We start from the raw sequence: 72,089 nt of genomic DNA on the forward strand, positions 1-72,089 counted from the left end.
CGGCCGCATTCACGTTAAATAGGGCACCATCAAAATCTGTTGAGACGACGCCTTATGAACTGTGGTTTGGCAAGAAACCAAAGTTGTCGTTTCTCAAAGTTTGGGGCTGCGATGCTTATGTGAAGAAACTTCAACCAGATAAGCTCGAACCCAAATCGGAGAAATGTATCTTCATAGGATACCCAAAGGAGACAATTGGGTACACCTTCTATCACAGATCTGAAGGCAAGATTTTCGTTGCTAAAATCGGATCCTTTCTAGAGAAGGAGTTTCTCTCGAAAGAAGTGAGTGGGAGGAAAGTAGAACTTGATGAGATAACTGTATCTACTCCCTTATTGGAAAGTAGTTCATCACAAGAACCGGTTCCTGTGACAACTACACCAATTAGTGAGGAAGCTAATGATATTGATCATGAAACTTCAGATCAAGTTTATACTGAACCTCGTAGGTCTACCAGAGTAAGATCCGCACCAGAGTGGTATGGAAATCCTATTCTGGAAGTCATGTTACTAGACCATGATGAACCTACGAACTATGAGGAAGCGATGATGAGCCCAGATTCCGCAAAATGGCTAGAGGCCATGAAATCTGAGATAGGATCCATGTATGAAAACAAAGTATGGACTTTGGTTGACTTGCCCGATGATCGGCAAGCCATTGAGAATAAATGGATCTTTAAGAAGAAGACTTACGCTGATGGTAATGTTACTGTCTACAAAGCTCGACTTGTTGCAAAAGGTTTTCGACAAGTTCAAGGGGTTGACTACGATGAGACTTTCTCACCCGTAGCGATGCTTAAGTCTGTCCGAATCATGTTGGCTATTGCTGCATTTCATGATTATGAAATTTGGCAAATGGATGTCAAGACTGCATTCTTGAATGGATTTCTAGAAGAAGAGTTGTATATGATGCAACCTGAAGGTTTTGTTGATCCAAAAGGTGCTGACAAAGTGTGCAAGCTCCAACGTTCCATTTATGGACTATTGCAAGCATCTCGGAGTTGGAATAAACGTTTTGATAGTGTGATCAAAGCATATGGCTTTATACAGACTTTTGGAGAAGCCTGTATTTACAAGAAAGTGAGTGGGAGCTCTGTAGCATTTCTAGTTTTATATGTTGATGACATATTATTAATTGGAAATGATATAGAATTTCTGGATAGCATAAAGGGATACTTGAATAAAAGTTTTTCTATGAAAGACCTCGGTGAAGCTGCTTACATATTGGGCATCAAGATCTATAGAGATAGATCAAGACGCTTAATAGGACTTTCACAAAGTACATACCTTGACAAAATTTTGAAAAAGTTCAAAATGGATCAGGCAAAGAAAGGATTCTTGCCTGTGCTACAAGGTGTGAAGTTGAGTCAAACTCAATGCCCGACCACAGCAGAAGATAGAGAGAAAATGAAAGATGTTCCCTATGCTTCGGCCATAGGCTCTATCATGTATGCAATGTTGTGTACCAGACCTGACGTATGCTTAGCAATAAGCTTGGCAGGTAGGTACCAAAGTAATCCAGGAGTGGATCACTGGACAGCGGTCAAGAACATCCTGAAATACCTGAAAAGGACTAAGGATATGTTTCTCGTATATGGAGGTGACAAAGAGCTAGTCGTAAATGGTTACGTCGATGCAAGCTTTGACACTGATCCGGACGATTCTAAATCGCAGACCGGATACGTGTTTTTATTAAACGGTGGAGCTGTAAGTTGGTGCAGTTCTAAACAAAGCGTCGTGGCAGGATCTACATGTGAAGCGGAGTACATAGCTGCTTCTGAAGCAGCAAATGAAGGAGTCTGGATGAAGGAGTTCATTTCTGATCTAGGTGTCATACCTAGTGCATCGGGACCAATGAAGATCTTCTGTGACAATACTGGTGCAATTGCCTTGGCAAAGGAATCCAGATTTCACAAGAGGACCAAGCACATCAAGAGACGCTTCAATTCCATTCGGGACCAAGTCCAAGTGGGAGACATAGAGATTTGCAAGATACATACGGATCTGAATGTTGCAGACCCGTTGACTAAGCCTCTCTCACGAGCAAAACATGATCAGCACCAAGACTCCATGGGTGTTAGAATCATTACTATGTAATCAAGATTATTGACTCTAGTGCAAGTGGGAGACTGAAGGAAATATGCCCTAGAGGCAATAATAAAGTTATTATTTATTTCCTCATATCATGATAAATGTTTATTATTCATGCTAGAATTGTATTAACCGGAAACATGATACATGTGTGAATACATAGACAAACATATAGTCACTAGTATGCCTCTACTTGACTAGCTCATTAATCAAAGATGGTTATGTTTCCTAACCATTGACATGTGTTGTCATTTGATTAATGGGATCACATCATTAGGACAATGAGGTGATTGACATGACCCATCCCGTTAGCTTAGCACTTGATCGTTTAGTATTCTGCTATTGCTTCCTTCATGACTTATACATGTTCCTGTAACTATGAGAATTGTGTAACTCCCGTTTACCGGAGGAACACTTTGGGTACTACCAAACGTCACAACGTAACTGGGTGATTATAAAGGAGTACTACAGGTGTCTCCGAAGGTACATGTTGAGTTAGCATAATTCGAGATTAGGTTTTGTCACTCCGATTGTCGGAGAGGTATCTCTGGGCCCTCTCGGCAATGCTCATCACCTAAGCCTTGCAAGCATGTAACTAATGAGTTAGTTATAAGATGAAGTATTACAGAACGAGTAAAGAGACTTGTCGATAATGAGATTGAACTAGGTATTGGATACCGACGATCGAATCTCAGACAAGTAACATACCGATGACAAAGGGAACAACGTATGTTGTTATGCGGTTTGACCGATAAAGATCTTCGTAGAATATGTAGGAACCAATATGGGCATCCAGGTCCCGCTATTGGTTATTGACCAGAGATGTGTCTCAGTCATGTCTACATCGTTCTCGAACCGTAGGGTCCGCACGCTTAAGGTTTCGATGACAGTTATATTATGAGTTTATGTATTTTGATGTACTGAAGGTTGTTCGGAGTCCCGGATATGATTACGGACATGACGAGGAGTCTCGAAATGGTCGAGACATAAAGATTGATATATTGGACGGATATATTTGGACACCGGAAAGGTTCCGGAGAAGTTTGGAGCCCCGGAAGGTTACCGGAACCCCCCGGGAGGTATATGGGCCTTATTGGGCCCATGTAGGAGGAAGAGAGAAGGAGCAAGGGAAGGGGGCGCGCCCCCCAAGCCCAATCCGAATTGGGGAAGGGGGGCGGCCCCCCCTTTCCTTTCTCCTTCCCCCTCTTCCTATTACTACTACTAGTACTACTTCCTAATACTAGTACTCTTTCCTTCCCCCTCCAAATAAGATAAGGAAAAGAGAGGGAAACCTACTTGGAGTAGGTTTCCCCCTCCTCATGGCGCGCCCCCCCTAGGGCCGGCCACCTCCTCCCTCCCTCCTTTATATACAGGGGTAGGGGGGCACCCTAGAACACACAAGTTGATCATTGATCGTTCCTTAGCCGTGTGCGGTGCCCCCATCCACGATATTACACCTCGGTCATATTGTAGCGGTGCTTAGGCGAAGCCCTGCAACAGGAGAACATCAAGATCGTCACCACGCCGTCGTGCTGACGGAACTCCCCCTCGGCGCCTCTGCTGGATCAGAGATCGAGGGTGTGTCATCGAGCTGTACGCGTGTCAAGAACTCGGAGGTGCCGGAGTAACGGTACTTGGATCGGTTGAACCGGAGGACGTACGACTACTTCCTCTACATTGCGTCAACGCTTCCGCTTCGGTCTACGAGAGTACGTAGACAACACTCTCCCCTCGTTGCTATATCATCACCATGATCTTGCGTGTGCGTAGGAAAATTTTGAAATTACTACGTTCCCCAACAGTTGGATCAAAGCTAGTAGGATACAGAAGAAGGTTATGGATCTGAACAATGAAAACTAGAAAATGCAATTGAAGTTGAAGAAAAGGAATGAACTGATGGAAACAATGGGTTTTCTCTTTGTTCTTGGCATCAACATTGTGGCTAGTTTAGTTTCTATTTGGTCTAAGCAAGCCAATTAAGTGGCAGTGTGTGTGCTATGTTTCTGCTAGTGTGTTGTAGATGTAATGCTATGAACTTGAGCAGATGTAATTCTATCATTTGTCCACTGTTGGAGCTACTTTCTCTTGGTAATGCAAAATTTGTGTTAAAATTGTCACCAATGCTTTAATTTGGTATTGCAGAATTTGTGTTCACATTGCCAGCAATGTTGCCTGGTAGTAACAAAATAGATGTGGTCCAGTGTTCAGCACAAAATGACAACAAAAGGTGCAATTTTGAGCACCTGGCAAGATATTTAGGGGCAAAAGTGAGCAATTAGAAGATAGCTAGGGGCAAATATGAGCACAAATCAGTAGTTCAGGGACCAAAAACATGCAATTTTAAGAACATAGGGATATTTTGTAGCACATGAAACTGGAGTAGGGGTAGTTCAAGGCAATTCATTACAAAACAAGCTGGTCTTATCTAGCACACCGGCCATTAAACAACAGTTTGACAACATCAAGACAACAGTTCACACTCCAGCATTACGAACCAACATTTGTTTGACAACATCTAACATTAAACAGAATAGATTCCACAGCATGATCAATTCAGTTTGCCCATCTTGCTCCTTGTGTTGGCTGCAGGATTAGCAGCCTTGCTCCTTGTGCTTACAGTTGGTTGCATGCCGCCTTTTGCCTTCTTATATGGTGAACCCCACTTTGTACCTCTTGTAGCTGGCCTTTTGAAATTCTTCCTTGGGCTAAGAAACATGAACACAATCAAGATTAGCCAGCAAAAAATAGCTATAATTAATTCATGTATATAACTACCTCTACCACCAGAACTACCTCTGCCACCAGAACTTTCTATGCTACCTGCATTTCCTCTCCCACCTGCATTTCTACCCCTTCCTCTCGTCTGGCTGCACCTAGCTTGAGAACTATTATCTTATGATCTAGTACTTATCCTCTCAAGCTCTCCTCTACTTCTTTGTATTACATTGATTTCAATCTCTGCTGACTTACTTTCTGCATATATTCCAAACATGATAGCTAGCTCATTATCACACTGTACATGCACCCAAGCAGTATTTGCCATGTCCCAATACCTAATTTCAACAACATCATATAACCCACATGGATATTTCTCTCAGATATCACTTCTAAACTTGATAAAAGTTGATGTATGGTCAACAACCAATGGGAAAGAAAACCCTGTGCCAGATCCTTTGGTACCAGAACTACCTAACACACTTGTTTCCATTCTACGGTTTAGATTAAACGCTCTAGCTGGGTCCATCCTACGCGAATATTCAGAAGAAAAAGCAAGATCATGAACAGAGCACAAGCACTATTGATGAAAGGGAGCCCTTGACGAAATTACCCTAAATGAGCACATGTGCAAGCAAATGATGACTGTGCATAGAGACATACCCTCTTGGAACCGCCCTTGTAGTCGCCGCAGTGGTCTGCGAGCTCTCTGCTCTGCCGCCCTCGCCGCTACCACGAACACCGGCCATTCCATATGGTCGCCGCTTCTTCTACCACTTCTAAAGACCGATGATGAGCAGTGCAAGCAAATCTGCCGCCTCCGCATCTGGATCCACGAGCTCGCCCTTGGCAGCCGCCGCAATAGGGGAAATCGATGAACTAGGGTTAGGGTTTGTCGCGAGAAAGAACAAAAGAGAAGAGAGGGGGGATGAGATGGGGTTGGAGACATGCGTGTAGGCCCCACATGTAAGAAGGAAGGGCAAAGATGTCCAGAATAACTACCTAACGTGGTCAAAGCACTTTGACCAGACAGAAAGGGTATGGAGAGGTATTTTCATGAGCGTCATAGACGGAAGAGGGGTATAGTTGAGCACCATTTTATTTTAGGGGTAAAGATGAGGTCGGGGCGAAGTTAGGAAAAAAATGTAAATGTCCCTTCACTTTATGATACTATTCTTATGCCTTTTCTCTCTTATTTTGCAAGTTTCACATGAAGAAGGAGATTGCCGACAGCTCGAATTCTGGACCATAAAAGGCTACAATAGAGATAACTATTTTGCACAACTCCAAATGACCTGAAAATTATGGAGAATTATTTTAGAATATATAAAAAATATTGGCGGAAGAAATACCAAGAGGGGCCCCACCAGGGAGCGACAAGCTTAGGGGTGCGCCCTATGAGCTTGTGCCCCCCCCCAACACCCATCTTCTGCTATAGGAAGCCATTTGCCCTAGAAAAATTAAGAAGAAGACTTTCGGGACGAAGCACCGCTGTCTCAAGGCGAAACCTGGGAAGGAGCACTTTTGCTCTTCGGTGGAGCGATTCCATTGGAGAAACTTCCCTTCGGGAGGGGGAAATCGAAGCCGTCGACATCACCAACGATCCTTCTGTCATGGGAGGACCAATCTTCATTAACATTTTCACCAGCACCATCTCATCTCATACCATAGTTGATCTCTTCTATCCAATCTTTGTCTCAAAACCTAAGATTGGTACCTGTGGGTTGCCAGTAGTGTTGATTACATCTTATAGTTGATGCTAATTGGTTTATTTGGTGGAAGATTATATGTTCAGATCCTTAATGATATTCAATACCCCTATGATCTTGAACATGAATGTGATTTGTGAGTAGCCACTTTTGTTCTCGAGGACATGGGAGAAGTCTTCTTATAAGTAATCATGTGAATTTGGTTTCGTTCGATATTTTGATGATATGTATGTTGTTGCTTACTTAAGTGGTGTCATGTGAACATCGACTACATAACACTTCATCATACTTCAGGCCTAAGGGAAGACATTGTGGAGTAATAAGTAGATGATAAGTTACTAGAGTGACATAAACTTAAACCCTAGTTTGTGTGTTATTTCGTAATGGACTGATTTGAATCCATGTGTTTCATGCTATGGTTAGATTTATCTTAATTATTCTTTCGTAGTTGCGGAATGGTTGCGGCAGGGGGTAATCATAAGTGAGTTGCTTGTTCAAGTAAGAGCAGCACTCAAGCACCGCTCCACCCACATATCAAATTATCAAAGTAGCGAACGTGAATCAACTAAACATGATGAAAGTGACTAGACGATAATTCTCATGTGTCCTCGAGAACAATTTGCTTATTATAAAAGACCGTTTTGGCTTGTTCTTTGTTATTAAAAGGACTAGTAGAATGCCCGTGCATTGCCACGGGCTCTTGAAATAGTTTACAAGAGTTACATGTTAAATTCCACACGTACAAAGAATATAACACAAACACAATTACTTAGTAACTGAAGTCCATTATTGCAATGTAATTGGATAACATAAAAGAAAAATTAACGACATGTCCATGTAACAAACTGAGTGATGTTCCAACTGAACATTTATTACAAAACTATTAATATCTACATGACGCGTTTAAGAAATTCTTTCACAATATCAGGAAAGTTTCCTCTAGCTTCATTCCCACGATGTTTTAGCAAGTATAATAAAAAATGCTTCCTCAATTCATACCCATCCTGCAGAAACAAGACATGTGGTTAGTATGACAATTTCACACCGAAGGTCTTAACACATGTAACGCACAATACTGACCGCGCAAATCGGCTTCACCAATTCTTTACCATTCCACCAGAGCATAAAATGAAAAATAAAATAGCCAGACACATTCCTGCAAAATTTGAATTAATAATATAAAAAATATAGTGATAACAAAAGTAAATATTCTTTTTATGAATTCATTACCCGTCCACACTCGTTGGAGCACCGAACGGAAATAAACGTTGCCATTTAGATATATCATAATTCCAACCAGAAATCTTTATTTCGAGTGCTTCTTTGAAATCCCTTGCAAAACTTTTTAATTTCAGTGAATGCCTCAAGTTGTTATCCTCTGACGATTGTGATGTTTGAATAGGATCCATAATATATAGACGGCGTGCCTCTTTGTCGATGACGTACAAGATGTATCGGCCGATGGATGCATAGGGAAGATAAATCTACAAGTGGAGTTATTAGAAACAACAATAAACCATGATAACGATGGACAAAATATTTTATTTACCTTATTGCAAGATGAGATGTCGATCTCCATCCCAGGCCAGCTATCAAATAATGTTGCCAACGTCTGGATAGTTTCCTTCTCACAAAACTTCTGACCTCGTGTTGACTCTAGCATCATGGACTAAGTAAAAGAAGAAATATTGTTTAAACATGTTGATACTAATGTCACATAGAATGAATAGTTACGATAACTTACACAAAATCGTAGATCCATGTAGTGTATAGGAGGGTCTGTGAACAATACTCCCTCATCACATGCCAGCATACGCACGGCAGTGTTGAAGCAATCATTGTCCATAGGCTGCTCCATCTTAAGTATGCACTGAAGTTTCTTAAGACTTAAGCTCATTGGATCGGGTGTGCAGGTCAGGACCCATACCTTCCTGTAATTTGGATGGTAAGAAGAACAATAATATACATCCGCACATTAAATATTGATACATGATACTTACTCCAAACACCCGGCATCATCGATCGACATGATGTACTTGCAGAGGTCGGCAATTATTTGACGTTGGTCCGTGGGAATGATAGTGATTGAGGCAGGACGTTTTTCTTCGACTACGTCAGAAGGATTATCCAGGATCTCGATATCAGAATTACCTAAAGTTTCTTCGCTGACAGGTTGATGGTATATGGGACATCCTTTTAGCTTATTAAGCTCTGAATCGAGCAAAATGACTGCTAATTTTTGACGAAAATATTTCATATCCTCCTACAAAAATTTTATACAAAAAATATATATAATATTTTCATATAAAATAACGAGATAATGTATAAAAATGAAATACCTGGGTGAACTGGTCTGACAGTCCATGTGATGTCCAATATTCCATATAATTTAGCATAAACAATCCACATGATACGCTATAATATTATAAAATAATGCTTTAGAATATCACACAGATGAATCAAATAAACAAACCATTTTAACAATTGCTTACCCATCGGTTTGTATTGCCTCCTGAACTTGCTCTTCAACCGTCCATTTTGTAACATTGAGATCGGGCCACTTATCACCTCTGATAAACTCCGGACTCTGCTCTGCAAGTTTCAGCCATTTCTCGAGCCCCCGTAACTATCATATGAGAAATGTTAGGGATGAAGTCAAACAAAACAAATGTTAAGATGAGTAAAAAAAATATAGTTACCGTAGTAGCAAGGTCATTGCGTTTGACATTCTCACCAAGTGAGTCCAATACTTGGATCTCTCTTTTTTGGCATTGGCAACTGCTAGATACCAATGGTAGCCCGGCATGTTAATCGGAATGAATAACTGGTGTAAATATCATACAAATCACAATCAAAATTAGATATAATTATTAATATATCATCACACATATGAACTAAAAAACATTCCATAAGACAAAAACTAACCATATCTTGTTGTATATAAGTATTAACATGACGCACGATGCGGCGATATTTTGATGGGTCGATGTCTCTTTCACCGTCTTCTTTTATCTGACCAGATACAAACGTGCTAATAATGTGTACCTTTTCACCCGCTCTGTCTTGTAGATGGTCGTGATCAAGCATGCAATATATGTAAGCATTTATCACCTGTAAACAACATTTAGAATATATTAATATTTTATGATATTATATATTGATCATATTATTGATTACAAAGTTTGTGCAATTGGTCTTACACCGTCATGTAAGAACATATCATTTTTTATAAGGCATTTCAAATCGTCGGTTGCTAACAAGACATCTTCAATGTCCACGAACAGGGTATTCTTGGGGGCAGACTTTATTGATTCGATGACTGTAATATCTCTAGGGGTACAAACATAGTCTGTCAAATTCATAAAAAGTGAGACAACTTAGTAACACAAAAAAATAACTAAATTAGTTGAATACAAAAGGCAAGATCACAAAAATAAGATAGATAATAATATAAACATATACCTTGTGGGATAATATGCAATTTAGCATCCTTTTTTGGTTTGTTATGAGATATAACCTCTTCGACGTTATTATGTTGTGAATGTCCGGCCCCTTCCAGCGACATTGCATCTGAAACCTCCATGGATTCTTTCCGTGCATCTCCGAAGTCCATATCCATTTCTCCTATATTCTGATTAAACAAGAATATAAATAGACCGTTCATATTATCATCTATAATATACATACAGAGTAAGGTTAGCTATATGCACCTCTTCTCGTGGTGTTAGCTATATGCACCTTATTGAACCTTTGTTACTATTGCTATTTATGTAAAGGTGTATTGTTTTGGGAACGGTGAGCAAGGCAACAAATTATAGATAATTTAGGACAAAATTACCCTTGGTAAATTTGTTGGTTAGTGGGAAGTAAATCAGTTAGACTAGGAAAGAAAAAGGATATATGCTATCAAGGGAAAGATATTTCCTTTTTTTTCTAGAAAGAGAGATACATACAATCGGGAGAGAGATATTTTTCTATTTTTTGAAGGGCTAAAAAAGAAATTACAAGGAATTAGAAGAAATGCACCTTATATCGTGGAATTTTATCAAAAAACAAATACACTTTATATATAAATGAATGGAGGAAATATCTTGTTATCAACCTATCTGTCGCCGTTATTTTTAGTACTTACAGAGAATATCTTACTGAATATCAGACAAATGAGAGGCCGCTAGGGAGCCAGCCACAAGAGGCCCTCGTGAAACAGACGACACATAGTGAACTCTCGCGCGGCGAAGCCGCCAAGAGACGGGTATTCCATCATTTTTATAGGAGTAATGAGCATGTATAGTTCTCAAAAGAAATATTGAATCTCTTATATCTTTGTAAATGCCTGCATTTTTGAGTTATGTACTTGTTTTTTGGATTGGAGAGCCGGGAGGCCTTTGTCAATATACTCTCTTTATTTCTAAATATAAGTCTTTTTAAATTTTTTAATAAGGATTTACATACGAATGCAGATAGACATAGTTTAAAGTGTAGACTTACGCATTTTGCTCCGTATCTATACCAATATAAAAGGACCCAAAGAGGCAGATCCAACTGATCTCAGCCATTGAACTAAGTTAATCCAATGACCTAGACCGCTCCAATGGCGAGCGTTAAACGTGTTTAACGTGCAATTAATATCATACCAAATATATTACACTAATCTCTACTCCTAATGGAGCAGTTGGTAGGATTGCGTCCACGGTTTATTTTCGTCTGGTTATATTTCGTCTGGTTTATTTTCGTCCGGTTTATTTTTGTCTCATATCCCACCACCATATCTCCTCACATTGATTTTTTTACCCTCACAATAAAAACTTTCCTAACTTTACCAAAGTTTCCTAACTAGACACGTTATAAACGGGCATGTATCGATAACACGTTATCAATTAATAAAATTTTGTTTTATGACAATCAATTCCAAATCCTAATTTTTCTAATGCATCGATCTTTGCCTTTTTTAAGTAGTTATTTTGATAGGGAGGGTTTAGCCACGAAAATCATCCCTCCATCGTCGGCTGCATCCCTCGCCCACGTCGCTGTTGCAGGATCTTCATCCGTCATCCTGAGCAATTGGGGCGGCGATGCGGGCGAGCTTCACGATAGTGGGGAGGACTAGGCCGCGGTGAAGGCAGGTCATGCGCTCCTCACGCTCCACGAACGGAACCTGCGCACGGAGGCGGTAGCGCGGGGTGGCAGCCGGCAATGAGGCGGCCGCGCTACGTGACGAGCTACGGGTCCCCCTTTGTGATGTTTTGGCATCGCTCCTTCATCGCACATCCTCAGGTTCCTCTTGCCCTTCCCTTCCTCTGTCCTCCTCTCCCATCTCTATGCTTTCACGTGCATCCAGTTTTGATTCCTCGTGTGATATATACCAAACATAGGTACGTTAATTCACTTCCTTCCCTTCCCTTCGTCCCTCGGTCCCACGCTCGTGGCGCTGAAGTGGTGGCAACAGGCGATGGCGGTGGTGTCGCTGATGGCGGCGAGGACAGCATGTGGCAGCTCCCGAAGCATGAACACGACCGCACCTCGGGCCTGCCGTCTGCCAAGATATGGGTGAGTTCTCGTGCTGCCAACCATAAACCCTCATGTCCTACAAATTCCTCAAACCCTACCGTCTTGATCCCGTCCACGCTCTGATCCAAAGGACGATGCAGCTCTGGCCGATTGACAATGGAGGTTTGGGATCCTTCCTCTCAGCACCCACTCCTGGAAGAATCAGCGGTGCGCCACGCCGATTGAACCCCGTCGAGATCACTCGCCAAGATTGCTATTCTGAAGTTTATTGTAAAGAAAGTGAAGAGTGAGACAGGATCCGTTTATTTTCAACCGGTTTATTTTCAACCGGTTTATTTCCATCAAATTACCCCCACCCCCACGCCCACCCACCGAAACGCGCCCAGCGAACCGGGGAGAGATCCATTGATTTGGCTAAGGTAGGAAAGAATCTATTATTTGTTTGCTAAAGCAAATTGCATTAATGGGAGAGATCCGTTGATTTGGCTAAGGTAGGAAAGAATCTATTATTTGTTTGCTAAAGCAAATTGCATTAATGAAAGAGATCCGTTGATTTGGCTAAGATAGGAAAGAATCTATTATTTGTTTTCTAAATAAAATTGCATTAATGAGAGAGATTTGTTGATTTGGCTAAGATAGGCGGTTTTGAGTAAAGTTATCTTCACTGTAGACATATAATGACAATTAATCAAGTATCAACATCATTGCATGCTTATTATGTGGAATGTGTGTCCCAATGTTGACAGAAGGTATAAAAAGATTGTCTTGGAATTATTATTGTCTTGGGAAGATATTGCCCTGAATTCTCATTTCTCATCAGAAATTTAGTATCCATTTTCGTTGATCTTATTTGCAACATGTACAAGTTAGTAATAATCTAAGGGGGTGCCCTACCGGAGAAGATTATGATAGTTGGACAAGAAACTTGGTACTGTCGTGTAAGGTAAAGGTAGGAGAAATAGGAGATAAAAGCATGCATGGTGGGAGAAGGAAGTCGAATGTCGCGTGGTAGCTCAGACATGGAGTGTGGAAGAAAGACAATGACGAGATGTATGTATCTACTAGATCATGACCATGAGATATCATCCCATAGAAATGACCTTTAACTCTCATGTCACATGAATTTTCTCTTTATATATATATATTTGTTAATCCGTGGCAACGCACGGACACTTAGCTAGTTACAGGATTAACACACAAATAATAGCATATCTAAAACCCGCGCGCAATTAATTTATTGCCTAAATATTTAATGTGCGTTGCACGTGCGTATTTACTTGTGCACGGAGGGAGTAGAATAAAGCAAAAGGATTGGTTGTCACTCTGCGATGGCAAATATTTTCTTCTAGGGTGAGCATAGTCCGTAGGAGAGCGGGCACGTACGTCTCGGCGTGTCGGCACATTGGTGTTGCAGACCAACCAGGCCACGGCGCAACGCCACAATTCCTCCACAAGCGCTGTCCGCGCAGATTATATATAGAAATAGAAATAGAAATAGAAAAAAAGGAGAGAGGTTTTATAACCAAGCAAAAACAAAACAAAACAAAACCTAGTCGACGGGGCGAGTTTATCTAGCCATCGGCGGCCCACCACTCAATCTCTCTCCTCCCCCTCCTCGGCCACCTGCTCCTCCCGAAGCGCCGAAACCCTAACTCCACCGATCTCTCTCCACCCCGGGGGAGGCGATGGCGGCGGCGCCGGCGGCGGGAGGGCAGGGAGGCGGCATGGACGCCGCGCTCCTCGACGACATCATCCGCCGTCTGCTCGAGGTGCGGACGGCGCGCCCCGGCAAGCAGGTGCAGCTCTCCGAGTCGGAGATCCGCCAACTCTGCACCGCCTCCCGCGACATCTTCCTCACCCAGCCCAACCTCCTCGAGCTCGAGGCGCCCATTAAAATCTGCGGTGCGTGCGTCCCACTCCTCTCCTGCCCGCTTTGACTCTTCCTTCGCACAGTTAGATCTAGTTTGGTCGCGCCGCAGGTGCTGCCGACTCCCATATCTGCGTCGCGGCGATAAGCAAAAACAATCATTTGTGGCATTAACCAGGCTCCTCTCGTTTAGTGCTTCGTGCTTCTGTTTCTGTTAGATGGTGGAGGTTAGGACATTGTCATATTGATTTTCTGCTCAACTTTTTGCTGTATGTTTAGAACCTTGAAAGCATTTGATGAGGTGTTTGAAGGGGAGGAGGCCCCACAGCAAAGATGCAATCATCAAAGGCACTTAGTGTTAATTTGGGTTGACAAAGTTTTCTTGTGCAACCAGCTCTTGAAATTATCATCTTAAGGGCAACATGATATTTGCTGTTAGTAATAATTGTTGTTATACATACATTTGTTTTTCAAAATTCCTTGGGTGCTGCAGTAGCTGACATTCCGTTGGATGAAAATATACAACAATGTATATCGTGGCAGATATTTGCTGACATGGAATCTTATCTCGTCTATTTAGGCATTCAAAGTAGTCTATTTGAACTGCTCTTTTTGTCAGTGATGCTGATTTTTATCATAAAGATGCCGCTTGCTCAGTCTCAGTTGAAATTTGAATATGCCCTCAAGGTTCTAGGCTTGATTCCAGACCCCCTCCTCGTTTTCTCTATGCTGAGAATTTAGAACCAAATCCCAATCACTAATTCAGAACCCTGTGATGTGCATGTGTGTTCCCTGTAATATTCTAGCAAGCTCCTTTAGTGACCAGCTTAATGGCACATAAGAAACTTAAGCTTGCGTGCATGTATGTACCTTAGTTTAGTATATCAGAGCGTCATCAGCTCACCTCTTTGCAAATGAAAGCCCCTCTCTGAACAAGATTACCTTCTTGTAACTAGGAAGCAAGCAGCAACTTTTTGGTGCTCTATGTGTTAACCTCTACCTAAGCGCCTTTTGAAGGCACATGATTCCTAGGGGTTTTCAAAACTGTGTGGTAGTATTTGCAGCAACAGCCTAACAAGCATTTGTTCATTCAAAACACTAGTTGCTAAAGTAGACTGGACTGTCTGTTGTCTGCTTTGATTGAGTTTTTGTTTTTTATCCTCGGCTATTATTGGCATTCCTCTGTCTGATAGAACTGTACTTGGAGACGTGTTTTTTTTTGCTTGTCATAGTAAGGCCTGATAAATTCCTTTCTACTTCGTGTATGCCTCTTAATTCTGTAGTTACCATAGTAGCAACTAATTTTGCTCTCCCTTGTTATCTGCCTCTAGGTGATATCCATGGTCAGTACAGTGATCTTTTAAGGCTATTTGAGTATGGAGGTTTTCCCCCAGAAGCCAACTATCTATTCTTAGGCGATTATGTTGATCGAGGCAAACAGAGTCTGGAGACTATATGCCTCCTCCTTGCATACAAAATCAAGTACCCCGAGAACTTTTTTCTTCTGAGAGGCAACCATGAGTGTGCTTCAATAAACAGAATATATGGATTTTATGATGAATGCAAGCGTCGCTTCAATGTGCGGCTATGGAAGGTCTTCACCGACTGTTTTAATTGTCTCCCTGTGGCCGCTCTAATCGATGATAAAATATTATGCATGCATGGTGGCCTTTCTCCTGATCTGGGACACCTAGATGAGATAAAAAACTTGCCCCGTCCTACCGATGTGCCAGATACAGGTCTACTATGCGATCTTCTTTGGTCTGATCCAGGAAAAGATGTCCAAGGGTGGGGCATGAATGATAGGGGCGTTTCATACACATTTGGCCATGACAAAGTTACGGAGTTCCTTCTAAAGCATGATCTTGATCTTATTTGCCGTGCCCACCAGGTACTATAAAATCTAAATCTCTAATACATCATCTTGTTTATTACTTTCTTGGAAATTAAGGTGTTTATGTATTTCATCTGATATAGGTTGTCGAGGATGGGTATGAATTCTTTGCTGACAGGCAACTGGTCACCATATTTTCGGCTCCCAACTATTGTGGTGAATTTGATAATGCTGGAGCAATGATGAGTGTTGATGAAACTTTGATGTGTTCATTTCAAATTCTCAAACCTGCTGAGAGAAAAATCAAATTTATGGCGTCAAACAAAATGTGAAATGATGAAGCTCTTTCCTCTTCTAGAGGCTCTGAGGTTAGTTGTGGCAGTCGCACTATCTTGCCCCACGCGTATGTACTTGCGCATAAGTTGCTAGACAACATTGTAGATACTAGGGAGACCTATTCTGGGACAAATTGGTTCTCTGCTAACACTTGTATCACAGTTACATGATTACCTCAATGGCACCGGCAAAACCTTAGTAGTATATCATATGGAACTGGAATACATATTAGAGTACTGATTTAGGTTTTCCATTTAAGATGTTGGAAACTGGGAATCTGACAGGTCTGCTTTGTAACTATTGCACTATCAATAACCCATTTCAATATTAGATTTGCCAAAGGAATGCTATTCTCCATGGTAGTTTGTATCATGAGTGATGAGATGCATTATTTTGCTCAATTATTTGTGAATTCTGAACATGCTTAAGCAAATTACATTGCACAGAAAAACATTGGTAAATGTACAATGTTCAGCTTGGTGCCACTTGTATATCTTGTTCCTAACAATAGACAAGTTTGTAGTGCTTTGTACACTGCTCAGCGGGCATTGTGAAGTATGTACCCGATGGATCTTAATCTTATGTTAAGAAACCTGCAAGACTTAGACCACCAATTTAGCGAAGGCAGATTTTACTTGAATAACGATTAATAGTTGTGATGTGATTTACAATAATATAGGTAGTTCTTGATGGGGGTCTTGTTAAGCTGACAGTACCGCTCTACTACAAATGTTCCACTTTTGTGTTCCAGCAAGATTATCGCGTAGACATCCTACATATATATGATACTCGAGACATTATTTGTGTTATTTTGTTTTGTTTTACTTTACCTCATAACACTCGATTATTATGACCAATATAGGCTCTCATGTGGACACAATCACATCAAGACATCAACGCGCAGGCGCTATGCTTGAAGGCAGCATCGGGCTAGTTCTACTGGATTAGTCAAATAATATCATTTCTAACAGTTGGTCTGAAAGTTACTCTTCATAGCAAGTGCCAGAATTTTTTTCCTTTTCTGTTCCCACCGGGTGTGAAACTATCTTGTAGCTGTAGATATATTGATTATGGAAGGCTGAAGTTCGCAATTGATGCAAGATGATCCCCTCCAGCAAGAAAAAAAAAGTTCTGAATATGAGAGTTTTCTGTTTGGGAGTTCCACTATTTAAAAAGCACCTGTATCACTTACTGAGGTAAGAACGAAAGCCAAGCCTGTGTTTCTGTTGCTGTAAGCAAATATTGGATGAGTTTTATTTTAGTTTTTAGAGAGCGATAATGGTAATTCAAATAGTATGAGCACAAAGAATGCTGATGCTTGGTGGGAACTTGATGAGAAAATATTCAGCACGTTCCTGATGTAGGCTTCAATTTTCAAGGTGCTGGATGGCTTGAGTTTTTGTTCAATCAGACCAGCATGATGGACCAATGCTTGCTTAGCATTAACGTGGATACAAAATCTGGCATCCTTAAACTAAGGCTGGAGTTTGTGGTGCAGACTAGTACTCCCTCCGTAAAGAAATTTTAGTGTTTAGATCACTACTTTAGTGATCTAAACGCTCTTATATTTCTTTATAGAGGGAGTATTTACTAAATGTACCCTCTAAAATAATCAGAAGATGCAAATTTTATGGGGGGTGTAATTTTCTATGTTAAAACAGAATTACATTGAGCAAAAAAAAAAATAATCTGGAATTCAGGAAGCAAAATCATGATGGCAGTGAGTCGTGAGGCGGGTAGAGTATCATGATGGCTAGCTTACTCATGGTTTGCTAACACCGTCCACTGTAATTTTTAAGGGAGGTCTCTTATTTAAATGAGGTGTTTAATTTTAAATTTGCTTGTCAATGATTTCTCAAATTAATCACCAGCAGTCAGCTTATAAAAGTATTATAACAGCCCCACGCTCTCATCATCTGACAAAAATAAATGCTAACATGCAACACTTTAACATTAATATGATTTTGGATTGAGTTCCCATTTTTGACCTGGTTAACAATTTTTCAAGGAGCTCTCTCATTCAAGTGAGGGATTTATTTTTGAATTTGATTCACAATTTTGATTGTTCAATGATTTCTCGAATTAATCCACAACAGCCAACTTATAAATATACATCAATCTCGCACCCTCACCACGTGACAAAAAAATGCCAACATGTGACTGTAGCATCAATATATTACATGTGGTCGTCACCGTATGAAATTTCCTTGTGTACGTGTGGATTAATTTACAGATAGCAGGTAATCATACCCTAGAAAGAGACCATCAAAATACCGCATTTTATAGAAAAAGAAAACACACATCATCATCTCCCAACACATCAAACCATTTTTTAATGAAATCCCAGCAACACTAACCATGCAGCAAAACCGCAACGAATCCTTCTAGTATATATAATCACTGAAAGGGTGAGTGTATGCGCATATATATAAACGTTTGCGTCTGTATTATGTTAAAAAAAACCTGAAGGAGTGCTTTATAAGAGGCGTCTAGTTGCTAACTAGGAACTGTATGGATGGTTCCTTTAGACCCTTTCCAACACAAAGATGATTAGATGAGGTGCTAAGTGCATGACAACGCTTAACAACTAAACTCCTCAATGCATAGGGGTTTATTTTATTGTCTCTAAGCTTTCTTTATTTAATTGTTTAGCAGTCGAACTCTTCCATGCATAGTTATTTTGCCTTGGTCTCCATACTTGGCATTGTTTTTTTCCTTGGGATTTTTGAAGTGTTTTCTCTCCTTTCTTGATTGCTTTGCCACGCCAGTTTTTTTATCTACATGACATTCTTAGCACCTATACATAGAGGAGCATTGAAAAGGGTCATAAAGCATGGATTAACTATAAATATTAAATAATACAAGTTAATTACTCCAGGAACTCGTGGCTAAAACGTGAGGAGAATGTTATTTAATAATACTCCTTTCATCTCAAAATAAGTGTCACTGATTTAGTGTAAAGTTAGTATACAAAGTTCCTGATTTAGTACAAAGTTAGTATGCAAAGTTGTACTAACTTTTTATTAAATCCGCGACGCTTATTTTGGGACGGGGGAGTATGTTGTGAAAATTCCTTCAAAATCGATGAGAAAATACGGAGAACATGATACAGCTTATATAGGGATGATTCTTTTTTTAATTAACATATGTTAATTACTCTTAACTCCCTCCTAACTAATGATACATAACGATACACCCTTATAATCAACATCTTGATAAAGACTCCTCCACAAACCCTGTGGGTAAAATGTGAGGATAATATTATTTGATATGCTGCTAAAATTCCAAACTCAGTGAAAAAATAAGGAGGATATGATACGACTTATAGTGATGACTGTCTCCTTTACTACTCATGCTATAAAACCTTAAAAACAAAAAACCCAGAGAGTTTAGAGAACAATAAATATAATCTTGTGAAGATGGCGTTGCCGTAAAAGCTCGATGAGAACCTTGTGAGTAAACCCATAGAGGGGAAGAAGTGCAACATGATATATGAACAAGTTAATAATATGATAATGTCTCCCCTTAATGCTTGCAAATCTTGGAGTCAGTGCATTCGAATTCATAACCCCATTTGTTGAATGTTGAAGTTGGTTAGGACCGGTGAATAAATCAATGAGGTCATCACATGACTTAACTTGCAATAATGTTGGGGGGGGGGGGGTGACCCCAGGTAGGCTCAGGAGCACAAGTCGACTTTTCAAAACATCGGGGCGGCCAATGCCCCTCAGTCTAGCCGGCTCCCCAACTGCTGGCTGGCTGGGGGCGGTGCCGCGCCCGAACCGGCGACCCTTGAGCCGGCGGTCGGCTGGGTCAGCGCTTGTCCCGTCTCGCCATACGACAAGACCCCTCCCACGACGGGGAGGGCATGGCAATAGTGCTTGCAGTACCGCTGACTGGGGAGTGACAACAGTCCGCACAACGCTGCTGACCGAGGCGGCTAACGTCAGCGTGGCTTGGCACAGTGCCAACCACTTCGTGACACAAAGGACAACGGGCTGCTGTGACGTGTAGCGATGGGCCCCACAGAAGGCTAGAGACGCTGACAATAGGGCCTCGCCTCCTTCATTTCTTTATCATTTCTAACCTGGGAGGCCAGGCTATAAGACCTCCTAGGAGCCCCCCTAGGAGGGGGTCGGCTCATTCCACATACCCACACGCACATGAGAGGCAAGGAGGAGAGCTAGCTCCTTCTTTCTCCTCCACCCAAACATCTCTAGGAGCACCATTGTAGCCCTTGTGATCTTTATAGTTGACCCAGCAGGACTAGGGATGTTACCTCACACGAAGGGCACCAAAGCTGGGTACATCGTGTGTCTCGCATCGCTTGTGCCCAATCTCGCTTTCGGAACCCACCGGTGCTCTTTGGCCCCAACCACCTTCGATAAGCCATCCCATGATGTACCCATGATAGTTGGCGCCCACCATGGGGCCGCACGTGGTGTTGGCTGGAGTCACGTTCCGGACGAGACCCTTCATCCCCTCCGGCGAGCGCATCATGCACGGTTTGGTTTGCATGCTTGCTACGTCTGGCTGCGTCGCCAACGGTGCGACACTCGGCACAGATGTTGCCTGCCCTGCAGGCGGCTCCATCGTTCCCTTTGGCGAGTTGCACATCTTCGTCACGCTCATCCCCAACAAGTACCCTAGAGAGGTGCTCACCTTCTCCGACCCGTTGCCATCCGGCGGCAGCGGCCTCTTCGATGATGTCGCCGACCTCTGTGTCCGCGTGAAGGTGCTGACCACCGGCTCTAGCCAGGCCTCCGGCCGCAGCAAGGGTGCGACCGCTGCGGTTACCGCTCGTGCTGGTCAGTCCAAGTCCCTACACTCTGAGGTGCAGAACCTGCGCACCCCCATCGCGCCTGGTGTCGACCCGACTGCTACCTTGACCGAGTTTGAGGAGACCTGCAAGCGCTTGCTTGCCGAGGCCACCGAGCTCGCCGCCATATAGCGCAAGATGGCGTCTGCATAACGCGAGTACAACACCACCCATGATCTCACTCTGGCCGGTGTCGAGCCCAACCGGTGCAGGGACGTTCGGCGCCATGGTTGTCCTATCGACGAGTTGCTGGGTGCCAACCGACCCACTTACAACACCCCCGTCCAGAACATGAGGGCTGCGCAGGAGGCTGCAGTCGAACTAGACGGCCTATCAGGCGAAGAGCTGCAGTAGCAGCGCGTCTGCTACCTCATCGCTGCCTCCAATCAGCCGCACACACAGTTTGAGCCGACCGTGTCCATCTTGGACTCCCCTCCTCGTCAGGTAGACAACTGGCAACCAGACGGAGCGCCTAGGCACACGACACTGGTGCGGGTCGGTCCTAAACAAAAGGGTTTAACCCCTTTCCGCGACGGCATTTGGAACCGTCGCTAAGTGAGTGTGTGCGATAGGGTGTCCTTCCCACATGACCCAGAAATCGTCAGGGATAGGCCCTCCTGGGTCCTAGGCTGGGGCCGTGTGCGATCGGGCGAGGCATCAAAACGCAATCATTTTCGTAGGTATGTACATCCACCACGGTAATCCGAGAAAATCATTTCCGTAGGTACGTACATCCACCACGGTAATCCAAGAAAATCATTTCCGTAGGTACGTACATCCCACACGATGAATCCCAGAAAAACATTTCCGTTCGTATGTATATCACACACAGTTAATCAAAGGAATACGTTTTCGTTCTTATGTACATCCCACACAGTCAATCCAGGGAACACGTTCCGTTCGGACATACACCCCACATAGTTTTATGTGTAGGCTCGTGTGTGAAAGGTGTAGCTATCACACACGGTTTGCCATGGCTAACTGTTTGCTTTTATCAACTATATCACACATGATTTGATGAAGAAAACTATGTGGCATTGGGCTATCCATCGCAAGCGCTTTTACTGCTAGAACCATTTGCAAAGGTCCATGACACGTTTAGCAGGTTTATTAGCTTACAATTAATAATTCCAGTATTACACAAATTCACATTTCATATCGAACAGCTGTTTGCCAATTTCATATCAGACACATAAATATATTATAACATCACAGTACGGTAGCTACATGAAAACAACACAATACAACATATAGCTAGTTCAACTTCATAAGAACAATATATTCATTTTTCTAACCGAGATCATCCAGGCTCGTTTTATCCACCTCTGCTTTCGGTTTAGTAAGAACCCGTTTTGCACGGGCCAACTGGGAAAGTGCCTCCTCCTTCGCCAACACCATCTTAGCAAAGTCTGATTTAAAAAAATCTGAGCTCATTCTCCACCTTCAACTTTTTATCCTGCATCTTGAAATATGCTCCGGCGTTGACAACACTTTCTCTAAGCCTATGTGTGTTCTCTTCCTCATACATGCTCCAGAGCTTCGCTAGGCACATCTTCAAAGACTATGTCCACTCTTGATCAACCCACTCCAAGTAAGGACACTTCGTTCATCCTATAATATTTAAAACTAGATCAGTAACAATTGTAGGGGAAATGGATTTATAGCAACATAGAAAATCAACAATGGTTATTTTGGAAAACTGAAGAAACATGTTAATTATGACACATCTTCTAAAAAATATCAATGTGCAAATGAAATAAATGGTACTGAGACAACAATCAAATTCTGAAACATCAAAAGCTATAATTAACTACAACGACGCTACAAGTTCTTACTCATGTACAATAAATAATAAATTGAACATTTTGTGAGGAAGGTAAACATAACTGCAACAGCATAGCGACATTGTTTGGATGACAGCAAATTGATACTAACAGGTGTGTACATGCACACATTTAGTAACATAGAACTAATGCACTAAGTCTGTCCACCATGTATGCCAAAACTGGGGTAAAGACAACTATTGCTACATCTCGCACCGGTGCCCTGCACTGGCGAGCCGATGCAGCGGAAAAAAAATCAGGGACCCGGACTCCAGAGCACGTAGTTGCTCCGATGCCCAGTTCCTTCGTGCCATAAAGATTTAGTATTTTACTGCTTGGCTGCTCAGATGTGTGGACCAAAGTTGGCTGCACAAACTGCTGAAGCGTTGCCAAATAATTTTCTAATGGCACCGTTGATGAGATGGCAACAATTTAAGATACTAGGTACAAACTGTGACACTGTCTTAGGATGCGTTTGGTTGAAGGTGTGGTATGAATGGCTTGGGACCGTGACAGTGTCTGAATCACATCTAACAAATGATTTGTAACAACAAAAGAGGGTCTAACCTTCTCTGCACATGCCAGAAACGTCCTCCCACTGTCCATAGAATCAAACGCAACTAGCTTCACGCATGGAGATTGATGACGACAACGAGCAGATAGATCTTCAGCCACCCCGCTCCATTCGTTGCCACTGATGGTCTTAGGGAGCTACAAGAGGAAGAAATTACTCAAATCGACCGCCGGATGAAAATCCTTCATTCCAAGTCATAGCCCGAGAGAGAGAAGAGAGGCATACCCGGGTGGTGAAGGAGTAGTCGCCGAAGGAGGAACCGTTGGAGAGGTCTTTGAAGAAGACCATGGCGACCCCGGCGGTAGGATGCGAGATAGTGAGAGCGAGGAAGCGGCTATAGCTTAGCAAGGAAGGAAGGAGGAAACAGGGGAAATGTGACTTGTGGTCGGGGAGAAAAGGGGATGGGGAAGGGAGGAAGGGGGGCGGGGGTAGATATTTTGGCGGTAGGCCAAAATTTTGGAAATATGGAGGGAAACTTTGCGCGCGGTACCGCCGGACCATTCACTTTGAACGATTGTGTGCACCACAAACGATTCTTCTACTTTACGCGCATGGGATGAGTTTGATAATTCAAATTTTGGTGGAAATTTCCCTGGGTACGTCATTGCATAATTTAACACCGCTTGCTAATTTGAGCACACAAAAGAGCGTAATTTTCAAACATATTGGTCTCAAGGCATGGACACACATGATGGAGTGCCATGGCATTTTAATTCCAAAAAATTTAAAAATGATCAGAAAAACATGAAACCTTTCTTGATTTAATGTCATGCCACCAAGATGATGTGGTAAAAAATCGGCATGTTTGACGAAAGTTTGGACACACACCCCTCACAAACCGGAGCAACTCACTAGAAGGTTCGTGGTTTCGAGAGGGAACAATGCATGTTTGATGACGAATGGGAGATAGCTTCCTCTTACGACCTTCAATTTTTTTTCTACGTTTAACGTGCACTAATACAACTGTTTTGTGAAAAATTGGAATATTTCAGGGGTCATTTGACCTTTTAAAGTCATTTAAGTGATTTTCTAACCATTTAATGACCGTAATTCAAATTTGAACTATATCTACATGCAACGCCTAACCATAACAGTTTGAAAAATCATATTTTTATGTACTTGTGTGCGAGTTAAAAAAGCATCAAATGATGTAAATATCTGGTGTTCAAAAAAGAAAATGTAAAGAACTGGCAGGACAACCGGCCCCACACGATTGGCACTCTATCTCGCGGCTCGAGGTTTGGTAGCTGAGTGGCGGGGATCATTAATGAGACACGGTTCTGCATTGGAAACCGTTAGCTATTATTTTTACACATGGATTTTGCTGCGGGAATCGTGTGTAATTCAAACTATAGTACTCGTAAATTCCGGCGACCGGCGTGTGTACTGTCTCCGTCGATCTAGATTCCGGCCGCCAATAAATACTACCTTACTCACGTCGTCCTTCCTGCATTCTCATCTACATCCTCCCCTCGCTCGTCCTCTCTCTCTCTCTCTCAAATCTCTGCCATGGCACCACCGGTCTGCCCACGCACCGACGAGGAGTCGCCGCCCCCCGAGGGCGCTCACTCGATTAGCAGCGACGAGGACCCCTACGCGCTGCCTGACGAGGTTGCGCCGAACACCCCTACTTTGGATTGGTTTTGAGGCCAGTACAATCTTTGTCTGTGGAAGTTGCTGTCGCCGGCTGAGAAAGCCAGGCAAGTGGCATTCAGGAAGGAGATGGCAGGGGAGGAAGCCAGGTACCTGGCGACCTGTGAAGCCCGTGATGCCGCCTGCAAAAAGGAGGCGGCGGAGCTTTGGGGTGGGCGCGTCATCGTGCCGAGGAGGTGTATGAAGACGGGTACTTCGTGAGGAAGGTCATAGGCGCTGGGCGCCTCGTCGCTGCGTGGAGATGGGCCGATAAGCTCTAGTGTGCCACCGACGAGGAGCTCCGGTGGGCGCCCAACGAAATGGCAAGATCGGCCGCGTGCGTCGGCTAGCAAGAGGCGAATCGGTACGTCAAGCGTTGCGCGGTAGAGGAGGCGGAGTACTGCCTCCGCACTGGGAAGACACCGCGCACCAGGGAGCTGCTGGCGAGGGGCTGCCGGAATACTGGTCCGAGCAGGGATTATTAGTTTTAGTATTGTTTGTTTTCAAATTTATGCATTGTACTTAGTAGTTAAGTATCATCACGTATATGTGATGATATTATATATATATATATATATATATATATATATATATATATATATATTCTGTGATGAACTAATGAACATTTAATATATATATATATATATTATGAATTCCATTTTCTATCTATTTTTGTATACTAATTTGAATCTAGCTATTATCATCCACATATACCGAATGGAAAGCGTATATACACACATTGAAACAGAACATATAAGAATGAAAAACAGAGTACACACATTGAAACAAAGCAATAAACAGAGCAATATTATGATTGCTGTGAATACATAGCTATCCACGTCGAACGACTTTTCAAAATAAAACGCGTCCATGAGACCATGACCAGCAGTCCTTGCCTACGGTAGCTCTTGGCTCTGCCTGAACTCGTGCAGGCATTCATCCAAGCGGTCGACACGCTTGCGGTACATCTGGAGCGCGATCTCGAGCTCCAAGTTGGCTATTTCATCGGAGATCACCAGCTCGAGGATGCGACAGCCCTGTTCCTCTACTGCGCCCAGGTGGATACCTGGGCCAAGGAGGTGGTCGAGCCTACGGACCAGTGCGTTGGCATCCAGCGGGCCACGGACAAGGTGAACGGAGGCACCCATGCGAACAGCGCGGCGGGCGTCCGACGCAAGTACGGCGTGGCCGTCCTCTGGTGCAAGTACGACGCTGAGGGCCTCTGCCCACTCCTGGCGAGGAATGGGGGTACTGACCGGACGTGTACCCAGCTGCGACGCCGTGTCGACAGTAGGCAAGCGTCGATGGATCCACTCTTGCTGTGCGGCGCACCGCTCCTCTCGCTCTGCGGTGCTCCATCGGTCTTGCCGTGCGGCGAGCCGCAGCCTATCGGCACGGACGCGCCTAGCTTGCTCTGTGGCGCACCATCGATCATGTTGTGCAGCGAGCTGCAGCCTATCGGCGCTGACATGCCTATCTTGATCCGCGGTGCTCAAGCGCCATGCGCCAAAGGTCTGCTCAACCCTGGCGATGACGCGCATCACGGCGTCGTCCATCGCGTTGCCGGGGAGCGCCTTAGCCTCGACAGTCCATGGCGCCTGCTCGTTTTCCTCGTCGACGAGGTTGATGGCAGAGGCGGCGCTTTGATGGGTTGGTATGCTGGAAAAGGTGGATGTGCTACAGGCCGCGCTTGTCGCCTCCGTGCGTCACGTGCCGCCTATGCACAATATCGCTGGGTGGCGGGAAGCAGGTGAGGAAATGGCAGGAAACGATGACGTGTTCATAAAAGGCCATCAATTAATGGAAACTTAGCATAGCAGGAACATCGAGCTAGAACAAGAAAGAGATGATGATCAGATGAACACGGATCACACTAGGGAACCGTTTCTGTTATTATCGGTATTCACACACATTTCCGATTACAGACCTGTTTGCCGCGTATCACAAACATCTTGTTATATTGAACCGTTTCTGCTCTCATGTCTCAATGCAAACAGTTCATCCGAGTGAACCGCATGCCGTATATCGCACACACCTTTGATCCGGCTGACCGTTTCTTTTGTGTTGCCTAATCACAAACAGTTCATCTGAGTGAACCGTATGCTGTACATCGCACACACCTTCATCTAGCTGCCCGTTTCTTTTGTTCCTCCTTATCGCAAATATTTAATCGAGCTGAACTGTATGCCCTGCATCACACACGCAACTAAAATCTGAACCGTGTTTGATGCATCCTCCATCGCAAACGTTTTGCACCTTTTTTGACGGTTTTTACACCACTGTTTGCGATTATGGTATCGCACACAGTTTCGTCGAAGGGTCTCTGATCGTAGTGTCGCGTTAGCAGCATCCTGCAGTAGTGCGATGCAAGTGTCCTCCTTGCTTTCTCCCAGCCACGGGAGCCAGCATCATGGCAGTTGAGGGCGGCATCCCCAAGACGTGCCAGCTGTCACTAGCCAGGCTCACAATCTGGTTGGCCCTGTCCGCCGACAGCTGGCCCTCCCCACATGTGCATTGTGAGTGGCCGGCCTCTGTTGGACCGGCGGGCCGCCCGGCGATCTTCGACTGGATTGGGGCTCGCGAGCCCAATGACGAGCACGACGCCCGCCACTACATCGAGCGGATAGCGCGCTCCCTCGCTCTGGAAGAGGAGAGCTCTATCGACCCAGCCTGCTTTGGGCCGCGCATCTGCAATGAACCTTTACCCAGGGGCTTCATGCTGCCCCGCGACACCCCCAAGAACAACGGGACTACCAAGCCGGACGACTGGCTGGTTGAAAGCACAAGTGCTCCCTGGGTGATTTTGGTAATTAATGTCAACATATCTCTTGTTGGACTAATGTTTTCATCTAGTATGTTTCAGATAAGTTCAACAATGGAGTGGCATGGACTAGAGGATGTGGAACCCCTTCAAGATGATGAGGACAAAGGATTGGCTCAAGCTCAAAGCTCTGGACTCTATGTTTTCTATTTTAGTGATCCAAGATCACATTGAGTCCATAGGAAAGCCAATACTATTAAAAGGGGATGATGTGTTGCTTAATGGCTTGCTTGCTCAAAGTGCTTAGTGATATGCTCCAAAGCCCTCAACCACTTTCTCACATCCACATTTGTCCCAAACCAAAAGACAAACTCGGCCCTACCGAAACTTTCTATCCAGCGCCACCGAGTTCTGTTGACATAGCCATTGCCAGAAACCCTAACCAATTCGGTTTCACCGATGGGATCTCGGTCTCACCGAGATGGGCTTGCAAACTCTCTGTTGCCTATTACACTAATTTCGGTCCCACCGAAATATGCAATCAGTCTCACCGAGTTTCCTTGGCCAACTCTCTGTTTCACTTATTACCCAAATCGGTCCCATCGAGTTTGTGTAATTGGTCAAACCGAGATGAGGCTTTACCCTAACTCTAGCACATCGGTCCTACCGAGTTGATCATATTGGTCCCACCGAAACTCCTAACGGTCACATTATGAACTAAATCGGTCTGACCGAGTTTTTTGATTCGGTCCCACCAAGTTTGGTAAATTGTGTGTAACGGTTAGATTTTGTGTGGAGGCTATATATACCCCTCCACCCACTCTTCATTCGTGGAGAGAGCCATCAGAACATGCCTACACTTTCATCATACATTTTCTGAGAGAGAACCACCTACACTTGTGTTGAGGTCAAGATATTCCATTCCAAACACATAAATCTTGATATCTAGCCCTTCGAAGTTGCTTTCCACTCAAATCATCTTTCTACCAAATCCAATCCTATGAGAGAGAGTTGAGTGTTGGGGAGACTATCATTTGAAGCACAAGAGCAAGGAGTTCATCATCAACACACCGTCTATTACCTTTTGGAGAGTGGTGTATCCTAGATTGGTTAGGTGTCACTTGGGAGCCTCCGTCAAGATTGTGGAGTTGAACCAAGGAGTTTGTACGGGCAAGGAGATCGCCTACTTCGTGAAGATCTACCCTAGTGAGGCAAGTCCTTCGTGGGCGATGGCCATGGTGGGATAGGCAATGTTGCTTCTTCATGGACCCTTCATGGGTGGAGCCCTCCGTGGACTCACGCAAACATTACCCATCATGGGTTGAAGTCTCCATCAACGTGGATGTACGATAGCATCACCTATCAGAACCACGCCAAAAATCTCCGTGTCTCCAATTGCATTTGCAAACTCCAATCCCATCCCTTTACATTCTTGCAAAGTTGCATGCTTTACTCTCCACTGCCCATATACTCTTGTCATGCTTGGTTGATTTGTATTGTGAATGTTTAAACATGTGCTAATACTCCACCTCAACTTGAAGAAATTAAAAACTGCCACATTTCTTTGCTAAGTGTCTATTCACCCCCTCTAGACACCTCTTCTCGATCCCTTTCAATTGGTGTCAGAGCATTGGTCTCCATTGCTTTGGTTTAATCACCATTGGAGGAACATGGATGAGTCTATGTTGGGGAGTCTTAGACATAGAGTGCCTAGCCTTGATGGAGAGTACTTTCACGAGTGGAAAATTGAGATGCTTGAGATTTTCAATGAATATCATTTGAACAAGTACATTACTAGCCCTTGTGCACCTCATGTTGATCCTTTGCATCCTGCCCTTGATGAGTCTATTGACATGATCCGTAATCTTAGAACTGTCAATTTAATCACTAGAGGTTTGCCTAGAAACTTGCTTGCTAGCTTGTCTGCTCTTGATTGTGCCTACACCATATGGAGATTTCTTGAGGAATGATTTCCAAACTATTCCTTGAAAAACTTAGATGAGATTCTTCATAAGTCTATTGCCTTAAGTAAGATGAGTTCCAATGATCCCAAATTTGGTGATTGTTTATTTGAGCTTACTAATCTTACGAGTGCCAAAGGAGATGTTGGAATCATTAGCAATCTCATTTCCGAAGTCATTAGAATTCATAGAGATGAACATTGTTACGGTCATACTTCTAATGAATCACTCTCTCTAGGAATTGATCCACCACATGACGATGTTGAACATGGATACTATGATGAGGATGATGATAGTGACTATGATCTTGATGATGCAATGAGACACTTTGGTCTTATGGCTAATCTTCGTGGCTACATGGCTAGAGGAAAGGAATGGGTTCTTAATAGTGGGTGTACCGATCATATGAACGGAGACGAAGATATGTTTCGTGAGCTTGCTGAATACGACGGCCCTCGAAAGTATGTCACCTTTGGTGATAACTCAAAGGGTAAGGTGGTTGTCCTTGGTAAGGTGGCCATCTCACATGATAGCTCTATACAAAATGTTATGTTCGTTGAATCTCTTGGTTACAATTTACTTTTCGTATCTAGACTTGCTGACTTTGGTTTCAATGTCCTATTCACTGAAGTAGATTGCCAAGTGTTTCGTAGAGATAATCATAAAATGGTCTTTACCGGTACACGTAGAGGTGATCTATATATTGTTGATTTCACTAGAAAGGCTCAACCTAGAACTTGCCTAATTGCTAAATCCTCGAAAGGTTGGTTGTGGCATAGAAGGTTAGGTCATGTGGGCATGCGAAATCTTGATAAGCTTATTAAAGGTGATCATATCCTTGGAGTAAAAGATGTTATATTTGACAAGGATAGACTTTGTAGTGCTTGTCAAGCAGAAAAACAAGTTGGAGGAAGTCATCCCGTGAAGAACATTATGACCACGAGAAGACCGCTCGAGCTACTTCATATGGATCTCTTTGGTCCCAATGCCTACAAGAGTCTCGGTGGTAACTCATCTGGTCTAGTTATAGTTGATGATTTTTCAAGACTTACGTGGGTGTTCTTTCTTGATGATAAATCCCAGGTCCAAAAGATCTTCAAGAACTTTGCTAAGAAGGCCCAAAATCAATTTGAAGTGAAGATCAAGAAGGTTCGCAGCGACAATGGAACGGAGTTCAAGAATGCAAGTGTGGATATCTTTCTTGACGAAGAAGGGATTTCACATGAGTTCTCGGCTACGTACATGCCTCAACAAAATGGAGTTGTTGAGAGAAAGAACCGAACCCTTATTGAGATGGCGAGAACGATGCTTGATGAATACAAGACTCCAAAACACTTTTGGGCGGAAGCGGTTGAGACACCCTGTCATGCAACAAATCGCTTGTATCTTCACAAGCTGCTTGGCAGGACGGCATACGAGCTTCTCACCAGTAACAAACCCCAAGTTGGATACTTCAAGTATTTGGCTCAAAGTGCTACATTCTTGATAAGCATCGTCGTTCTAAATTTTCTCCTAAATCTCATGAAGGTTTCCTACTTGGTTATGGGTCAAACTCTCACACTTACCATGTCTACAACAATTTCACCTGAAAGGTTGAAGAGACGGTAGATGTGAAGTTTGATGAATCTAACGGATCGTAAGTAGAGCAATTTCCAATCGATGTAGGAGATAAGGATCCTTCGGAAGCAATCCAAGACTTGTCTATTGGCAAGATTCGTCCGACGGAGGTGAAGGAGAGTACCTCGTTCGTCCAAGTGGAAGCTTCTACCTCACGACAAGGTGAACCTAGAGTTGATACGGAAGCATCCACAAGTGGGACGCACCAAAATGAAGAAAATGAGGAAGTACACCAAGATGAACCTCATCAACCTTATTCTCCACCAAGACAAGAGAACAACAACACCAATAATGAAGAGGGCCAAGAAGAAGGACAATATGATGAAGAAGATGTTCCACCCCGACCCAAGCAAAAGCTTTCAAGAGTTCGAGCAAGAGTCTCAAGAGATCATCCTGCCGAACAAATCTTCAATGATATTCAAACCGGGAGAATCACTCGCTCCAAAACTCGTTTGGCTAACTTTTGTGAACATTATTCATTCATCTCTAGCATTGAACCTATGAAGGTTGAAGAAGCATTGGAAGATCCGGATTGGATAAACGCCATGCATGAAGAGCTACACAACTTCGAGAGAAATCAAGTGTGGACATTGGTCAAGAAGCCCGACAACAACCACAACATCATTCATACCAAATGGGTGTTTCGCAACAAGCAAGACGAAGATGGTCAAGTCATTCGCAACAAAGCACGTCTCGTTGCCCAAGGCTACATTCAAGTCGAAGGTATGGACTACGGTGAGACATATGCCCCTGTTGCTAGACTTGAGTCCATCCGCATCTTACTTGCCTATGCTAATCACCATGATATCACCTTGTACCAAATGGACATTAAAAGTGCTTTTCCAAATGGTGAAATTGAGGAGGAAGTTTATGTTAAACAACCTCCCGGCTTTGTCAATCCTAAGAAATCCGATCATGTATACAAACTTCACAAAGCTCTTTATGGTCTTAAACAAGCTCCTAGAGCGTGGTATAAATGCTTGACCAAGTTCCTTATTGAAAAAGGCTTTGTGATTGGAAAAATAGATTCTACTCTTTTTACTAAAAGGGTTAATGGTGAATTATTTGTGTGCCAAATTTATGTTGATGATATAATATTTGGTTCGACTAACCCTCATTTTAGTGAAAAGTTTGGGAAGCTAATGTCAGAGAAGTTTGAGATGTCTATGATGAGTGAACTCAAGTTTTTCTTGGTTTGCAAATCAAGCAAACTAAGGAAGGCACCTTCGTTTCTCAAACAAAGTACACCAAGGACTTATTCAAGAAGTTCAATATGCAAGAATGCAAAGGTATGAAAACTCCCATGCCTACCAGTGGACATCTTGACTTGACCAAGGATGGAAAACCGGTTGACCAAAAGGTTTATTGCTCTATGATTGGTTCATTATTATATCTATGTGCCTCCCATCCCGATATTATGCTAAGTGTGTGCATGTGCGCACGATATCAAGCGCCCCCAAAGAATGTCATCTTAAGGCTATGAAAAGGATAGTGAGATACTTAATACATACACCAAATTTTGGCATTTGGTATCCTAAGAGGTCCTCTTTTGATCTTGTTGGCTATTCCGATTCGGACTATGCCCGAGACAAGGTTGATAGAAAGTCCACTTACGGTACTTGTCAATTTCTTGGTAGATCTCTTGTGTCTTGGTCCTCCAAGAAACAAAACTCGGTATCCTTATCCACCGCCGAAGCGGAATACATTGCCGTCGGTTCATGTTGTGCTCAATTACTTTGGATGACCCAAACTCTTAAAGATTATGGGATCAATGTGAAACATGTTCCATTGCTTTGTGACAATGAGAGTGCTATTAAGATTGCTCACAATCCCGTGCAACATTCTCTAACTAAGCATATTGAAGTTCGTCATCATTTCATTCGAGATCATGTTGCTAAAGGGGACATTGATCTTAAACACGTTCGTACCGATAAGCAATTGGCGGATATATTCACCAAACCGCTTGATGAAAAAGTCTTTTGCCGTTTGAGAGGTGAATTGAACATAATTGATGCTTCAAACTTGGAGTAGGAACTCCATTTGGATACATGCAAGGCATGAGCCTATGACTAATCCTCAACTCTTCTCTTATGATGATAATCATATGTCTTGGATATATTTGTACCCTTGCATGCTATGTAACCCTTGTAGGTACTTGGATGAATCAAAATCTATGAGATTGCAAATCACTCACATCTTGAGAAATCTCTACATCACCAAGTCTCTACAACATGGTGGTCGAAGACAAGGAAGCATGAAACCTTTCAACATATCCTTTGACAAAATCTTTATATCAAATTTCATTTGGTATCAAATTCATGACTGTCATTTTGGATACACAAGTGCTCTTCCTTGCAAGACTAACCCATGTAGGTAGATGAACTCAAACTACAAGTGGTGCTCCCAATCATTGATGAGCTACATCAACCTTGAGCAACCCAGACAAGTTCAACTACATGACTAAGATCAACACCACCACCCAAGGTATGCCATTCCATCTTACAGAAGCTTTACCCCAAGAGATGGGTCAAAGCAGCTCAACAAGATGTGAATACATCAAATGCTTAAACAAAAAAGGTAACCCCATTTTGAGCTTAAACAATGAGCATGACCTACGATGAAGTGTTTTCACTTGACTCCTCAGTCAATATACTCTAACATAGGTGACTTTGTCACCGCCCATTTCTAGATGAAGTTCTCTAGTGTTTTTCTGAGTTTTTGCATTTGTCCTTTGCATGGTTGTTCCCAACTTTATCTAGATTTTCCTTTATCTGTTTTGTTCTACATTTTCTGCATCCAATTCATTGCAAATCCTTCAGTTAATTCCTTGCAAATCCTTGAGAGATCTTATTTGCCTAGTGAGCTTAGGTGACAAGTGTTCTCTCTGTGTTGAACTCGGTCATACCAATCTGTTGCTTTCGGTGGTACCGAACCAATTCGGTACCACCAAAGACTACAACTCGGTATCACCGATTTCACTGCAGAGAAGACAATTTGCCATATGTTCCTGTAGTTTTATTTCAGCTTCACTCAATGATTCTTGTCCTCTACCAGCATCACATTCTATATGCTGCTTTGCTTTGTGACTCAAGGACCAAACCTTTTGACTCACACTCCAGAAGATCCCTTCTTGGAAATTGATGTCAAAGGGGGAGAGAGATCACATCAAAGGTATTCTCTTCAAAGGGGGAGAAAGAGAAAAAGGGAGAGAGAGGTAATCACATCAAAGACCCCAGATGCTTGGTGTTCAAGAGGAGAGAAGTCACATGTCTTTAAGAGGGGAAAGCCATGTCTATGTCATGTTTATGTTTATGATCTGTTTTACTCTATTTTTGCTTCCCTATGTTCGCCCATTATCCAATACAAGATTCAGGGGGAGAAAGGCTGCTAGGGAAGGAATTCATTGCATATCTTTACCTTTTGGGGACATGTATATATACAATAGAGTACCTAGTATTCACTCTCTACATGTCATCCCAATCTTGGTACTCTTGTGGTTTGCTGTTTGCTCTGCTTAGTAGATGTTTCTGTGTTCTCTAACCTTGTTTACCCAGGTTCATCTCTCTCAAAGCCAGCTCAAGACCACAAGGTAAGTATATGCATCACATTCATGTGCATGAGGATTTCTTTCTGATGTACATATTGTTTGCAAGAAGGACTCATGAGCATGTAGGTACATTTCCCATACTCACACATTTGCTTGGCCAACTCTCTGTTTCACTTATTACCCAAATCGGTCCCACCGAGTTTGTGTAATTGGTCAAACTGAGATGAGGCTTTACCCTAACCCTAGCACATCGGTCCTACCAAGTTGATCATATCGGTCCCACCGAAACTCCTAACGGTCACATTATGAACTAAATCGGTCTGACCGAGTTTTCTGATTCGGTCCCACCGAGTTTGGTAAATTGTGTGTAACGGTTAGATTTTGTGTGGAGGCTATATATACCCCTACACCCACTCTTCATTCGTGGAGAGAGCCATCAGAACATGCCTACACTTCCATCATACATTTTCTGAGAGAGAACCACCACTTGTGTTGAGGTCAAGATATTCCATTCCAAACACATAGATCTTGATCTCTAGCCCTTCCCAAGTTTCTTTCCACTCAAATAATCTTTCTACCAAATCCAATCCTATGAGAGAGAGTTGAGTGTTGGGGAGACTATCATTTGAAGCACAAGACCAAGGAGTTCATCATCAACACACCGTCTATTACCTTTTGGAGAGTGGTGTCTCCTAGATTGGTTAGGTGTCACTTGGGAGCCTCCGTCAAGATTGTGGAGTTGAACCAAGGAGTTTGTATAGGCAAGGAGATCGCCTACTTCATGAAGATCTACCCTAGTGAGACAAGTCCTTCGTGGGTGATGGCCATGGTGGGATAGACAAGGTTGCTTCTTCATGGACCCTTCATGGGTGGAGCCCTCCGTGAACTCGCGCAACCGTTACCCTTCGTGGGTTGAAGTCTCCATCAACATGGATGTACGATAGCACCACCTATCGGAACCATGCCAAAAATCTCTGTGTCTCCAATTGCGTTTGCAAACTCCAATCCCATCCCTTTACATTCTTGCAAAGTTGCATGCTTTACTTTCCGCTGCCCATATACTCTTGTCATGCTTGCTTGATTTGTATTGTGAATGTTTAAACATGTGCTAATACTCCACCTCAACTTGAAGAAATTAAAAACTGCCACTTTTCTTTGCTAAGTGTCTATTCACCCCCCTCTAGACACCTCTTCTCGATCCCTTTCACTGGTCGACTACACCACGGCCATCGACATCGCAGGCGGTAACAAGCGCATGGTTGTATGTTACGTACTACTCATGCTGCTTGGCTTGCCCCAGACGTGGCTGAACAACCTACCGGCCAACAGCATCAATGCTTGGCTGGGCTTCAAGGAAGTGTTTGTGCGCAACTTCAGCGGCATGTACAAGCATCCTGGCCGGCCCTGCCAGCTCTCCATGTACCTCCAGGAGCCAGACGAGTCCCTTCGTGACAACCTCACATGGTGGACCGAGCTGCGCAACTCCTACAAGGGGTCCACGAGGTGCAGGCTATCCAATATTTCATTGAGGGGTGCCGAGACGGCACCCTGCTCAATCACAAGCTCATGTGCTCTAAGCCGGCAACCATGGCGGAGCTCATAGACAAGGCAGACAAGCACTCCACAGCCGACTCCATGATGCGTGTGCAGGTCTGGCTCGATGCATCGGGCAAGATGATTTTGGCCCAGCCGACCAACCCTCGGCCGGCTGGAGACAACAACAACAACAAGCGACAACAGAAACAAGCGGAAGGGCGAGCAGCCGGACCCCCTCTATGACAGTCGGCAAGTCGTAGCTGTGGAGGAAGAGCAGCCGACCGACCAAGGCAACAACTGGCGTTAGTGAACCGGCAAGGGCTCTTGGCAGCCCAAGCTCACCTTCGAGCATATGCTCGACACGCTCCAGCCGGCCCCGCCGTCTGCAGCCCAGCTGAATAACTACTCGCTTGCTCGAACCTAAGCCCTAAAATCTTGGTATTGTACTCCCACCCTTGAGTCCCACCCCTCGTCCCAGCTATAGACCGGCTCTAGGCTGTGCGGCTAACGGGACAAAAGTCAAGAGGGGGAGGGGGCAGACAAGAAAATTGGCCCAAGGGCAAAGGAAAAAAAGCGAGCCGACATTTGACAGAAAACACATATGTGTAGAAAGTACTCGCATATGCACACGAATAAAGGCCCAATGCCAGAGGTTCATTACAATAAACTACACCCCTAGTGGGTGGACTTGCAAGCTAACAACAGTTCAAGCGATGTATCAGAAGACATAAAAGCTAAAACAAGGCCTAGGCGGCGGGCGCGACGGCTCTAGGCTGCACCGGCTCGGTCGTGGCACTAGTGTCCACCTTGCACCTGGCACGACGTCGACATATGCTCCGGCACTGAAGCCGGTCTCCTCGTCGCCCATCTCGCCTTTGCTGCCGTCTGGGTTGTCGTGGGCTAGCTGGAAGGTGTACTCCGGGATCTCCGTGCCGTTGGCCGCCCGCTCCGTGACGAACTCATCGAACGGGGTGAGGGAGATGATGTCCCTCATGCACGCGACAAGTGGAGTGGTGAGCTGTGCCAAGTCCTCCTTCCGGCCTGCCTGGTGACCAGCTTGTTGGGGAACACAATATTTCAAAAAAAAATTGTACGATCACGCAAGATCTATCTAGGTGATGTATAGCAACGAGAGGGGAGAGTGTGTCCACGTACCCTCATACACCGAAAGCGGAAGTGTCTAATAAGGCGGTTGATGTAGTCGAACGTCTTCGCGATCCAACCGATCCAAGTACCGAACGTACGGCACCTCCATGTTCAGCACACGTTCAACATGATGACGTCCCTCAAGCTCTTGATCCAGTTGAGGATGAGGGAGAGTTCCATCAGCACGAGGGCGTGGTGACGGTGATGATGAAGTTACCGGTGCAGGGCTTCGCCTAAGCACTACGACGATATGACTGAGGTGTGTAACTATGGAGGGGGCACCGCACAGGGCTAAGAGAAGACTTGGTGTGTGTTCTAGCGGTGCCTCCCACATATATATATATATATAGGTGGGAGGGGGGAGCAGCAGGAGGTGCACCCCAAGTAGGAGGAATTCTACTTGAGGCCTAATCCTATTTGGCCTCCCCCCTTTCCATGTTTTCCGGAGAGAGAAGGAAAGAGGAGGGGGGAGAGAAAGAAAGGGGAGGCCGAATTGCCCCTTCCTTTCTCCCCCTATTCGGCCATGTACGGGGCGCACCAGCCCACAAGGGGCTGGTCTATCCCGCCCTAGGCCCATATCTTGGCCGTGGGTGCCCGAAACCCCTTTCCGGTGACCCGATACTCCCGAAACACTTCCGGTGTCCAAATACTACCGTCCTATATATGAATATTTACCTCTCGACCATTTTGCGACTCCTTGTCATGTCTGTGATCTCATCCGGGACTCCGAACAAGCTTCGGTCATCAAATCACATAACTCATAATACAAATCGTCATCGAACGTTAAGTGTGCGGACCCTACGGGTTTGACTATGTAGACATGACCGAGACACCTCTCTGGTCAATAACCAATAGCAAAACCTGGATGCTCATATTGGTTCCTACATATTCTACGAAGATCTTTATTGGTCAAACCGCATAACAACATACGTTGTTCCCTTTGTCATCGGTATGTTACTTGCCCGAGATTCGATCATCGGTATGTTCATACCTAGTTCAATCTCATCACCAGCAAGTCTCATTACTCATTTCGTAATGCAACATCCCGCAACTAACTCATTAGTCACATTGCTTGCAAGGGTTATTATGAAGTGCATTACCGAGAGGGCCCAGAGATACCTCTTCGATACACGGAGTGACAAATTCTAATCTCGATCTATGCTAAATCAACAAACACCATCGGAGACACCTGTAGAGCATCTTTATAATCACCCAGTTATGTTGTGATGTTTGATAGAACACAAGGTGTTCCTCCGGTATTCGGGAGTTGCATAAACTCATAGTCAGAGGAACATGTATAAGTCATGAAGAAAGCAATAGCAATAAAACTAAATTATCATTATGAAGGAAATATGGCCTAGAGGCAATAATAAAGTTATTATTTATTTCCTTATTTCATGATAAATGTTTATTATTCATGCTAGAATTGTATTAACTGGAAACATAATACATGTGTGAATACATAGACAAACATAGTGTCACTAGTATGCCTCTACTTGACTAGCTCATTTATCAAAGATGGTTAAGTTTACTAACCATAGACATGAGTTGTTATTTGATCAATGAGATCACATCATTAGGAGAATGATGTGATTGACTTGACCCATTCCGTTAGTTTAGCACTTGATCGTTTGTTTACTGCTATTGCTTTCTTCATGACTTATACATGTTCTTATGACTATGAGATTATGCAACTCCCGAATACCAGAGGAACACTTTGTGTGCTACCAAATGTCACAACGTAACTGGGTGATTATAAAGGTGCTCTACAGGTGTCTCCGATGGTACTGGTTGAGTTGGCATAGATTAAGATTAGGATTTGTCACTCCGATTGTCAGAGAGGTCTCTCTGGGCCCTCTCGGTAATACACATCACTATAAGCCTTGCAAGCATGATAACTAATGAGTTAGTTACGGGATGATGTATTACAGAACGAGTAAAGAGACTCGCTGGTAATGAGATTGAACTAGGTATTGGGATACCGACGATCAAATCTCAGGCAAGTAACATACCGATGACAAAGAGAACAATGTATAGTGTTGTGCGGTTTGACCAATAAAGATCTTCGTAGAATATGTAGGAACCAATATGAGCATCCAGGTTCCACTATTGTTTATTGATCAGAGACGTGTCTCGGTCATGTCTACATAGTTCTCGAACCCGTAAGGTCCGCACACTTAAAGCTCTGTGACGATCAGTTTTATGAGTTTGTATGTTTTGATGTACCGAAGCTAGTTCGGAGTCCCGGATGTGATCACATACATGACGAGGAGTCTCGAAATGGTCGAGACATAAAGATTTACATATTGGAAGCCTATATTTGGATATCGGAAGTGTTCCGGGTGAAATCGGGATTTTACCGAAGTACCGGGGGTTACCGGAACCCCCCCAAGGGGTTTAATGGGCCAAGATGGGCCTTAGTGGAGAAGAGGAAGGGCGGCCAGGGCAGGCCGCACGCCCCCTCTCCCTCTAGTCCGAATTGGACAAGGAGGGGAGGGCGGCGCCCCCCTTTCCTTCCCCTCTCCCTCCTCCTTCCCCCTTCTCCTACTCCAACTAGGAAAGGAGGGAGTCCTACTCCCGGTGGGAGTAGGACTCCTCCTAGCATGCCTCCTCCTGGCCGGCCACCTCCCCCCCTTGCTCCTTTATATACGGGGGCAGGGGGCACCTCTAAAGACACAAGTTGATCGTAGAGATCTCTCCAGCCGTGTGCGGTGCCCCCCTCCACCATAATCCACCTCAGTCATACTGTAGCGGTGTTTAGGCGAAGCCTTGCCGCGGTAGCTTCATCAACATCGTCACCACGCCGTTGTGCTGACGAAACTCTTCCCCGAGCTCTACTGGATCGTGAGTTCACGGGACGTCACCGAGCTGAACGTGTGCTGAACGCGGAGGTGCCGTACGTTCGGTACTGAGGATCGGTCGATCGTGAAGACGCACGACTACATCAACCGCGTTGTCATAATGCTTCCGCTTAACGGTCTACGAGGGTACGTGGACGACACTCTCCCCTCTCGTTGCTATGCATCACCATGATCCTGCGTGTGCGTAGGAAAATTTTGAAATTACTACGTTCCCCAACAGTGGCATCTGAGCCTGGTTTTATGCGTAGATGTTATATGCATGAGTAGAACACAAGTGAGTTGTGGGCGATACAAGTCATACTGCTTACCAGCATGTCATACTTTGGTTCGGCGGCATTGTTGGATGAAGCGGTCCGAACCGACATTACGCGTACGCTTACGCGAGACTGGTTCTACCAACGTGCTTTGCACACAGGTGGATGGCGGGTGTCAGTTTCTCCAACTTTAGTTGAACCGAGTGTGGCTACGCCCGGTCCTTGAGATGGTTAAAACAGCACCAACTTGACGAACTATCATTGTGTTTGATGCGTAGGTAAGAACGGTTCTTGCTCAGCCCGTAGCAGCCACGTAAAACTTGAAACAACAAAGTAGAGGACGTCTAACTTGTTTTTGCAGGGCATGTTGTGATGTGATATGGTCAAGACATGATGCTATATTTATTGTATGAGATGATCATGTTTTGTAACGGAGTTATTGGCAACTACCAGGAGCCATATGGTTGTCACTTTATTGTATGCAATGCAATCGCCCTATAATTGCTTTACTTTATCACTAAGCGGTAGCGATAGTCATAGAAGCAATAGTTGGCGAGACGACAACGATGCTACGATGGAGATCAAGGTGTCGCGCCGGTGACGATGGTGATTGAGGGAGTCCTGGATTAGGGGGTCTCCGGACAGCCGGACTATCTCCATTGGCCGGACTGTTAGACTATGAAGATACAAGATTGAAGACTTCGTCTCGTGTCTGGATGGGACTCTACTTGGCGTGGAAGGCAAGCTAGGCAGTACGGATATGGATATCTCCTCCTTTGTAACCGACCTTGTGTAACCCTAACCCTCTCCAGTGTCTATATAAACCGAAGTGTTTTAGTCCGTAGAACAACAACCATAACACACAATTATACCATAGGCTAGCCTCTAGGGTTTAGCCTCTCTGATCTCATGGTAGATCTACTTTTGTACTACCCATATTATCAATATTAATCAAGCAGGACGTAGGGTTTTACCTTCATCAAGAGGGCCCGAACCTGGGTAAAACATCGTGTCCCCTGCCTCCTGTTACCATTCGGCCTAGACGCACAGTTCGGGACCCCCTACCCGAGATCCGCCGGTTTTGACACCGACATTGGTGCTTTCATTGAGAGTTCCTCTGTGTCGCCGCTGTTAGGCTTGATGGCTCCTACTATCATCGATAGCGATGCGATCCAGGGTGAGACTTTTATCCCCGGACAAATCTTCGTATTCGGCGGCTTGGCACTGCGGGCTAATTCGCTTGGCCATCTGGAGCAGATTGAAAGCTACGCCCCTAGCCATCAGGTCAGATTTGGAAGTTTGAACTACACGGCCGACATCCGCGGAGACTTGATCTTCGACGGATTCGAGCCACAGCCGGGCGCGCCGCACTGTCGCGATGGGTATGACCTAGCTCTGCCCCTGAACAGTACCCCAGAGGCCGCGCCCGCATCAGCTCCGACCCTTAGCTCGGAGCCAACTGCGCCAATCGAGGATGGGTGGTTAGACACCGCCTCAGGGGCTGCAGTCTCAACGGCGATCGAGCCAAACACTAGCATAATCCTCTTCGCAGCCCGTGACTCCAAGGTGTCGGACTCTTTTTCTGACTCCGAACCATCTGCGCCCCTGCCAATCGAATCCGATTGGGCGCCGGTCATGGAATTCACCGCCGCGGATATCTTTCAGCACTCGCCCTTCGGCGACATTCTGAATTCACTAAGGTCTCTCTCTTTGTCAGGAGAGCCCTGGCCGGATTATGGCCAACAGGATTGGGATGCGGACAACGAAGAAATTCGACGCCCACCCACCACCCACTTCGTAGCCACTATCGATGATTTAACCAACATGCTCGACTTCGACTCCGAATACATCGACGGTATGGACGACGATGCAGGAGACGAACATGAATCAGCACCTATAAGGCACTGGAAAGCCACCTCGTCATATGACATATACATGGTGGATACACACAACAAAGGCAATGGCGACGAGATAGCGGAGGATGAACCCTCCAAGAAGCAACCCAAGCGCCGACGTCAGCGGCGCCGCTCTAAGTCGCGCCAAAGCAAAAGTGGTGATACCGGCACATGAGATAATAACACTCCGGATAGTGCCGAAGAAAATAAAAAACCCCTCCAACAAGATTTAGAGCTGAAGGATGGAGGAGCCAGCTCTCCTGAGAGAGCGGCAGACGGAGAGGAGGATGACAATCACATGCCCCCCTCCGAAGACGAGGCAAGCCTCGGCGATGATGAATTCGCCGTACCAGAGGATCCCGTCAAACAAGAGCGCTTCAAGCGCCGGCTTATGTCCATGGCAAATAGCCTGAAGAAAAAGCAGCAACAACTTCAAGCTGATCAAGATCTGCTAGCTGATAAATGGACTGAAGTCCTCGCAGCCAAGGAATATAAACTCGAGCGCCCCTCCAAGAGTTACCCAAGGCGCAGGTTACTACCCCGACTAGAGGAAGAAGTGTATGATACGGCTGATCGGCCACCTCGTGGCCGCGATAGAGAGGCATTCCAGCCAAAAGCTTAGCCTCCACCCCAACACCATTCAAATAAAAGGCATGTGGAGATACGCCAGACCTGCGAGACATATTGGAGGACAATGCAAAGCATTCAAGATCGATCTACGGATCACGAGGGCGCACCACTCTGCGAGACGACAAACGTCATGCCGGATATAGTAAAAGCAAATCCGGCCGGGCCGAACACAGCGGGCAAGACCCATTCGAGCTGCGTCGCGATATAGCCCAATATAGAGGCGCCGGACACCCCTTATACTTCACAGACGAAGTAATGGAACATCAATTCCCAGAAGGTTTCAAACCTGTAAACATTGAATCATACAACGGCACAACAGATCCCGCAGTATGGATTGAGGATTTCCTCCTCCACATCCACATGGCCCGCGGCGATGACTTACACGCCATCAAATACCTCCCACTAAAGCTCAAAGGACCAGCGCGGCATTGGCTTAACAGCTTGCCAGCGGACTCCATTAGCTGTTGGGAAGATCTGGAAGCCGCATTCCTCGACAACTTTTAGGGCACTTATGTGCGACCACCAGACGTTGATGATTTAAGCCACATAATTCAGCAGCCAGAAGAGTCGGCCAGGCAATTCTGGACTCGGTTCCTTACAAAGAAAAATCAAATCGTCGACTGTCCGGATGCGGAGGCCTTAGCGGCTTTCAAGCACAACATCCGAGATGAGTGGCTAGCCCGGCACCTTGGTCAGGAAAAGCCGAAATCTATGGCAGCTCTCACGACGCTCATGACCCGCTTTTGTGCGGGAGAAGACAGCTGGCTGGCTCACAGTAATAACATATCAAAGAACCATGGTACCTCAAATACCAAGGACGGCAATAGCAGGTCACATCGCAATAAGCATAAGCGCCGCATTAACAGCAAAAATACTGAGGATACGATAGGCAATACCGGATTCAAAGGCTCTTAACCTAGTCAGCGGAAAAAGCCATTCAAACAAAGTACGCCGGGTCCGTCCAGCTTGGACCGTATACTCGATCGCTCCTGTCAAATACACGGCACCCCAGACAAGCCAGCCAATCACACCAACAGGGATTGTTGGGTGTTCAAGCAGGCCGGCAAGTTAATCGCCGAAAACAAGGACAAGGAGCCGCATAGCGATGACGAGGAGGAGCCCCGGCAGCTGCACACTTGAGGACAGAAGAGGTTTCCCCCGCAAGTGCGGACGGTGAACATGATATACGCAACCCACATCCCCAAGAGGGAGCGGAAGCGTGCGCTCAGGGAGGTATATGCGTTGGAGCCAGTCGCCCCAAAATTCAACCCTTGGTCCTCCTGCCCGATCACCTTCGATCGCAGGGACCATCCCACTAGTATCCGTCATGGCGGATTCGCCGCACTGGTCCTAGACCCAATCATCGACAGATTTCACCTCACTCGAGTCCTTATGGATGGCGGCAGCAGCCTGAACCTGCTTTATCAGGACACAGTGCGCAAAATGGGTATAGACCCCTCAAGGATCAAACCCACAAAAACGGCCTTTAAGGGCGTCATTGCAGGCGTAGAGGCCCATTGCACAGGCTCAATTACACTAGAAGTGGTCTTCGGTTCCCCGGATAACTTCCGAAGCGAAGAGTTAATCTTCGATATAGTCCCGTTCCGCAGTGGTTATCACGCGCTGCTCGGGCGAACCGCATTTGCTAGATTCAATGCGGTACTGCATTATGCATACCTCAAGCTCAAGATGCCAGGACCTCGCGGAGTTATTACAGTCAATGGAAACACATAGCGCTCTCTCCGAACAGAGGAGCACACCGCGGCCCTCGCAGCAGAAGTGCAAAGCAGCCTCTCAAGGCAATCAACCAGTTCGGCGCTTCAAAGCCGGGACACCTTCAAGCGCGCTCGGGGCAATCAGCAAATAGACCGCCTGGCGCGATCTGAGATCGCGTAGCAATACGGCGGCCACCCCAATCCCAGCCCAACGGCGATATTCATGCCGCGCGTACATAATTACGCATTAAAAATACCATGGGCACAGGTGGGGAGGGGCTTCCCGTTTGGTTATTTTTCTTTTTCTTTCAGGACCTTAATCTCTGGAAACACTGTCCGGCAGCACTATTGCCGAACACATGATGCAGCAACCAAGGAGGCAGAAAGCTACGTTATACCACACGAAATATTTGATTTAATATTATTCCTCAGCTTGCCCTTGGAAGGGACATAGTCCTACTCTTTGCTTATCGCACTATCTGTATCACTCTGCTTTAACGCAATTTTTCAATAAACAATGCATGACATCATTACAACTTTTATTGCATTCTTGTTATATATATATATATCTGTGTGTGTGTGTTCATTAATGACGCCTTGCAACCGTACACTCTGGTACGGCCAATACACCAGGGGCTTACGTACCCCACAATGCGGTGTGAAAAGTCCGAACACTTTCGCAAGTGCGGCACCCCGAACTTTTAGCATTATATGCATCAGCTCCGAATCATGTCTTTGGTCAAATGTTGGGTTTGCTCGGCTCCTATGTTTTGGTACCTTACGTTCCGCTCTATTGGCTAAGGTAGCGCTAGGAGAACTACTGCGATTGTGCCCCGGTTCTGCCGGGCTGAGCACCTCAGTAGAGAAAGCTAAAACTGACTGTCATGATAAGGCGAGAGACTGGTCGCTGTTCAGCGAGGTTTTTCGAGTCCCTAAAGACTTATGCCGCTTAGGGAGAGGAGCCGGCCCTGTCCGGCTTACAGGCGTGTATCGCGCCCCGAATCCGGCCTTCCGAATACCAGGGGCTTCGCAGAAATTTAAAATTATAGAATTCTATGGCTAAGTGAGAGTGATAAAGCATTATTAGTCCGGTTGCCTTGTTCGTTGTGCTGAGCACCTCCCTCGAAGGACCCAAACATGGGAACAAGAGTGCTCAGGTTTATCCCAAACACCCCAGCACTCGTGGCATGGGGGCAGAAGCCGAGGACTAGCCATCTCTCAGATTGGATAAACAGCCAAACAGAAGGTAATATTTTAAATTCCAACAAGTGTTGCATAGCGCATATGAAACAAGTTTTCATATATACAGGATAAAACGAGCAAGTCTCATTCAAATATTACATCTTTCGAACACTCGTCCGCGATGAGACTGGCGCCCGGCAGAACACCCTCATAGTACATCTCGGGGTGGCGGTGCTCCTTGCCCTCTAGCGGCCCCTCCTTGATCAGCTTCACGGCGTCTAGCTTGACCCACTGCAATTTCACACGGGCGAAAGCCCGACGTGCACCTTCAATGCAGACAGATCGCTTGACGACCTCCAGCCGTGGGAAGGCATCCACGAGCTGCCTCACCAGGCCGAAGAAGCTGTTCGGAAGGCGTCGCTAGGCCACAACTGGACTATAAAGCTCTTCATGGCCTGATCGGCCGCCTTATGTAGCTCGACCATCTGCTTCAGCTGGTCGCTCATTGGCACCGGATGTTCGACCTCAGCATACTGAGACTAGAACAGCTTCTCTGTCGAGCTTCCGTCCTCGGCCTGGTAAAATTGTGCGGCATCAGACACACTGCGGGGCAAATCTGCGAATGCTCCTGAAGAGCTCCGGATCCGGGTAAGTAATCGGTAATTTACTTTTACATGCTTGCTTTGCATATAGAAAGCCTTACCAGCCGCTATCTTCTTCATCGTGTCGATCTCTTGGAGGGCCTTTTGGGCTTCGGCCTTGGCACTTTTTACACTCTCGAGGGCCGCGGCAAGCTCAGACTCCCGCGTCTTGGAGTCAAGCTCCAACGCCTCGTGCTTCGCCACAAGAGCCTGGAGCTCTTGCTGCACCTCGCCCACCCGAGCCTCGTACTTCTCTCGCTCGGTGTGCTCCTTGGCCGCTATATCTTCAGCCTTGGTCAGCGCTTGCTTCAGGGTCGCCACCTCAGTCGTGGCCCCTGGCAAACATACAATGATCCTGTCATTTTGCAACCGCGTCCTTTTTTATATATACATATCTATAGACGGGGTATTACTTAACCTTGTTCTCCTCGAGCTGCCTCTTGGCAAGGCCGAGCTCTTTCTTGGACCCCTCAAGGTCCTGCTTTAGTACGGTGACCTCCGCAGTTAGTGCGGCGGACGCCAGCAGTGAAGCCTGCATATGCATATTGACATACTTATATTAGACTCCTGTGATATTATTTGATCCTCTGTTCGGCTTTTCTTTGTGAACACCGAACAAAGCATCAGGGGCTACTACATTTTAAAACACTTACCTCAAAGCCTGTTAGAAGGCTGGCACAGGCTTCAGTCAATCCTCTCTTGGCGGACTGAACCTTCTGGATCACCGCACTCATGATAGTGCGGTGCTCCTTGTCGATGGAAGCGCTGCGAAGTGCTTCCAGCAGATTGTCCGGTGCCTCTGGATGGACAGAGGTCACCGGCACAGGCGTCTTGCCCCTGTTAGAAGGAGGCCGCCTGCCCGAGCCCGGAACCGCTGGAGGGTCCGACACGGTGTTTGGCTGAGGGACAAACTCAGAGCTCTCGGGGGCCCCGTCCCCGCGGCTCCCGGAGTCCGGGAGGTCGCCTTGAGGCGCCTCCAGGACTGTCTCCCCTCGATCCGATGCCTCTTGAGACAACACCTCGGCATTGTCGGTAGGATGAGGGGACGGTTGGGACTGGATCGCTATCCATGTTTGACAAGCCCAAGGAGCCGTCCGATGATACATCGATACTGGCTCGTGGCGGCCTGCATAATTGCGTTCGGCGTTAGGGAAAGCAGTGCGACAAAGGAATCCTAGGAGTTACTCTGGTATCCGAATACTTACGATCTCCCCGGGGGCTTGACCCTGGGCAACCACTCGCCTTCGCCTTTGTCGGCGGCGGTGGAACTGTCTGGAAGGAGAGTCCTTCCCTTCTTGGACCCTCCGGCCTCCCCGGTTGGGGCGGCCTTCCTTTTCTTGTCTCCCCCAGTCGGTGGGGGAGCATCTTCTTCTTCTTCCTCGTCTTTGGGGGAAGAGAGCGCCGCAGAGTCATCGGACGGTGAGTCCGACGACGCCTGGCGCCGGGAACTCCTTCGGGTTCCCTTGGCCTTCTTGGTCTTATCCGGCACCTTATAAGGGGCCGGAGTCAGCATCTTCGCCAGAAGAGCGTCTGCGGGGCCTTCGGGCAAAGGAGCCGGACAGTCGATATGTCCATCCATCTTCTGCCAGTCGTGTCAAAGGTACGGGAGTTTAGATCCCGCATAGAGTCAATCTATATAAAAAATAATTATCCTGTGAAAGGTAAAACTGGTTACCGCACTGGCTTGGCGCTTCGTGCTGAATCCATGATCCTCAGTAATAGGGGGGGGGGGACCTCGGCACTTTTGAACAGCACCCTCCAGGCGTCTTCATGAGTTGTGTCGAAGAGCCTGTTCAGAGTTCGGTGCTGCGCCGGATTGAACTCCCACAAGTTGAACTCCCGTTGTTGGCACGGGAGTATCCGGCAGATGAGCATAACTTGGACTATGTTGACAAGCTTGAGCTTCTTGTCCACCATGTTTTGAATACATGTTTGGAGTCCGGTCAGCTCTTTCGAACTACCCCAGGACATGCCCTTCTCTTTCCAGGAGGTGAGCCGTGTGGGAAAGCCAGATCGGAACTCGGGGGCCGCTGCCCATGCAGGGTCGCGCGACTCAGTGATGTAGAACCACCCCGATTGCCACCCCTTTATGGTTTCCACAAAGGAGCCCCCGAGCCATGTTATGTTGGGCATCTTGCCCACCATGGCGCCTCCGCACTCCGCACTCCGCCTGGCGGCCACCCACCACCTTCGGCTTGACATTGAAGGTCTTCAGCCATAAGCCGAAGTGGGGCTTGATGCGGAGGAAGGCCTCGCACACGATGATAAACGCCGAGATGTTGAGGATGAAGTTCGGGGCCAGATCATGGAAATCCAAGCCGTAATAAAACATGAGCCCCCGGACGAAGGGATGGAGAGGGAACCCAGTCCACGGAGGAAATGGGTGAGCAATATGTCACACCCTAGCTAGTTCATGCATTAGAGTGTTGCATCATGTCTACTTTTACAGAAACTTGAAATGGGGATGACAGAACCCCCAGCAACCCCCTGGAAACAACTAGGGTTTACTAAAATTATTTTCAATGAACCCAAAATGCCCTTCACAAAATGTTCATCATTTCTGGATTAGGTTAAAACCCCTGGCAAAAATGGTGCACTCTTTTCTAGGACATTCTGGATTCTTTGAATTAAATCATAAGTATTTGAATTTGGGTATTTAAATGCTATAAATATTTTAAATGCCCAAATAATTCTAGAGTTAAGTGAGGGCTGTTAGGAATAATCCCAATAGAGCCCACAATTATTTTCAGGATTTTAGTAAGTGCCTAAGGATTTTTAATAAAGCCCTAAAGTTACAGAAAAATAGAAAAAGAAAACAAACAGGAAAAGAGAGAAAGAGAAAGCTTACCTGGCGCCCACCCCAGCAGGCCCACCTGTCGGCCCAGCCCGGCCAACGCTCCAGCGAGCTGTTTGGCTTGGCCAGGCAGGCAAGCAGCTGCTCGACGGCGAGCACAACATGCGCGCCACGCAGCTGCCCGCCACCTCGCCGCTCCCCTCGTTGAGCTGTCGATGTGGGACGACCCCCTCTCTCTCCCCGACCTTGCAGACATTCGCTCTTCCCTCTGGTTCCTCTCTCTCGCCCTCCCCGATGTCGCCCGAGACGTCACCGTCGCCGCCGCTCGCCACAGCCACGTCCAACGCCGTCCCCGCGCCCTCTCACCGTGTCCAGACGGTTCGCCGTCGTCGACTACGTCGACTAGCCAAGCCGCACAACGCCGGAGCCCCTGCATCGTCCCCGCTGCCGTCGTCTTCAGCCTCGGGCCGCCGAGATCCCCATCGCTGTTCCGACCGCACCAAGCCTTCCCCGAGCACGCTGACCTTCTCTACGGCTTCCCAGTGAGCTACTGCTCCTCCCCCTTCTCTCCGCTTCGTCGCTAGAGCTCTGTAGCCGTCGTGCCTTTTCCGTCCGAATGCACCGCCGCCTGACCACGTCGCCGGCGATGCTCCAGTGACCTTTTGGTCACGGGCTTGTGCCCATCACACTCACTGCATCGCGTAGATGTTGTAGGTGCAAGCGCCATGCCACCTAGGCCACTGCAGCCACGCGCACGAGCTGACCCGAGCTTCGGCCTCCGCCAAGCTCGTCGCCGGCGATGCTCCGGCCACTCCCCGGCCAAGCCATCACCATGGCTAGATGCGGGCGAGCACCAGCTGTCCGTAGCTGCTCTCCGCGTAGCAAATGATGCCCTGTGGGCAAATCCCGCAGCGTGCCGCCGCGTCTGGCCTCGCCGGTGGCTAAACACCGACAGGCTTTGACCCGCTGACCGGCGAGTTGACCACGCCTGACCCGTGTGGGCCCAGGTTGACTCCCCCCTGAGCCTATGACAGGTGGGGCCGGCTTGTTAATTAGTTTAGGATTAGTGCTAACTAATTATAATTAGTTTAGGTCATTGACATGTGGGCCCAGGCCCCACTAACAGTTAGTTAGTATTAACTTAATCCTGTTAGTTAGCTGAGACATTCACAGACAGGGCCCACCAGTCAGGTTTGACTGGCCCAGGCGCCTTTGACTCGCTGACGTCACAGTGACGCAGTGCTGACGCAATTATTCATTTTCTGGATTTATTTTTATATAGGAAATTCCAGAAAATAGCCAAAACTTCTAAAAATCATAGAAATTAACCTGTAACTCCAAATGAAAAGATTTATATATGAATTTTGATCAGAAAAATTCAATCTATCCATTGGTAATGGTTTCATTCATGACAAAACAAGATAACCTTGCTGTTTAAGCAAAATAAGATAATGCACCAATATGGCTATGCTAAATGAACTAACATTTGAATCTTTGTTCAAATGGGTCCATTCCTTTCTGTTTTAGTTTGCATTAGGCCAAGACACATTCATCTTGCCATGTCATAGCATGCATCATATTGTTGCATATTGTCATGTGTTGATTATGTTTGGTGTGTCTTTCGTGGTAGGTTCTGGCTCCGAGGATAACCCCGAATATCCGTCTGAAGGGCAGTACCCTACTACCACTACATCAGGCAAGTAGCCCCATTGATCATATCGATACAATACCATGTTCTCGCCTCTGGTCTCATTTACTGCATTAAGACAACAATGTTTCAAACTGCTGTGTGCTACGGTAGTTGAACCCTTATCCTCTGCATGACCTGTCATTGCCACAGTAACTAGATGAAACCAACTAGCATGTGTAGGAGTTGATTGAGCCTTGTATGTGCTTCCTACCTTGCTATGCCTGCTATGCTTAAAGTTGTGTCAGGTCTGGTTCATCTGGGTGATGGGCTAGAGTGAAATGATTATGTCGGTAATGTGAGGGATGTGTTGAACATCTTTTGGTAAAGGTATCGATGAGAGGCCATGTAGGAGTACATGGTGGGTTGTTTCATTGAGGCCGTCCCTAAGAACTGAGATCTGTATGTGTGATTTTAAAAATCAGCTACTACCATGCATTGGGATCCTTAATTGACCCTCTCGGCTTCTTAATCACCCTAGTACTCTATCCAGGAGTTGCAATTAGTTTCTGGTGTTTGTAGGTTATGTGTTGGCGGCCGTGCGTAGTGCTGACCCTAGGGGTGGGCTATGTTGCGGTAGATACACCGTGGCACGGTGTACCGAGTCACCCGTTTGGTATCTCGGGAACCCTGTTCACATCGTTCGGGGCCGTATGTGGAAACCTTGGGCGGACTCCATGCGGATGGAACCTGGATAGGCGATAAACCTGGACTAGAGGCTTGAGTGTTTAGGTAGGCCGTGGCCGACACCCTCGTTGGGCTTCCGCTTGAATGTTGCAGAGTACATGTCGTGTAAACGACGATAATTGGTGAGAGCATGTATGAAGGAGTACACCCCTGCAGGGTTAACATCATCTATTCGAATAGCCGTGTCCGCGGTAAAGGACTACTTGGTTGCCTATACAGTTCATAGACAAGTTAATGGATACTACTAAAAGACTCAAGATAAGTGTGAGTACCGAGGATGGCCCTCTCATAGGATGACGAGGGAGGATCCCCAGTGGTGTATTGTGTTGGTGATTAGTGGACTCGTGTGCGAAAACTATTTTACTAAGTGGTGTCCCGTAGGATAGCTTAGCCAAGAGTCAAAGCTGGCTTGCTGCAATAACTCCACCACCTTCTTGAGAATGAGGATGTATAGTAGGTTCTGATGTAAGACTTGCTGAGTACCTTTGTACTCATGTTTGTTTAATTACTGTTTTCAGACGACAACACCGCCCCCTCCGATGGGTTTTATGTAGATCTCGATGTCGATGAGTGACTTGCCACCCAGTTGGTGATCCTGGCCATGGAGGGCCCTATGTAGATAGACAGGCTTCGAGAAGCCTTGTTTCTTTCTAGTGTCTGTACTCAGACTATTTGCTTCCGCATGTGCTTGTATGCTTGTATGACTTGAGTGTCGGGTCATGTGACCCCTACCTGTATGAACATGATATGTATGGCTCTCTGGAGCCTTTAAATAAAGCACTTGAGTTGTAGAGTTTTGTTGTGATGCCATGTTGTATTTACACATATCGAGCATATTGTGTGTATGATTGAAATGCTTGGTATGTGTGGGATCCGACAATCTAGTTGTTTATCCTTGGCAGCCTTTCTTATGGGGAAATGTAGTCTAGTGTTCCTCGAGCCATAGTAGTCCGCTACAGCCCGGTTCACCGGAGTCCTGCTAGCCCAGCACTACTGCTCAGGACACTTGACTGGCCGGCATGTGTTTCACTTTGTTCCTATGTCTGTCCCTTCGGGGAAATGTCACGCGGTGACATCCGGAGTCCTGCCTAGCCTGCTATAGCCCGGGTTCCCCGGAGTCCTGTTAGCCCAGTGCTATAGCCCGGATTCACTCGCTGATGACCGACATGCTCGATGTGATTCATGTATGCCTGTCCACATAGGTATGTGCCGGTTTGGGTTCTCGACTAGCCATGTCGGCCCGGGTTCTCTGTCATATGGATGCTAGCGACACTATCATATACGTGAGCCAAAAGGCGCAAACGGTCCCGGGCCATGGTAAGGAGACACCCGTGGGGATACCGTGCATGAGGCCGCAATGTGATATGAGGTGTTACCGGCTAGATCGATGTGACTTGGAATCGGGGTCCTGACAGTGTTGGCATCAGAGCCGGACTGCCTGTAGGTTCGTTGAGCCAAACTAGTCGATGTCGAGTCTAGAAATGCTTTAGTTATATGTAGGGGAATTGATTGTGGGAGGGAACGTAAGGCTCTTTTTACTCCTTTACCTTATGCTCTCTGATCTGAGTCATTCTCTTCTCATTCAACGTGGGTTAAGGACTAGGCTCTCTTCTTATGTCAGGTTCATGTGTTGCTAATCCGTAGTAACTTATAGGATTGTTGGTTACCAGCCTCAGTTCAGTTTCTACCACTTTGAGTATGTTGCCAGTTGAATCAGAACCTTTATATGATGTTGTTGAGTGGTGTTGCAAACTGTTGTGGATGTCTCAAATCTTTTTCTGAGCATTTACAGCTGTTATGCTATCCAATTTTCCCTAGAAATTCTAATGTCTTTGCATTATGGTTGTGCTTTCAGATGGCCACTCGTGCTCAAAACCAAGTGGTTCGCCTGACCCGGTGCCTCGATGTGCCCGGTCATACTGCTATGTTAGTCCGGGTAATGATCGAGACGGGTTACCGTTGGTATCCCGAATACACTGTCGAAGAGCAATTTCGAGACTTTAATCAAAGCCAATATTTCTGCACCGTCAGGATATTTCCTTCTTATCCTGGATCTACCGAGCCCCTCCACTGTTCCTATGGACTCGGGGTTACTGTTGAGATGGCTGTGCAGGATGCTGCCTATTCCATGATGACCATCATGCGAGTCCGTACTGGCCTGCTTCGAACACCGACTTCCGTTATATGCCAGCTTCACTCCCGGGAGCGCAAAGGTATCTCCAGGCTATCTATGCTGACTCCACACGTGAGGACTCACTAACTCGCACCTCTGCCGAGATGCTCAAGGATAAGGACCGAGAGAATCGGGCCTTGAGACTGGAGCTTTTCAACACCTGTGCTGATCATTGGGCCACTTTGACTCGGTTTGCACCTACTGTGCAAGATGGATGTATGGATACGAGGGATCTGTATCCTGTGAGATCTGCTCTGCCAGACATGGTGGATTGGCGTGATGTGGGAGGCATCACCCCACCCTGTGGTCCCCGCAGGGCACCGTTTGTTGGTCCAAGACCTCATCCTAGCCCCTTTGGTCCACAAGCTCCTCAGGACCGTCTGTTCCCGGATGATCACGTTAAACTTCCAGGCTATGGAGGTGACTTCTATGAGGACTACTACGGAGCTGTCTGAGTTAGTAGTAGTATCACTAGTATTGTAATAGTTGTATCTCCACTGTCCTGTGTGACTTGTGGAATATGACTTAGTGTGTAATCAATTCCGGAGGTGTAGAAAAATAATGTATAGGAGCTTGGAATGCCACCGCTGAGATGTAACGTCTTTCATCATAGTTGTACTATAGCCTGGGCTTGTACTAAACTATGTATGGTGTGTATGACCGTTGGTATATATATATGGCAGTTCTATACTACCATGACATACGGATGAACATCTCTGCATTCCGTGTTATCCATTACATTCTGCACTTCCTTGCTAAGTTGTGCCATCCTTATCTAAACCGTTGTCTTGTTTTCTCCTAGGATGGTCAACACCCGCAGCAACCCTGCTGCCCCGGAGCAGGGGGAAGCCAGTGCAGTTAGGGGTGAAAATCTGCCTCACCCGCCTTCTCTGGCCGAAGTGATGGTGGAGGCGGAAAGAAACAAGCGTGAGACTAACCGCTTGCTGGAACGGATTGAGCAGAACACTGCACGCCATCAGCGAAATGACTTGGTGTCAATCAATGACTTCATCAAGTTGTACCCACCAAAGTTTAACCATTCCGTCGAGCCCCTCGACGCGAATGACTGGCTTCGCAGCATCACCCACAAGCTATGTTCTGCCAACGTAGCCGAAGCTGATAAGGTTACTTACGCACCTCGATGGCCCTGCTAGTCTTTGGTGGGAAAATTTTGAAGCTATGCGCCCGGTCGGCCAAATCACTACTTGGGCTGAATTCAGTGAGGCTTTCCGTGAGCATCACATCCCGAAAGGTCTCATAGATCGCAAGAGGGAAGAGTTCTGCAATTTCACCCAAGGAAATCTGACTGTGGATGCATATAGTCGTGAATTTGGGAATCTGGCACGATATGCTCCTGAAGAAGTATCTACCGACGCTAAAAAGAAGGCAAGGTTCCGCAAGGGACTTAGCCCTGAGCTTCGCCGTTATCTTCGTCTGCACGAGTGCACCTCCTTTCAGAAGTTGGTCAATAAAGCCATCAGTGCTGAGATAGGCCAGTCTAACTATGATGATTCACGCAAACACTCCCATGATTTTGGCTCTTCATCCGGCTCTGGATCTCAGAAGCGCCGGGTGTGGATTCCAAGCACGACACTGCCACCCAGGTTCATTCCGAGGCCATCCTTTGAGGCACCTCATCCCAACCAGAAGTTTGCACCGTCCAAGCCCTATGGTGGCCCCGCTGCTAATGCTGCTCCATGCCCCAATGTTGTGACATGTTTCAAGTGTGGAGAGCCGGGTCACTATAGTCGAGAGTGTCCCCAGAACAACAACCCCAATCAGTATGGAAAGTCCGTTGGCCATGGTAAGCCAGCGGGAAAGAAATTCTACGCCAAGCCGGTCACCACTACACGTGGCCATGTCAACTATGTCTCAGCCGATGAGGCTCATGAGGATCCTAACGTTGTCCTTGGTACGCTCCTTGTTAATTGCCATCCGGCATCTGTTCTTTTCGATACTGGAGCATCTCATTCATTCATATCCGAGAACTATGCTCGATTGCATAACACGACATTCTGTGACATGCCCACTTCCATGGTAATTAAAACTCCGGGTTCCAAATGGCAAACTTCTAGAGTAAGCCATGGGAACGAAATTCTTGTCGATAGACTTGTCTTCCTTGCATCCTTAATAGCTCTCAAGTCCTCGGACATAAACATCATCTTGGGTATGGACTGGATGTCAGCTCATTACGCTAAGATTGATTGTGCCACTAGAACCGTTCAACTTACTCACCCATCGGGCAAGACAGTCAATGTCTTAACTCGAGTGGCCAAGCGCCAGCTTTACTCCCTAAATGCCAACCCCCTTCCAGACCTTGAAGATATTCCGGTAGTCCCGGACTTTCCGGATGTCTTTCCAGAAGAACTGCCAGGTGTTCCACCTGACAGGGATGTCGAGTTTGTGATAGACCTTGTTCCAGGAACCGTTCCAATTTCTAGAAGACCCTATAAGCTGGCACCCTTAGAACTAGCCGAGCTTAAGAACCAACTCGATGAGTCCTTGAAAAATGGTTTCATCCATCCTAGTTCCTCTCCTTGGGCTTGCCCCGTCCTCTTCGTCAAGAAGAAGGATGGAACGGATCAGATGGTTGTAGATTACCGACCTGTCAACTTGGTCACTATCAAGAATAAGTATCCGCTTCCCAGGATCAATGATCTATATGACCAGCTCACTGGATCCTCAGTCTTTTCCAAGATCATTTGAGGTTGGGCTACCATCAAATCAAAATCAGAAACGGGGACATTCCCAAAACGGCCTTTGTTACTCGTTATGGCCAATACGAGTACACCGTTATGTCCTTTGGTTTAACCAATGCCCCAGCCACCTTCTCTCGGTTATTGAACTCGGTCTTCATAGAGTATTTGGATAAATTCGTCATAGTATACCTTGATGACATACTCATCTACTCCAAGAATGAAGAGGAACATGCCGAAAATCTAAGGCTGGTATTGACGAAACTTCGAGAGCATCGCCTTTATGCCAAATTCCCCAAGTGTGAATTTTGGTTGCCAGAAGTGACCTATCTAGGCCATGTAATCTCTGGTAAGGGTATTGCTGTCAATCCCGAGCGAGTTCAAGCCGTCCTTGATTGGACTCCACCTGAGACAGTCAAGCAAGTTCGGAGCTTCCTTGGCTTAGCGAGCTATTGCCACCGCTTTGTCAAGAATTTCTCCAAGGTTGCTAAACCTCTAACTGAACTCCTCAAGAAAGATAAAAAGTTCGAGTGGACCCCACAGTGCGAGTTCAGCTTTCAGGAACTGAAAAGACGCCTGACATCTGCTCCCGTACTGGTACCACCAGATTTCTCCAAGGACTTTATTATCTATTGCGACGCCTCACGACAAGGACTAGGTTGCATACTCATGCAAGATCGTCAGGTAATTGCCTATGCTTCACGACAATTACACCCACATGAGGAAAATTATCCCACACATGATCTAGAGCTTGCAGCTGTAGTCCATGCACTTAAAACTTGGCGACATTACCTTCTCGGTAATCGTTGCGAGATCTTCACCGATCACCAAAGTTTGAAATATATTTTCACCCAACCGGATTTGAATCTCAGACAACGACGTTGGGTCGAGTTGATCTTGGATTACGACTTAGGAATAACTTACACCCCGGGCAAAGCCAATGTCATGGCTGATGCGCTAAGTCGCAAATCTTATTGTAACAACCTAATGTTACAACAAAGTCAACCACTTCTCCATGAGGAATTTTGTAAGCTTAATCTTCACATTGTTCCTCAAGGTTTCCTATCCACCCTGGTGGCGAAGCCTACCCTTATGGATCAGATCATAACCGCCCTGCGGTATGATAAGGGCATATCCCGGATTAAGGAGAACATCGCTAGCGGAGTTGCTAAATGTTTTTCCATGGATGTGCGAGGTGTTGTCTTCTTCGAGAACCGCTTGGTAGTTCCCAAGAAACAACATTTACGCTAGTTGATTCTTAAGGAAGCTCATGAATCCCCTCTCACCATTCATCCCGGTAGTACCAAAATGTATCAAGACCTACGCCAGAGGTTTTGGTGGACTAGGATGAAGAGAGAAATTGCTCAATGCATTGCTAGTTGCGACGTCTGTCATCGTGTTAAAGTAGAGCACCAACGGCCTGCTGGCACCCTTCAACCTTTGGCTATTCCTGAGTGGAAATGGGATAAAATCAGTATGGATTTCATTACTGGGTTTCCCAGGCCCGAGAGAGGGAATAATGCCATTTTCGGCGTTATCGACCGTCTTTCCAAAGTAGCCCATTTCCTACCTGTTCGTGAGAGTATCACCGCTAGCCAGCCAGCTGAATTATACATCTCCCGAATAGTGTCGCTTCATGGTGTTCCATTGGAAATTAACTCAGACCGTGGGAGTCTCTTCACCTCTCGATTTTGGGAAAGTTTCCAAAATGCTATGGGAACTCGTCTCTCTTTTAGCACCGCCTTCCATCCTCAATCAAGTGGTCAAGTAGAGCGAGTCAATCAAATTTTGGAAGATATGCTCCGAGCTTCTGTCATCTCATTCAGAATGGGTTGGGAGAAATGCCTTCCATTCGCGGAGTTTGCTTATAATAATAGTTATCAAGCTAGCTTGGGCAAAGCTCCTTTCGAAGTTCTCTATGGACGAAAATGTCGAACGCCTCTTAACTGGTCAGAAACCGGGGAAAGACAATTCTTTGGCCCGGATATGATTCAGGAAGCAGAGGAGCAGGTTTGCGTTATTCGTGAGAAATTGAAAACAGCCCAATCTCGTCAAAAGAGCCAATATGATCGTAAACATAAGCTCATGACTTATGAAGTCGGTGAGAAGGCTTACCTTCGGGTTACTCCGTTAAAGGGAACCCATCGATTCGGTATCAAGGGCAAGTTGGCTCCTCGTTACATTGGACCCTTTCGCATTCTTGCCAAACGAGGAGAAATTGCCTACCAATTGGAACTACCTTTGCATCTTTCCAGAGTTCACGATGTCTTCCACGTTTCTCAACTCAGGCGTTGCTTCGCGGATCCTATCCGTGGAGTGGACCAAGAAATGCTTGGTCTACAAGATAACCTCTCATACCGGGAATAGCTCGTATCCTTGATCAAGCCGAGCATACCACTCGACGACATAATATCAAGTTTCTCAAGGTTCAATGGTCACACCATTCCGAGAAAGAAGCCACTTGGGAAAGGGAGGATCGTCTTCGACTCGAGTACCCCACTTTCTTCCCGGAGGATCCTAAATCTCGGGACGAGATTCTTTTGAGTGGGGGTGAGTTGTCACACCCTAGCTAGTTCATGCATTAGAGTGTTGCATCATGTCTACTTTTACAGAAACTTGAAATGGGGATGACAGAACCCCCAGCAACCCCCCTGGAAACAACTAGGGTTTACTAAAATTATTTTCAATGAACCCAAAATGCCCTTCACAAAATGTTCATCATTTCTGGATTGGGTTAAAACCCCTGGAAAAAATGGTGCACTCTTTTCTAGGACATTCTGGATTCTTTGAATTAAATCATAAGTATTTGAATTTGGGCATTTAAATGCTATAAAATATTTTAAATGCCCAAATAATTCTGGAGTTAAGTGAGGGCTGTTAGGAATAATCCCAATAGAGCCCACAATTATTTTCAGGATTTTAGTAAGTGCCTAAGTATTTTTAATAAAGCCCTAAAGTTACAGAAAAATAGAAAAAGAAAACAAACAGGAAAAGAGAGAAAGAGAAAGCTTACCTGGCGCCCACCCCAGCAGGCCCACCTGTCGGCCCAGCCCATCCAATGCTCTAGCGAGCTGCTTGGCTTGGCCAGGCAGGCAAGCAGCTGCTCGACGGCGAGCACAGCATGCGCGCCACGCAGCTGCCCGCCGCCTCGCCGCTCCCCTCGTCGAGCTGTCGACGTGGGACGACCCCCCCTCTCTCTCCCCGACCTCGCAGACATTCGCTCTTCCCTCTGGTTCCTCTCTCTCGCCCTCCCCGACGTCGCCCGAGACGTCACCATCGCTGCTGCTCGCCGCAACCACGTCTAACACCGTCCCCGCGCCCTCTCACCGTGTCCGGACGGTTCGCCGTCGTCGACTACGTCGACTAGCCAAGCCGCATGACGCCAGAGCCCCTGCATCGTCCCCACCGCCGTCATCTTCAACCTCGGGCCGCCGAGATCCCCGTTGCCGTTCCGACCGCACCGAGCCTTCCCTGAGCACGCTGACCTTCTCTGCGGCTTCCCAGTGAGCTACTGCTCCTCCCCCTTCTCTCCGCTTCGTCGCTAGAGCTTTATAGCCGCCGTGCCTTTTCCGTCTGAACGCACCGCCGCCTGACCACGTCGCCGGCGATGCTCCGGTGACCTTTTGGTCACGGGCTTGTGCCCATCACACTCACTGCATCGCGTAGATGTTGTAGGTGCAAGCGCCACGCCGCCTAGGCCACTGTAGCCACGCGCACGAGCTGGTCCGAGCTTCGGCCTCCGCCAACCGCGTCGCCAGCGATGCTCCGGCCACTCCCCGGCCAAGCCATCACCACGGCTGGATGCGGGCGAGAACCAGCTGCCCATAGCCGCTCTCCGTGCAGCAAATGATGCCCTGTGGGCAAATCCCGCAGCGCGCCGCCGCGTCTGGCCTCGCCGGCGGCTAAACACCGGCAGGCTTTGACCCGCTGACCGGCGAGTTGACCACGCCTGACCCGTGTGGGCCCAGGTTGGATCCCCCCCTAAGCCTATGACAGGTGGGGCCGGCCTGTTAATTAGTTTAGGATTAGTGCTAACTAATTATAATTAGTTTAGTTCATTGACATGTGGGCCCAGGCCCCACTGACAGTTAGTTAGTATTAACTTAATCCTGTTAGTTAGCTGAGACATTCACAGACAGGGCCCACTAGTCAGGTTTGACTGGCCCTGGCGCCTTTGACTCGCTGACGTCATAGTGACGCAGTGCTGACGCAATTATTCATTTTCTGGATTTATTTTTATATAGGAAATTCCAGAAAATAGCCAAAACTTCTAAAAATCATAGAAATTAATCTGTAACTCCAAATGAAAAGATTTATATATGAATTTTGATCAGAAAAATTCAATATATCCATTGGTAATGGTTTCATGCATGACAAAACAAGATAACCTTGCTTTTTAAGCAAAATAAGATAATGCACTAATATGGCTATGTTAAATGAACTAACATTTGAATCTTTGTTTCAAATGGGTTCATTCCTTTCTGTTTTAGCTTGCATTAGGCCAAGACACATTCATATTTCCATGTCATAGCATGCATCATATTGTTGCACATTGTCATGTGTTGATTATGTTCGGTGTGTCTTTCGTGGTAGGTTCTGCCTCCGAGGATAACCCTGAATATCCGTCTGAAGGGCAGTACCCTACTACCACTACATCAGGCAAGCAGCCCCATTGATCATATCGATACAATCCCATGTTCTCGCCTCTGCTCTCATTTACTGCATTAAGACAACAACGTTTCAAACTGCTGTGTGCTACGGTAGTTGAACCCTTATCCTCTACATGACCTGTCATTGCCACAATAACTAGATGAAACCCACTAGCATGTGTAGGAGTTGATTGAGCCTTGTATGTGCTTCCTACCTTGCTATGCCTGCTATGCTTAGAGTTGTGTCAGGTCTGGTTCATCTGGGTGATGGGCTAGAGTGAAACGATTATGTCAGTAATGTGAGGGATGTGTTGAACATGATTTGGTAAAGGTATCGATGAGAGGCCATGTAGGAGTACATGGTGGGTTGTTTCATTGAGGCCATCCCTAAGAACTGAGATCTGTATGTGTGATTTTAAGAATCAGCTACTACCATGCATTGGGATCCTTAATTGACCCTCTCGGCTTCTTAATCACCCTAGTACTCTGTCCAGGAGTTGCAATTAGTTTCTGGTGTTTGTAGGTTATGTGTTGGTGGCCGTGCGTAGTGCTGACCCTAGGGGTGGGCTATGTTGCGGTAGATACACCGTGGCACGGTGTACCGAGTCACCCGTTTGGTGTCTCGGGAACCCTGTTCACATCGTTCGGGGCCGTATGTGGAAACCTCGGCCGGACTCCCTGCGGATGGAACCTGGATAGGCGATAAACCTGGACTAGAGGCTTGAGTGTTTAGGTAGGCCGTGGCCGAAACCCTCGTTGGGCTTCCGCTTGAAGGTTGCCGAGTACATGTCATGTAAACAACGGTAAGTGGTGAGAGCATGTATGAAGGAGTACACCCCTGCAGGGTTAACATCATCTATTCGAATAGCCGCGTCCGCGGTAAAGGACTACTTGGTTGCCTATACAGTTCATAGACAAGTTAATGGATACTACTAAAAGACTCAAGATAAGTGTGAGTACCGAGGATGGCCCTCTCGTAGGATGACGAGGAAGGATCCCCGGTGGTGTATTGTGTTGGTGATTAGTGGACTCGTGTGCAAAAACTATTTTACTAAGTGGTGTCCCGTAGGATAGCTTAGCCAAGAGTCAAAGCTGGCTTGCTGCAATAACTCCACCACCTTCTTGAGAATGAGGATGTATAGTAGGTTCTGATGTAAGACTTGTTGAGTACCTTTGTACTCATGTTTGTTTAATTACTGTTTTTAGATGACAACACCGCCCCTCTGATGGGTTTTATGTAGATCTCGATGTCGATGAGTGACTTGCCACCCAGGTGGTGATCCTGGCCATGGAGGGCCCTATGTAGATAGACAGGCTTCGAGAAGCCTTCTTTATTTCTAGTGTCTGTACTCAAACTATTTGCTTCCGCATGTGCTTGTATGCTTGTATGACTTGAGTGTCGGGTTATGTGACCCCTACCTGTATGAACATGATATGTATGGCTCTCTGGAGCCTTTAAATAAAGTACTTGAGTTGTAGAGTTTTGTTGTGATGCCATGTTGTATTTACACATATCGAGCATATTGTGTGTATGATTGAAATGCTTGGTATGTGTGGGATCTGACAATCTAGTTGTTTATCCTTGGCAGCCTTTCTTATGGGGAAATGTAGTCTAGTGTTACTCGAGCCATAGTAGTCCGCTACAGCCCGGTTCACCGGAGTCCTGTTAGCCCAGCACTACTGCTCAGGACACTTGACTGGCCAACATGTGTTTCACTTCGTTCCTATGTCTGTACCTTCGGGGAAATGTCACGCGGTGACATCTGGAGTCCTGCCTAGCCTGCTCCAGCCCAGGTTCCCCGGAGTCCTGTTAGCCCAGTGCTACAGCCCGGATTCACTCGCTGATGACCGACATGCTCGATGTGATTCATGTATGCCTGTCCCCATAGGTCTGTGCCGCTTTGGGTTCTCGACTAGCCATGTCGGCCCGGGTTCTCTGTCATATGGATGCTAGCGACACTATCATATACGTGAGCCAAAAGGCGCAACCGGTCCCAGGCCATGGTAAGGCGACACCCGTGGGGATACCGTGCGTGAGGCCGCAATGTGATATGAGGTGTTACCGGCTAGATCGATGTGACTTGGAATTGGGGTCCTGACAGAATACTACCCTCTCATGGGGCTTGGGGTGGGGATGAGCTGCCCCTCATCTGGGAGCCGGTGCGCGATGTCGTCGGGTAGGTATCCGGCTCTCCTCAGTTTCTTGATATCTCCCTCCGTGACGGAGGAGACCATCCACTTGCCTCCCGCTCCGGACATGATTGGAGAAGATCGAGGTGGGAACTGCGGACTTGGGCGCTAGAGCTCGAGTGTGCGAAAACAGATGGGTAAGGGAGGAAGAAGGCGTGGATTGAAAGGTGAATCCTTATCCCTTTATATGGGCAAACGAAACTAAGCGTCCCCACTTGCCTGGTAAAACTCGCTTATCCCCCAAGCACCGCAATTGATGGCGCGGTTGGGTTACCCACGCCCTATTGATGAGAATCCCGTAATAAGGGGACACGATCTCTGCTTTGACAAGACGTGTCGAAAAACTGCCTCGCGTTATGTGCGGGGCTGGTTAAAAGAAACGGTTCAAATAATCACCGGGCCATGACTAACGTCATGCTGCCAAAACAAGCCAGCAAGTTAGATCTGCGAAAATATTATTCTCTCTACGGTGGAATGTGGAACTTATTTTCCAGGGTTGGACACTATCCTCATATTCAAATTCTTCTGCGGTGTATTCAGAGAAGGAACCCGCCTTGCAATGCCAAAGACAATACTGCGCGTCGAACTCATCGTCATTGAAGCCTGGTTCAGGGGCTACTGAGGGAGTCCTGGATTAGGGGGTCTCCGGACAACCGGACTATCTCCATTGGCCGGACTGTTAGACTATGAAGATACAAGATTGAAGACTTCGTCTCGTGTCCGGATGGGACTCTACTTGGCGTGGAAGGCATGCTAGGCAGTACGGATATGGATATCTCCTCCTTTGTAACCGACCTTGTGTAACCCTAACCCTCTCCGGTGTCTATATAAACCGAAGGGTTTTAGTCCGTAGAACAACAACCATAACATACAATCATACCATTGGCTAGCCTCTAGGGTTTAGCCTCTCTGATCTCGTGGTAGATCTACTTTTGTACTACCCATATCATCAATATTAATCAAGCAGGACGTAGGGTTTTACCTCCATCAAGAGGGCCCGAACCTGGGTAAAACATCGTGTCCCCTGCCTCCTGTTACCATCCGGCCTAGACGCACAGTTTGGGACCCCCTACCCGAGATCCTCCGGTTTTGACACCGACAGTGATCATGATGGTGCTTCGGAGATGGAGATCACAAGCACAAGATGATGATGGCCATATCATATCACTTATATTGATTGCATGTGATGTTTATCCTTTATGCATCTTATTGTGCTTTGTTTGACGGTAGCATTACAAGATGATCTCTCACCAAATTTCAAGATAAAAGTGTTCTCCCCGAGTATGCACTGTTGCCAAAGTTCGTCGTGCTGAGACACCATGTGATGATTGGGTGTGATATGCTCTACGTTCATCTACAACGAGTGCAAGCCAGTTTTGCACACGCAGAATACTCAGGTTAAACTTGACGAGCCTAGCATATGCAGATATGGCCTCGGAACACTGAGACCGAAAGGTCGAGTGTGAATCATATAGTAGATATGATCAACATAGTGATGTTCACCATTGAAAACTACTCCATTTCACATGATGATCGGTTATGGTTTGGTTGATATGGATCACGTGATCACTTAGATTAGATGATTAGAGGGATGTCTATCTAAGTGGGAGTTCTTAAGTAATATGATTAATTGAACTTAAATTTATCATGAACTTAGTACCTGATAGTATTTTTGCTTATCTATGTTGTTGTAGATAAATGTCCCGTGCTGTTGTTCCGTTGAATTTTAATGCGTTCCTTGAGAAAGCAAAGTTGAAAGATGATGGTAGCAATTACACGGACTAGGTCCGTAACTTGAGGATTATCCTCATTGCTGCATAGAAGAATTATGTCCTGGAAGCACCGCTGGGTGCCAGGCCTGCTGCAGATGTTGCTGACAACGTTAAGAACGTTTGGCAGAGTAAAGCTGATGACTACTCGATAGTTCACTGTGCCATTCTTTACGGCTTAGAACCAGGACTTCAACGACGTTTTGAACGTCATGGAGCATATGAGATGTTCCAGGAGTTGAAGTTAATATTTCAAGAAAATGCATGGATTGAGAGATATGAAGTCTCCAATAAGTTCTATAGCTGCAAGATGGAGGATAATAGTCCCGTCAGCGAGCATATACTCAAAATGTCTGGGTATCATAATCACTTGACTCAACTAGGAGTTAATCTTCCTGTTGATAGTGTCATTTACAGAGTTCTTCAATCACTGCCACCAAGCTACAAAAGCTTCGTGATGAACTATAATATGCAAGGGATGAATAAGACTATTCCCGAGCTCTTCGCGATGCTAAAGGCTGCGGAGGTAGAAATCAAGAAGGAGCATCAAGTGTTGATGGTCAATAAGACCACCGGTTTCAAGAAAAAGGGCAAAGGGAAGAAGAAGGGGAACTTCAAGAAGAACGGTAAACAAGTTTCTTCTCACGAGAAGAAACCCAAGTCTGGACCTAAGCTTGAGACTGAGTGCTTCTACTGCAAACAGACTGGTCACTGGAAGCGGAACTGCCCCAAGTATTTGGCGGATAAGAAGGATGGCAAGGTGAACAAAGGTATATGTGATATACATGTTATTGATGTGTACCTCACCAAAGCTCGCAGTAGCACCTGGGTATTTGATACTGGTTCTGTTGCTAATATTTGCAACTCGAAACAGGGACTATGGATTAAGCAAATACTGGCTAAGGACGAGGTGACGATGCGCGTGGGAAATGGTTCCAAAGTCGATGTGATCGCCGTCGGCACGCTACCTCTACATCTACCTTCGCGGTTAGTTTTAGACCTAAATAATTGTTATTTGGTGCCAGCGTTAAGCATGAACATTATATTTGGATCTTGTTTGATGCGAGACGGTTATTCATTTAAATCGGAGAATAATGGCTTTTCTATTTATATGAGTAATATCTTTTATGGTCATGCGCCCTTAAAGAGTGGTCTAATCTTGTTGAATCTCGATAGTAGTGATACACATATTCATAATGTTGAAGCCAAAAGATGCAGAGTTGATAATGATAGTGCAACTTATTTGTGGCACTGCCGTTTGGGTCATTGTAGGATCGAAAGTATGTCTAGAGGGGGGGGGTGATTAGACTACTTGACCAATTAAAAATCTATCCTTTTCCCAATTTTAGTTCTTGGCAGATTTTAGCTATCTTAGCACAAGTCAAGCAATCTTAACACAATTCAAGCAAGCATGCAAAGAGTCCATGAGCAGCAGAAAGTAAAGCATGCAACTTGCAAGAATGTAAAGGGAAGGGTTTGGAGAATTCAAACACAATTGGAGACACGGATGTTTTTGTCGTGGTTCCGATAGGTGGTGCTATCGTACATCCACGTTGATGGAGACTTCAACCCACGAAGGGTAACGGTTGCGCGAGTCCACGGAGGGCTCCACCCATGAAGGGTCCACAAAGAAGCAACCTTGTCTATCCCATCATGGCCATCGCCCACGAAGGACTTGCCTCACTAGCGGTAGATCTTCACGAAGTAGGAGATCTCCTTGCCCTTACAAACTCCTTGGTTCAACTCCACAATCTTGTCGAAGGCTCCCAAGTGACACCTAGCCAATCTAGGATACACCACTCTCCAAGAAGTAACAAATGGTGTGTTGATGATGAACTCCTTGCTCTTGTGCTTCAAATGATAGTCTCCCCAACACTCAACTCTCTCTCACAGGATATGGATTTGGTGGAAAGAAGATTTGAGTGGAAAGTAACTTGGGGAAGGCTAGAGATCAAGATTCACATGGTGGGAATGGAATATCTTGGCCTCAACACATGAGTAGGTGGTTCTCTCTCAGAAAATGTGTATTGGAAGTGTAGTTATGTTCTGATGGCTCTCTCCATGAATGAAGAGTGGGTGGAGGGGTATATATAGCCTCCACACAAAAACTAACCGTTACACACAATTTACCAATCTCGGTGAGACCAAATTGAGAAACTCGGTCGGACCGATTTAGCAAACCTAGTGACCGTTAGGATTTTCGGTGGGACTAAGATGCAACTCGGTAGGACCGATATGGTTAGGGTTAGGGCATAACATAATCTCGGTGTGACCGATTACACAAACTCGGTGGGACCGATTTTGGTAATAAGCTAACAAGAGAGTTGGTCAGGTAAACTCGGTGGGACCGATTGCTCATTTCGGTGGGACCGAAATGTTACAAAGGGAAACAGAGAGTTTACGTTGCAATCTCGGTGGGACCGATCGCTCATCTCGGTAGGACCGAAACGTTACGAAGGGAAACCGAGAGATTACAACCCCATCTCAGTGTGACCGAGATCCTTATCGGTGAGACCGATTTGCCTAGGGTTTGTGGCAGTGGCTATGACATCTGAACTCGGTGGCGCCGGATAGAAAGAATCGGTGGGGCCGAGTTTGACTTTTGGTTTAGGTCATATGTGGATGTGGGAAGATAGTTGAGGGTTTTGGAGCATATCACTAAGCACTATGAAGCAAGAACCTCATCAAGCAACACCTCATCCCTCCTTGATAGTATTGGCTTTTCCTATAGACTCAATGTGATCTTGGATCACTAAAATATAAAATGTAGAGTCTTGAGCTTTGATCTTGAGCCAATCTTTTTGTCCTTAGTATTTTGAGCGGTCCACTTTCCTCATCCATGCCATGCCATTCATTGAGCTTTTCCTGAAATATTAATCTTGGAATAGCATTAGCTCAATGAGCTATATGTTGTTAGGAATTACCAAAACCACCTAGGGATAGTTGCACTTTCAATCTCCCCCTTTTTGGTAATTGATGACAACATATAGATCAAAGCTTTGACAAATATAATAAGAGTGAAAAACATTGTCGCTTTGAGAAGTATGTGAAAAGCAAGAGCTCCCCCTAAATTTGTGCATAGTTTATGATTTGCTTTGGACTACAAATGCACAGAGAGTTAGGCTCATGGGTTACTCTTCCATGTCACATACATCTTGGTGGAGCGCTCAAAATGATAATAATTAAATACATGCACTCATCACCAAGCAAAGTGAATGATCATATATGGATAAAATGATAATGTCATCCAACAAGCATTAATGTAGCATATGATCATCCAAGTATCACACAGACAGAAAATATCACACAGACAGATGAGTGTTGGATGTCATATAGGGATAAAAACACACATGATCATCCAAGTATCACACAGACAAAAAATATCTCAAACAAGCACATAAAGTTCAACCACCAAAGCAAGAGAGAATTAAAAAAATAGCAACGCTCTCTCTTGAAGCCTATGATCTATACATTTTTCTCCCCCTTTGGCAACAAGTTACCAAAAAGTTCCTAGAAAATGCATAGCACTAAATCGTCTCTCAGGCTTGGTCTTCAGGTGGTGGTGTCCTGATAACTCCAAGAATGAAGGCTTCAGTCGATGTAGATGGAGCTGATGGAGTTGGTGCTGGAGCTAGTGGCACTGAAGCTGTAGCTGGTGCAGATGAAGTGGCTCTGGTGTCTTGAACAGGCAATGCAGCAGACCTCTGAGCTCTAGGCACTCTGGCAAATGCATCAGTGGTTGTCTTTCCCTTCCTCTCCTGCATATCATCCTGAAGTTGCTCCACAATAGACTGGATCTCAGTTCCCTTCACATCCAAGTCATAGAACTTCTGCTCCACGATCCTTTCCAAGCTCTTCTGGTTTTGAGTCAGGGTGGCCAGTCCCTTCTCAATCCTCATAGTGGAGGCAATCAAGTAGCCAAGCTGATCTTGCTTGCTCTTCAGAAGATACTGAGATGCTTCTTCAGTAGTTGGCATCCTTGCAGCCTTTTAGCCTTTGCCTTCTCCTTTTTGGCTTGTGCGTGCACAGAAGATGGTTCATTTTCATCCATCATCACAGTGTTGTCCTCAAATTCTGGGTAGATGGGCAGGTGCTCCTTGTCCAGCAGATATGTGCCAGTGCCCATCTTGGAGTTAATCAGCTCCTGGATCTGTGGGGCATACCCACAACTCCTCTTCTGATCTGCAGCTGTCCTCTTTATGGTTTCCATTATTAGGCTCATGACTTTGAACTTCTGTGGGACATCAAAGATGTGAAGCAAGTTAATTGCATGGCCTATGATCATCTTGTGATCTCCTGACTTTGGCAAGAGAGTGTGCCTGAGGATCCAATTGATAGTTGGCAAGCCTGACAGAAGGTAATGTACAGATCCAAACTTGTGTGTCTCAAGAGCAACATCTGGGATCTCCTTGTACATGTGTTACATGGTGTTGTGATCCTTCTTCTTCTTGGCATAGACATCCAAGTCATCTTCACTCTCTTCTGGAGCATTGATCAATTTTGCCCATTCAGCAACCGTTGACTGGTACCTAGTCCCTAGAGACATCCAGACAATCCTTCCATCTGGGTAGAAGTGAGCTGTGGAGTAGAACTGCATGATGAGCTCATCATTCCATTTTGTGAGCTTCTGAGCCACAAACTCATCAACTCCACAAGCCTTGAAGCTGTCATATACACCAGGGAAGTGATCCTTGTTTTCCTCAATGAATGTCCAATCGACCCATCTCATGTCACACACTATGGGCTTCTTGTCAAGCAAGATGGTCTCATAGAAGTCCTGCTGTTCCTTTGTATGGAACCTGTAGTCCACGGCAGTCCTTCTCCTGGTGGCATATGGATCAGACTCTCTCCATAGCCTTAGACCAGAGTCCTTCCTGACTTTCATGTTCTCTGCAACTGGAATTGTGATCTGGAATTTTTGGCTTCAATTTCCTCAAGACATGTGTCTCATCATCTTCTTCTTCAGCAACAGTTTCAGGCATTGGGGCCTTGTTTTTCTCAGCAGCTGGAATGTTCCTGGTACTCCTCCTTGGTGCAGATTTGGGTTTTGGAGCTGCTGGCTTAGAAGCTTCTTTGGGCTTAGATGAAGCAGCCCCTGACCTTATGGCATCTCCCATAAGTTTCTGTGCCTTAGGTGCTGGTGCAGCATCTTCTTCCTCTTCCTCTTCAGAGTCTCTCATGATTGAGGATCTCCCAAGCACTCTGGCAGTGGTCTTCTTGACCCTCTCTTTCCTCTTCTTCCCTTCCACATCACCCTCTTTGGGTTCGGATTCCAAAGGTACTTGAGTGGAGGCTCTGGCTTTAGACATGGGAATTCTCTTTGCAGGTAATTTGGTCTTCATACCAGGCTTAGTTGTAGCTGCAGTGCTATATTCCTTTTAACCACTTTCTTCTTGGAAGTGGCCTCATCCTCAACTGCCACATAGTCTTCATCCTCAGATTCAGAAGTTTTCTTCTTTCTGGCCCTAGTGGCAGCCTTTGGCAGATTGCTTGGTGTGCTCCTGCTATCATCATCTGAGCTGCTAGAGGGACTAGTGCCCTCACTCAAGTGAACCTGCTCCTCTGACTTGTTCTGTCTGTCACTTTGATCAGACATATTGCAATCTCTGACAACTGACCATGTGACTAGATTATAGATGAGGTAGAGTGGATGAGCATCACAAAATATAGAGGTTTTTGCAAAAGGATGAATCAAAAACTTAGTTTCAGTTTTCCTCAAAAAGCATTTCGGATCAACCGATTTGTAAACTCGGTGATACCGAAGCAGCTTTTGGAACCTAAACTAGTGAACTCGGTCAGACCGAGTCACAGTTTGGTGGCACCGAGACTACTAGGGTTTCACAAAGTCCTGAACTCGGTCACACCGATTTGCAATTCTTGGTCAGATCGAGAATCACATGTGCAATGGCCTGAGCCGAATCGGTGGTACCGAGTTCCACAACTCGGTTGGTCCGAGATGGTTTCGGCGGAAACCTAACCCTAAATTTTCAAATCATCTCTAATCTACGGAGTGTTTTGACTGGATAAGATAGTTTCAATCGTGGCAAGATTCATGGCGAACACAATGTGCTAGGAATCAGATAAGGATAGCACAGTGATCAAGTTCATACCCTAGTTCGGCGATGAACTCGCAACGGCGGCAACGACGGGGATGATTCCCGTTGACGGCGGCGGAGACCAGCGGCAGGAGGCAACTGGCGACGAGGAGGACGATCCAGAGACCCAGGAGGCAGAGCGGACTAAGCGCGGGCAAAAGAGTTCGGAGAAAATTTCCAAAATTTTGCCCATGGGTATATATAGCCCGACCCTGTCGGTGTGACCGAGTGGAACAACTCGGTGGCATCAAGATGCATAACTGCAAGCAGTTGCTGCAACTCGGTGTGACCGAAAAGTTCAAATCGGTTGCTCCGAGATTGAGAACCTAGATCGACTTAGTGATCTTGGTATGACCGAAATGGGTGAATCGGTCATACCGAAACGCACAAAGAAGTTTTGGAAGTTTAAGTCTATGACGAATCGGGGACTCCGAGTGCTCCTCACACAGAGTGATTCGAATCTGACTTGATCAAATTTTGTGATGTAGCATGAATAGAGTTTGAGACGAGAAAAGCATAGATAGCTAGAGAAGGTTCTTAGGCATTCTTGTGCATCCACTTGGCAAGAGAAAAAGAAACCAATCAATCAAAACAACAAGTGGATGTCCTCGAATGAGTAAATTTTGCAACCAACATGCTCACACAATAAAATGACAAATGAAATATGTGGCAAAGCATGCACAAACAATTCTAGCA

The 72,089-nt window shown here is 45.9% G+C and overlaps 1 protein-coding gene across 1 annotated transcript; it reads left to right on the plus strand.

Annotated features, from left to right (window-relative positions):
* Positions 1-13,600: 13,600 nt before the first annotated feature.
* Positions 13,601-17,454, plus strand: LOC119285238 (serine/threonine-protein phosphatase PP1). The gene is made up of 4 exons (XM_037564476.1): positions 13,601-13,924; positions 15,221-15,780; positions 15,867-16,091; positions 16,922-17,454. Exons 1-3 carry the CDS (start codon positions 13,708-13,710, stop codon positions 16,053-16,055), a joined length of 966 nt encoding a protein of 321 aa, XP_037420373.1. The 5' UTR covers positions 13,601-13,707; the 3' UTR covers positions 16,056-16,091; positions 16,922-17,454.
* The last annotated feature ends 54,635 nt before the right edge of the window (positions 17,455-72,089 follow it).

The sequence above is a fragment of the Triticum dicoccoides genome, chromosome 4A (assembly GCF_002162155.2).
Source record: "Triticum dicoccoides isolate Atlit2015 ecotype Zavitan chromosome 4A, WEW_v2.0, whole genome shotgun sequence".
NCBI classification, from domain to species: Eukaryota; Viridiplantae; Streptophyta; class Magnoliopsida; order Poales; family Poaceae; genus Triticum; species Triticum dicoccoides.

Coding starts and splice junctions, on each gene's coding strand:
- LOC119285238 (XM_037564476.1), top strand. CDS start 13,708: ATGGCGGCGGCGCCGGCGGCGGGAGGGCAGGGAGGCGGCATGGACGCC. Junction 13,925..15,220: donor GGCGCCCATTAAAATCTGCG/GTGCGTGCGTCC, acceptor ATCTGCCTCTAG/GTGATATCCATGGTCAGTAC. Junction 15,781..15,866: donor TTATTTGCCGTGCCCACCAG/GTACTATAAAAT, acceptor CATCTGATATAG/GTTGTCGAGGATGGGTATGA.